Genomic DNA, 60174 nt, shown 5'->3' on the forward strand with positions numbered 1-60174 from the left:
TTTGTGTTTTTTCTCCAGGCTTCTTGATTTCTGAGTGGAACGTGTATGGACTGTGTGTGTGTGTGTGTGTCCATTCAGGAAAAGGAGCTCAAACTTGGGGGGGAACTCTGTATTTCTGAGTTTGTAAAGCTGTGTGACATTAACTCATAGCTTGTGTTTATTTCTCTGCGTGGCAGAAACCTTGTAAACCATCATTTGCCTCTTCTGCCTGCTCAAAAACAAAGGATCTAGCTGCTATTGTACGGGTTCCTTTGAGAAGACTGACATGTGCTTCGGCTCCTTTAGGGACGAGAGAGCGGTGGGCGGTTGTTGCGTATCTCTCACGGATGCTACAGGTGTGTATGTGTGTGTGAGTGAGTGAGAGAGAGAGAGTGTGTGTGTGTGTATGCATTTATTCACTGGAGGGCCAGTAGAGGGCAGCATGGAGTTTTTACTTGAAGAGTTTCAGCATTCTGTGTGCAGCTCTCACTCCGTGCCCTTTCTCTTTTTTGAAGCGCATCCCTTTTTCGTGAAGGAGGGAACGGTAACCTGCACTAATCGATGCTGAACAAAAGTTTGGTGCTATTCGGTGTGTCGTTTATGACCCACCACACAGATACATTGGCATTGACTAATGGACATGAGAGCAGGAACATGGAATGGTTAAACGGTGCAACAGATCTCTTTCTCTCTGTCTCTCTCTCTCTCTCAGATGTAGGAAGAAGTGCTAATCAGAACAGACGTGGTTGTTGTTATTAGTTGTTTGTACTCGAGGCTGAAGGCCGTTCAGCTGAGGCTCCAAGTGCCTGAAGCACCAAACCCTCACTTTTCCCTAAAGTTATCGTCGGCCGTGCAGAGCCAAAGCCCCCTAGGGGTCGGTCAGCATTATGCAAATGGGGTAAAGAGAGCTGGTCAGCTTATGAGCCGTGCACTTTTTCAAAAAAAAACATGTTCTGATCAGTTTGGAAGCTGCCCCACTTTCGACATCGTGCTGCCGGATCCCTGCTGGCTTTCGTTTGTGGTTTAGCATGTGTTCACAGCTTTGTCGTTTTGTGATATATTCGAATTATTCTCGAAATCAGAGTGTCTTTAACTTGAAGTATGCAATCCATGCCACTTATTTTTGCAAAAATAGATTGTAAAAAAAAACCCAGTATCGATTTAAAAAAGAATAATGATACAATAAATAAATATATAATACACTTAGTACTTATTGATATTAAAAGGATAGTAGTTGCTGTAGATGCTTGTAATGGTATTAAAAGTATGTTTTGTAGAGATTTAAGAAAGATTTATCAGCCTCGTCATCTGTGGGTGAAGATTTGCGCATGTGAGCTTTGGGTCGTCTGGGTTTTTTTTTTAAGTATGTTGTGCACAAGTGGAGCTGAATGAAATGGTGAAACCCCTCATTTCCAAACATCGTTGATCCAGTCGAGTGATGTCTGTTATTGATGAACTTTGTCTTTCCGTAGTGGAACCACTATCGGTGCTTCAGTGTTTGAAGAGCCTCTCAGTTATGCCTGATTTTCGGCTTTAATCCTAGCACTCGCTGTCTCCAAAGAGTCAGCCATGACAGGGACGACATGTTGCTGTCCTTTTAAAGTGGACTATTTTAGCCTGGTTATGAATTAGAGCTCAGTGGGAAGAGTAGCAGAAGCGGAAGACTCTCAGTGTAGCATTTGTTTTAGGGTTGTCATACACAGGTTGGCTAGTGTTTTTTTTTTTTTTTTTTTTCCCCCTTGTTTTTGTTGTTGTTAAAGAGCGGGGGTTAAGTCTTGAGTTTAAATTAATGACCCACAAAAATCTCAAACTCGTAGAACTACATTTCTGCTTAATGTTGTACTGTTGTGCTCCTTATTTATTTTGTTGAAGCGCAGAGTTGAAAGAGTCGTAAAATGGAGATTTAAAAAGTCCTTAGAAAGTGCCTTTCTTCACAACGGTGCTGAAGAAATACGAACCTAGTGACAGATCAAACAGCCGAGTGTCTCTGTCTTTACCTTGAAGCGTTGTGCACACACACACACACACACACACACACGCACACAAATAAATACAAACAAACAGATGAATTCATGCACATTTGTATATAGAGCAAGACTCATGATGATGTCTTTGTGTACGTTCAGATCTTACGATGACGATGAATGCCAAGTAAACCGACGTCCGGTCGCGCTCTATCCGAGTCAGGACCGCTGGACTGGCACAGGTGAATGTGCTATGTTTAAACACAGGGACTGGCCCTGGACAGGAAAAGCCTAGCACAGCACTTTAAAAAAACTGCCACCCAAACGGGAAGCTAAGGCTTCCTTGAATTGTTTTTACTTTCATTTATTATTTTATTTCAGTTTTTTTTTTTCCTCTCAACTTTGTCACGTTCTCCAGATAAGAACAGCTCTTCAGACTTTAGACCTTTGTCCTGTGTGTGTGTGTGTGTGTGGAACCATGATCAGAGAACAGTATGATCATGAAAGTTTACTCGTAGGTCCCCACTATGACATAAACTCAGAGGAGGTTCCGACAAAAGACGAAACCCCCACAGACGGTTTTAAGGTGGTTTTTGGCCACTTCTGTCTTTTCTCTCTTTTCTTGTGCAATGCCCTATAGATCATGTACTTACAAGTAAAGTTTTTTTTTTATCTTTATCCCCCCCCTCCCTCCTCTCATTACTTTTCACATGTGACTTGGAGAATTAGAGATTCAAGCTTCACATCGACCCCCTCTTTTGCGTGTTTTTAATTAAAAATTTGTATTACTTTATCTTTTTTGTGACATGGTGCCCGTCGTCGGTCCAGAAGAAAAAAACATACCTCTCTTGAAGAGATCTCAATTCAAAAAAACAAGACAAACACTGCACCTCACTCACCTTGTTATGCTGCAAAAACGTTATTCAGAACGAGATAAAACCTGCAGATCTTGCTTTGATTACAGTATAATGCTAGAATTAATGCCTGTTAACATTTATCCTGAACTATTTTAGAGTAAGACTTTTTTTTTCTTTTATTGTGAGTGTGTCTTAACACTTTATTTGAGCCAACTTTTTATTTTGTCGTCTTATTTAAATGTTTTTTTTTTCCTTTTAATATATTGGAAATATATATGCGAAATATTTTATGGTGTATTTATTGAGAGTGTGCTAAAGTGCGGCTGGAGCGACCGCGTTGTAGGCAGCGTTTTGTTGGGGGAAAGGGGAGCAATAAAACCACCCTAATTTCCCGTTACTTTACGTTCACCCTGTTTACACCAGGTGTGTCCTGGAGGACCAGCCTTTTGAAAGACGTTGGAGCCGTGTAATGAGTCCCTTGTAAGACCTTTAAAGTTTAATCAAATGAAGTCCGAGTCAAAGAGGCTTGGGGCCCTCCAAAACCAGTGGTTTTTTTTGCCTCACGACCCGGTCCACTGACGTCTCGACGTTTGTCTGGATAAAGCCGTGGCGGGACTGGACCGCCACGTGACTCTCACGTGAATGAAATGATTAGAGACGTGACAGAGGAGATGAAATTGTGGAGAAATCTACAGCATATTTTTTTGTTAAATCCTGTTTGACCCAGTGGTCACCAACCAAGCTCCTGGACATCTTCCTGGTCACACAATAGAGTTCCAGCAAAGCGTGAGCGATATGACAGAGCTGTAATAGTATGGTACTTGATTCATTTTTCCCCCCCCAACATCCACAGTACAGACCACGACATGTCTTTTCTCTGAACCAGAAAATAAAATGACATTAATTCAGTCCTATTGAAACGAATCATGCCCTTTCTGTAACGAAACGGGCCGCTCTGATTGGTCAGGGAGCTCACGGTACACGGTAGTCACATGTTCATTCCGTCGAGGCCTTTAGAAAATGACAATAACGGTTATGAGGCGTCATATCGCTCTGCACTTTGCTCAAACGATATTTTGGCGAGATTTTCAGCAGTTTGCTTGGTGTCCTGTCGCTGTAGACGTTCGCCATCTTGGCGATAATTAATTAATAGTTCCACCTCCAGACTTCAGAAGCTCCCCTCGCCCCCATTGCTGCGTCTCTTCGTTTTAGGGGACAGAGAACCACACTGACTTCACTTTAATTTACAGTAATAAAATATATATGACTATAAAAGAAAAGCTGACGTGTTTCAAAACCAGAGCTGCTAAACTCTCAGCCATAGAAATTCCCCTGGAGCTTTTTATTTTATTTTATTTTATTTTTTTTTGGGGGGGGGGTTGTTTTGTGGTCACATGCTAAAGTTCAGTTGTCTTTGTGCCAGAGCCTTTTTAAAAAAAACAAAAGAAAAAAAGAAAAAAGAGAGGAAGAAGCTAACAGAAATATCCCAGTCTCATTCCACTCTTGACGACATGAGCCTCAGCCTTAACTGTATTCTTTTATTGTTTGTTTATATATATAAAATATATATACACACACAAACTATATAAAATGTTTCATTAAATGCCTTAGTTGTAGAGAGAATTATACTAATCCTCCCCTCCCCTTCAACTCCAGTTTTCGATTATGTTGTATCTCCTTTTATAAACCACTAAATGTGCTGCAAGAGCAAAGATGTGGGAGTGTGTTAGTCTCGGAAGATGAAAACAGCGACGAATCTGATTTGACGCCATTGTTTTATGGAGAGAAAAAAAAAAAAGCAAACATCGTCTTGTCGATCGTCACAAGGTCCCTTCGTCGGCCACTTGTTAATTTTACAAGGGGTGGGGGGGGACAGAGGCATAAGGCCCCCGTGGAGTTCGAGCGAAAGGATTTTCCGAAACATTCAAGGATTGTTTACAAGTTGAGTTTACGGGGAGAAACAAAAAGAAAAAACAAACAAAAAAAAAGTCAGTCTCCAGCATTCCAAACCAGGACTGTGAACCCCCTGCCACTGAGGGTCAAACCCACTGGCAAAACACCAACGGTCACTTCTTCTTCCTCCATTCTTCCTCTAAATACAACGTCTTTTTTGCGTCCTTCTCAGCCACCGGACATTGAACTCCATGACAGTGTTATTATTCCCATCGTCCAAACCCCGAGTTTCGTCCCTTAAAGGAACCAAAGCAGTGCTCACGAGGCTCGCACTCAGCCAAGTGTCCTTCGAGACTTTGACGGACGTTTCTCGCGAATGTTGAAATGTCCAGGATCTTTCTGCGGAGCTCTGTGCCTCTGTCCTCCTCCCTCTCTTCCTCTCTCTGTGTTGCAAAGATTCTCTGATGTACCAAGGGGTCTTTTCTTGTTTTTGTTTTTATTTTGAACGTATTTCTTATGTATGTTTTGTAACTCTCTCTGTAGATTTAATGGCCTTTTAGTGTTGCTTTGCCTCAGTTTGAAGTGTATCTTTCACTAATACTTGCAATAAAAAGCTTTGCTTTTGAAGTCTTTTTAGCAGGATCACTGTTTATTTTATACACACACACACACTGATGTAGACACGGGAGACCACGTGGCCCTGCGATCAAATTTGTGGTTTATTCATTCATTCATTGTCTGTAACCCTTATCCAGTTCAGGGTCGCGGTGTGTCCAGAGCCTACCTGGAATCATTGGGCACAAGGCGGGAACACACCCTGGAGGGGGCGCCAGTCCTTCACAAGGCAACACAGACACTCACACCTACGGCCACTTTTTTTTTGAGTCGCCAATCCACCTACCAACGTGTGTTTTTGGACTGTGGGAGGAAACCCACGCGGACACGGGGAGAACACACCACACTCCTCACAGTCACCCGGAGCGGGAATCAAACCCACAACCTCCAGACCCCTGGAGCTGTATGACTGCGACACTAACCTGCTGCGCCACCGTGCCGCCTCATTTGTGGTTTATATTATTTTTAAATTAAAATGTTAGCATGTCATCTAAAGACTCATTTTTATCATTTATTTGATTAATCACAGTATTTTGGTCAGTTTTGAAAATGTAGAGAAACAATGCAAATATGAGATTGTGGATCTGGGGTTATTTCCATAAACCCCAAAATCCCAATAGTAATCTCCCTCAGCTGTTCCTGGGTAGTTTGTCTCCGTCTGGTGGCCACTGTTGGAATTGCAGTTTAATTGGAAAAGATTGATTTACTGTTCAGTACTGAGTGCAGTTTGAGAGCAGTGATCAAGTCAACGGAGGACAATAAAACCCCGCAGCAGCGGAGGAACAAAGAAAGAAAAAAAAAAAGCTTTAAGACAATCGTGGATTGAACGCTTCCTCCGCTAGAGCGCGCCAACGCTTCCAATTAAACTGCAGTTCCAAACGTGGCCATCAGATGGAGACAAACCCTGCAGACGGAGCTACAACACCACGCTCGGAGGAAGGTACACGATCGTAGTTTGCCAACGGTTTTCTAAACGTTTTAAAACGGGTGAAAATACTGTGCTTAATCAAATGACGAAAAAGATGAACCCAAACTAATTTTTATAAATGAAAACAACAGATTGCACACGTCTGATTGCAGGGCTACGCGGTGGTGCTAAAGGAACCACAGCTGCAGGGTCTCAGAGTACATTGATCAGGAGAATGCACTTACAGATGATGAGTGATTGAATGTTTTAAATATTTCTGTATAATTGCACCACTAAAGGGATTTCACTAAAGACATGACCATAACACGTGCCTTATTTCACGACTAATATTCCCAGTACAACACAAGCCTCATTTAAATATATTTTTTGCAGAAATTGGGCATAACATGATTTTTAAACAGGCATAAAAGACAAAAACATTTCTAAAACTAAGTTGACCCATGATATTTTAAACACAAATCTGCACTAGAATACATTTACACTGAATATACACACAGTTTCTGATTGGGTGTAACTGGATACAGGTGTTTACGTGGCTATTATTCTCCTATTTAACAGATTATTTAAAGGATTACCCACTTCATTCATTCAGGGAGAAAATGTAATCAGAAGAAATGTGGCGTTCTGTTTGAAAATGTTCACTTCATTTTGTGAAAGGCTACCTTTAAGTGGCTCTTTGTGGATTGTGGAATGGTGGCTAGTCTGGTTAGCCTAGCCGTAGCCGTATCACTTCCCGAGCTGTGGAACATGGTGAAAAACTATGGTTCTGTTGTATTTTGCAGTGCTGATACAAACAATGACAAAGAGCCTTACTTGGAAACCGTAGGCATTTTAAAAATGAACATTCTGGGCCTCCACTGAGCTACTCCATGGTACTGAAGAGGCTCCACAAAATACAGTTTTCTAGCAGCAGACTTTCAATCACCATATAATTTAGCCATAAACATATTCACAAACACTGCAATAAAAAGTCATTAGCTTTTCCCATTGTATGTTACAAAAAGAAAGAACTTCAAACAGAGTGTGGCTTGTGGGTAGAGCTTTCACATTTCCGCTATCATCAAGTCGTCTGCATTTTGCAAAAGTGCGATCACACCATCTCTGCTTCTATGCAGATATTAGATCCAAATACACTGGGTTTGGAAATTAAGTATTTACAAACACTTTACTGAGCTGTACCCAACAAAGGATTGAGTAAGATTCGAGTCCGCTGCTTGATCTTGTTAAAAGATTGTGTTTAAGAGTGTGACTCAATTCCTAGTGATCTTTCTACACAGGCAGCATTTAAAGTCATACAATGTGCGCTCCTGAAAAGTAGCGTGAGCTGAGGGGAGTAAACTCTGAGGCGACTGAGAGCCGAGGGTGATTTAGTCAGAGCAGTGTAAAACTATTATCTTAAACGTAAATCAAAGTGTTTGTGACTAAAACAAGAATTAAACATGCTTCCCTTCCCACGAATAGATTATGAATGCTTTCAGTTTGGGATATTTTATTTATAATGCATTTTTCAGATCGTGTTGACCTTTGCACAGCAAATTAAAGCTGACCTCAATCAAGTAAACTTTATACTTCTAATTTACTGTTTTTTTACTGGGCTGATTTGTAAATACAGTGGAACCTCTACTTATGAACTTGATCCGTTCCGTGACCCGGTTCGTAAGTGGAAAACTTCGTTTCTCGAGTCAATTTTCCCCATTTAAAATAATGGAAAAGCATTTAATGTAATAATGTTCCAGGCCCCGCCCCGAAAGTCACCTTTTTGCACTGATATATGTTTACAACACTCTCAAATTAGTAAAATAAAATCATGTGGTGTTACTAAAAATAAAAGAGAAATACAGTGGTAACAGTAATAAAAAAGAAATTAAAAAGTTTTAAAATATATTTATAATTTCTTGAATTTCCCCTGGGGATCAATAAAGTATCTATCTATCTATCTATCTATCTATCTATAATGGTGCCGATCGTATTTTTATTGCGACCATATTCTTTCGCCAAGTCGACGACACGCATACCTTCGCTATGCTTCTTGATTATTTCAATTTTCATATCGATAGTCATCTGCTTTTTCCCTCACTACCTTCACTGCTCTTTCCAGTTTGCTTCTTTGGAGCCACCAAAAAAAGCATCAAAAACACTTTAGATGAAATAAAACTATCGAGATTTATCTCGGAGCGATGCTTCCTTGCCAAGAAGAACGGGTTAACTGGACAAAGGGACAGGGAAGATGACCCCAGGGCACAAGAGAAAATGGGTCAATGACTCAAGTCTGGGCGCGATGGGAGACTCGCCTATTGGGGTCAGTGGCCGTTTCCAGCCGCCGGATCAGCGGAGGCTCGGGTTCGTTTCTAGAGTCGTGGTTCGTTGCTGGAGGCAAAAAATATTCAAATGCCCGGTTCGTATCTTGGAAAGTTCGTTAGTAGAGGTTCCACTGTAAATTTAAAGATGAAAATGTTTTGTTCATTTTTAACTCGTGCTGAATGGAGTCCAGTAAAACGGTTACTACGCTCTGTTTGAAACAGGGTACAGTCGTCCTGTGCTCTTTATGAATTGTCATTATTCATGATGATACTCAAATGTTATCACTGAATTTCTAACTAAAAGATAACTATAAATATCCTCACAGTGGCCACCTCTGATGTTGATATGTTTTATATAATGCAGGTTGCTGTTGAAGACTTTAGTTCCGTTCGTCTACTTTTGTTTGTTTCCTGATTCTACAATAAAAAAAATATAAATAAATTTGGTGTGGTTCCTCAAACTACTGCGATAGATCGCAATACCAGCGCTTCCAGAGAATATATAACAGACAGGTGAGATTTTCAACATCTTGTGAATCCTGCCAAATAATGTGTACAAAACCCAGTACCAAAAACAGGAAACCCACGCAGAGACAGGGAGAACACACCACACTCCTCACAGTCAGTCACCCGGAGGAAACCCACACAGACACAGAGAGAACACACCACACTCCTCACAGACAGTCACCCGGAGGAACCCCACACAGACACAGGGAGAACACACCACACTCCTCACAGACAGTCACCCGGAGAAAACCCACGCAGACACAGGGAGAACACACCACACTCCTCACAGACAGTCACCCGGAGGAAACCCACGCAGACACAGGGAGAACACACCACACTCCTCACAGACAGTCACCCGGAGGAAACCCACACAGACACAGAGAGAACACACCACACTCCTCACAGACAGTCACCCGGAGGAAACCCACACAGACACAGAGAGAACACACCACACTCCTCACAGACAGTCACCCGGAGGAAACCCACACAGACACAGAGAGAACACACCACACTCCTCACAGACAGTCACCCGGAGGAAACCCACACAGACACAGGGAGAACACACCACACTCCTCACAGACAGTCACCCGGAGAAAACCCACGCAGACACAGGGAGAACACACCACACTCCTCACAGACAGTCACCCGGAGGAAACCCACGCAGACACAGGGAGAACACACCACACTCCTCACAGACAGTCACCCGGAGGAAACCCACACAGACACAGAGAGAACACACCACACTCCTCACAGACAGTCACCCGGAGGAAACCCACACAGACACAGAGAGAACACACCACACTCCTCACAGACAGTCACCCGGAGGAAACCCACGCAGACACAAGGAGAACACACCACACTCCTCACAGACAGTCACCCGGAGGAAACCCATGCAGACACAGAGAGAACACACCACACTCCTCACAGCCAGTCACCCGGAGCAGGAATCCAACCCACAACCTCCAGGTCCCTGGAGCAGTGTAACTGTGACACTACAATGGGCAACAAATACTTTTATAATAATATTAACATTTCTTAATTTCAACATTTGAAATGATATATTTGGACTTTTTTCAATTAAATATCTGGTTTAAAATGATTTGAAAATCATTTGCTGGGTTTATCCCCTGATTAAACATACAATTCAAACCTCATTAATCAATTGAGATTCTTTGCTGGGATCTGATTTTCTGAGCTTTACTGTTCACATTCCTGACCTGCACCAGTCTGTAATGCAATTAGTCCTTTATTAATTCCTCTTTCATTCTGTTCTTCATGAGTTTGTGGCATCTACTTTAGGTGTGTTCTAATACAAAATATTTTACTGATAATAACCTAACATCACTTAGCCATCAAAACATTCACAAACTCTGCAATAAAAAAAATCTTTACAATGTTCTCACAAGCTGCTACAAACAAAACGAAAGAACTGCAGAGTGTGGCTTGTGTTTTCATATCTGTCATTGTACTATGGTCATTACAGCTGCATTTTACTCAAGTCCAGTCACACCATCTCCACGTCTACGTAGCACGCCAAAGGTGGATATTTAACATCCAAATTGGGTTTGAAACCATGTTAACAAATAATTTACAGAGCTCTACCCTCGAATAAAGACACAGTGTTTTAGATTCCTGGGTGCACTGGATTATGCTTCCATGTTTTTACTGTAGGATAATAAAGAAATATATATGGCACAAGTGTAAAGGATGAAATCAAATTGTTATTAACAAATTCCACCACAGTTTTACAAAACTCCATATGTGAAACCTTTGGTGTAGATGGTGTGACTGCGCTTCTACAGTGTGACCTCAGTCCTTTTTGTTGCTAGTATTCAACTCATATTAAGCCAAACCCATATTCAGTCCTGCAGCAATCTTTGGAGGGCTGTTTCTGAAATGTCCCAAAGAAGGTAAAACAACACTCGTTATTATACATTTATCAATAAAAGTGGGTTGTCTAAGAACATACAAAAGCGAAACATTAAATGGTTTTTGCCGAATTAAAAAAATATGCAATTTATTACATTGCGTATTAGAACTTTTTTCTCACGTGTCTAACTCTTGTGCAAAATGCAATATTGACTAGCGCCAGATTTGTTTTGTAAATGTTGTTCATTTACCTTATTGACTATGATTGACTGGTACGCTGAACAACATGATTTCCAGTTTGTGACAATTGAAAATATTAAATCTGAATGGTTGTAAAATGCAAAAGGTGTGCTGCAAGGCTCAGTCCTAAGGCCTTTTCTGTTAACATTTAACTTAGATGATATTTTGTGCTCTGTAATCGGGTGCGTATACAGATGTATACTATTTTGCAGATAATCTAAACCCTTCTGCCCTGTTACGCTAAGCTACAGGTTGCAGTCAATAACCATAAAGTACTTAATACAGATAAAAGTAAATACATGTTATTGACCATAGCCGATTATACTGAGAATGCAAACTTTACCAAAAATAGAACAAATATTGGAGGAATCAGTGTCCACACTTATTGGAATTTAAAGTTATGAAATAAATAATAAATAAATAAAATAAACATCCTGTGACTAAACTTTTGCTTAATTGTTATTAAAAAAAACCTCACACTTTCCTCTACATTTCTGATGAATGATTTCCTATCAGTTTTGGAGATATTTTATACACGTCCCAGACAAGACTCCTGCAGCTTGCAACCTGAAATAATATGTAGAGCAATTTAAAGCTGACTTCATTCAAATCCTATGGGCAACTTGCCTTTTTTATTTTAAATTCTACTTACTACACTTCTATCTGGCTGGATTTAGCGGATACAATTCTATTAAATTTTAATGTTGCTTTTAAGTGATTTTTATCTATTTTAAGTTTTTATTAAATGCATATTTTTCTGTTTTATTACAATGAACTTTATTACCTGAGTATCTCACACTCGTAGCCTGGATTATTGATAAATTTTTTTACTTGGCTGTTTTGTAAATGAGTTTGATTAGAATAATAGTAGTGCTTCAAGTCTATGCTCTATTTGAAATATCGTGCAACGTTGTCCTCTGTTCCTAAAGAACTGACAACAGTCATGATGATACACTCAGAGGAATGTGTTATACATTTCCTCACATTGCCCACTCGGATATCAGGTCTGATTTATGCAGCGCATGTTGTTGTTGACTGCTTTACCTCTGTATGACTTTTCTTCTGATTTTACAGTAAACCAAACTGGATGTGATTCCTCTAATGATTACAATGATGGATCACAGTACCAGTGCCCCCAGGGAATGTACAGGGTGGGCCATTTATATGGATACACCTTAATAAAATGGGAATGGTTGGTGATATTAACTTCCTGTTTGTGGCATATTAGTATATGGGAGGGGGGGGGAACTTTTCATGATGGGTGGTGACCATGGTGGCCATTTTGAGGGTTATGTGACACATCAAACTTATTGGGAATTTCGCAAGTTTTTTGTTTCGCGGCTCGTACTACATCAGGTACCTGGCTGTGGTCCATGTTGTATTTGCCCTGAGTGTCCGAACGAAGATGCGTGGAACCGTGGCTAGTCTGGTTACCTGGATCCTAGCTGTGGCTGCATCGTTTCCTGAGCTGTGGAACATAAGAGTGAAGTTTGCAGTGCGTATACAAAGGATGATGTAAAGCTTGGAAACTGTAGGCCACTTTAAAAATGAACATTTTGGGCCTGCTGGTTCCACTGAGCATCATGAGATTCTGCTACTCCATGGTACTGAAGAGGCTCCACAAGGTTCACACTGCTAAAAGACGCACTGTGCACCTTGTCCTTCTGATCTTGGTGGTCTTCCTCTTATGCTGGACACCATTCAATGCTGCATCATTCCTCACAGGACTGAAGTTTATAGACATCATAAGCACAGATAAAAAGATTACTTTTTTTATTCTAAAAATCACAGAGGTTTTGCTTACTCACACAGCTGCCTGAACCCATCTGTTTACAGGAGAGAAGGTTAAGAGGCACCTCATCAAGATCCTGCACTGGTGACACCACATCAGGACATAGTTCAAGCACTTCACGCTATTTGAAGAAACAAGGGCATAGAATAGAAAAATCAAGGCTTACCAGAGTGGGCAGAATTACGCTATAAATGTAGTGATATTTCAGTGCAGATTTCTGTTTAAAATTTCATGATTAATCTTGGCCTAAGAATTGCTGTGTATTTTGATATAACTGCAGAATTGCTCTCTGCTGCCTTTAGCTTTGAAAGAAAGAAAGAAAGAAAGAAAGAAAGAAAAAGAAAGAAAGAAAGAAAGAAACTTTACTGATCCCCAGGGGAAATTCAAGTATATATATTCACATACCAACATGTGTTGTTTAACTGCTGAAGGAAACACCCCACACTCCTCACTGCGAGCCCCTGAGGACCAACTCTGGACACTTGTACCACGTCACATTGCACTCAAATGTACAATTTCTCAAGAGATTGTTACAAACAATTCTCTTCAGTTTCAATTGTTCACAAATAAAAACATTACGCTTTGGGCCTGAACATGTCTGCATTCCAGTGCACTGACTGTAGAAACAGACGGCGTGCCCCCAGTTTCTTTCTGAAGGCGAAATTGTCCGCCATTTTGTCAAATTTGCAACCATTCAGAGGCTAAGACAGACACGCCCCCTTATTTGGGTAAACACACCCCCTTCAATCAGCTCAGCCTATCAGGCACGCTCCCTTATTTGGGTAAACACACCCCCTTCAATCAGCTCAGCCTATCAGACACGCCCCCTTATTTGGGTAAACACACCCCCAGTGACATACTGGCGCCTACCGAACATCCCAGTCCACCTTAACTGGGGCAGATATGTCCATGTCCGTGTCCGCGGTATAAATTTATATTGAACCTTAAACGTTTCAGTATTTAGAGCGAAATTGATACTTGTACCGGGGCTACACTTTATTTAAAGAGGAATGAAGAGTTCTGAAAAACAAAACAAAACAGTGTACATTAGTGGAATGGAAAGCACTATATGTGCTAGAATGTTCTGCTGCATTATTTAAGGTGGAGAGAAGATTTATGTGTCAACACGTCTACATCTAAGCTATAAGAAATTATAAATAAGAATATGAGGTGGCTAAAAAACTCCACCCCCATGGACAGTAAATGCCGGTGTGGGGAAGGGGGGCATGTCCTGCAGGTGGTCTCAGACCAGGCTGTTAATTACTTTATTCCTGTATAAGTGTAACGCCGTCTTTGTAAGAAATAACAGAACAAATTTTTAAAAACTGAATTCTGGTAGAACATCACGAAAAATATGACAATATTAGCTCCAGGATAACTTGATAAATTGAGACTGAAATGGGCTGCGCTGCCGTAGAAAACAGGACAGTAGAGCTAGACGTCATACTGCAACCAGCCACTAGAGGCGCTACAACTGCTGACTTCACTTTTGAGACGACGTAGTGCTACCCGTGTTTTATAGTCTCCATCTGGTGGTCACTGTTGGAATTGCAGTTTATATGGAAAAGCTTGGTTCACTCTTCAGAAATGAGTGCAATTTGGGAGCAGTGTATTGTAGTGATGGGAATTTCGGCTCTTTTTGGGGAGCCGGCTCTTTCGGCTCCTAAATGGCTCTTTGTTTTACCACTTATTTCCACTGGTACAGAACAATATTACCTACATTTTACATGACTATGGACAAAATATTATTGTTCAATATTAAAAATAATAAATAGTGTTGCAATGGCCAGTTGTTTTTATGGCTGTCGTCTAATAACTCACTGATTGCACTCACACATTCAATTGTATAAATAACTGGATTTTTATTTAAACACCTTAATAAAAAATCACTTGTAAACTCTGAAATACAGCCAATGGAACCCAAAAGGTAGGTTTTACAGCTTATTAAATTAAATAATCATCAATTTCTGGGAAATAAAATAAACAAATACAATGCAAAGTGCAAAACAGCAGCATTCAACGGTGGTGATTAAAACAACCACAACTGTCAATTTAACTGATTTAACATTTTCTTCAACTATTTTTTGGAAGGCAGATTGGCATTCAGGAAAACCCAGTGTCTCCGCTCGGAGGGTTGGAGCTTGCTTGTTGTTCTCTGATTGGTTGAATGACAAGCCTTAGAAAAAAATGGCTCGGTCTTAGACGGGAACCGGCTCTAATCGTTCACTTACAAGAGCCGGCTCTTTGAACCGGTTCGTTCGCGACCGACACATCACTAATGTATTGGAACCATCTCAGAACTAACAGTTTAACAGAGCACCATAAAATCCAGCAGCAGCAAATGAAGCGTTTAAACCATGGCAGGGTGTTTTGCAGCTTTGCTTTCCTCTGTACGGACGGTCAGATGTATCTACATAATTTATTAGTCCCATTCATCGTGTTCTTCAGTGGTCTGTGGCATCAAATTTAGGTGTGAGCAAGTTTCATGATCTTGTAGAAAGATCGTGTTTAAGGGTGTGTCTGAAGTCCCAGTGATCTCTCTACGCAGAGCAGCATTTAAAGTCATAAGATGTGTGGTCCTGGAAAGTAGTGTGAACCGATTAAAATTTAAATTAAATGAGTTTACTCCCTCAGTTACTTGTCAGGAGCAGTAAACTGAAAGACTAAAGTCTGAGGTGATTGAGAGCCGAGGGGAGTGGTTAAGCTGATTAACTGACGTCCTCTTTTACCCGGACATGTCCTCTTTTTTAAACTTTCACAATCCGGAATTTCACAAACGTCCGGCATTTTGTTTTTCTAGAGCTTACACAGAACTTCGAGAAGTTTCGTTCACAAACTAGTCCCGCCCTCCCCTACTCCGTTTGGTTCGCTTGAGTGAGAAGGGGGCGTGGTGAAGTAGCCTAAAATCTTCTGATTGGACAGTCTGACTGTAGCGCTACCGTTATTGGTCGATAACCTTCTCTGTAAATATTTAATTGGTCAGTCTGCACGTCAGTAGTCCTTGTTTACGTCAGGCAAAGCTCATGTCCCCACCCTCATCTCGAGCAGCTATGCCGAAACGTAAATATAGGTTCTCAGATGAATTAAAAAAGAACTTCCCATGTTTTGTGTAGCAGATAAAGGTGTAAAGGACCTAAAAGCACACATAGGTTCAGCTAAGCACACAACGGCAGCGAGGGGCTTGAACTCGTCAGTTATTTTCAGTTGAAAATGTTTAATATGATTTTGTGCAGAATGCAAAAGAAGTCCCATAACTTTATGGTAACGTCTTTTACTGTTCTGCAGATTCAGGATCTTGTAAAATACTAACTACACTCTCTTTGAAATATAGTGTAAAGTCATTCTGTGTTCTTTAAGAACTGACAATATTCATGATGATACTCGCAGAAGAGCATATCATCACTGAATGACTATCACAGTGACTATAAATATCCTCACACTTCCCACCTCTGATATCAGATGTGCTTTATACAGCGCAGGTTGCTAGTCACAGCATTAAGATCTTAATTTATTAAAACATTTGATGGAATTAATCAAACATTTGATGCTTTATTAATGTTGTTGTTACACCCTTGCCGTTGTTGGTTTATGCTTTGCTTTCTTGATGTTATCAAAATAAAAAATAGCCTTTTTTGTTTTGGGATAATGAAATAAATAGTTTAAAAAAACAATTAAACGTAACTCGTGATCATAGTAAAGCATTAAAAAAAGGTGTTTACCGACTCACTGTTGGGCCTTACTCTACGCTTCCTGGGCTACTACTATGGTCACGGCTGGATTTTCGGGGAAGCCATGTGCCTCTTGGTTCGTGGCTTGTACTACGTCAGCTTCTACAGCGGCATCTTTTTCATTGTACTGAGGGGAGCATTGACACGTACCTGGTTGTGGTCCATGCTGTGTTTGCCCTGAGTGTCCGAACGAAGGCGCGTGGAATCGTGGCTAGTCTGGTTACCTGGATCCTAGCTGTGGCCGCGTCGTTTCCTGAGCTGTGGAACATAAGGGTGAGAAAGGACAGATGTGTTGTAGTTTGCAGTGCGTATGCAAACGACAGACAGCATTAATTATAAATGGTAAGCATCTTTAAAATGAACATTTTGGGCCTGTTGCTACCACCGAGCATCATGGGGTTCTGCTACTCCATGGTACTAAAGCGGCTCCACCATGCTCCTTGTCCTCCTGGTCTTGGTGGTCTTCCTCTCGTGCTGGATGCCGTTCAATGTTGTATTATTCCTTGCAGGCCTGAAATTCCTGGGTGTCATTAAAATAGATCATAGATAGGATTATTTGGGTGAATGGAGTGATCACTGCGTACTCACACAGCTGCCTGAACCCCTTCATCTACCTGTGTGTGGGAGAGAAGTTCAAGAGGCACCTCATCAAGATCCTGCACTTGAGACCCGGCATCAGGACGTAGTTCCAGCACTTCACCGCCATTTGAAGAGAAGACAGCATTGAGTTTTTCATTTAAAATATCATAGGTAACCTTAGCCTTGCTGTGTATAAGAGATGTAACTTCTGAAGTACTTTTTGTCATCACTCTTGTCTTTAGCGAAATCACTAAAGGGGTGCACTCTGTGGAAATATTTCAAACATTCATTTATTCACTCATTCATTTTCTGTAAGTGCTTCGTACTCATCAAGGTCACTCACACATTCACACACTCACCTAGCCACGCACACCCACAGAGAAGGTATGATTTTGGCGATGGACCATTTTCAGCGCTGAAGTGACATGGACTTGATGGTGGTGTGTTAGTTTGTGTTGTGCTGATGTAAGTGGATCAGACACAGCAGCGCCCAATACAGACTACAATGCTATTTTGCTATTTTCCAGTGTAAGAAGTGGCGCTGTTTGCTGTTGGCATGGTATCAACTCAGATTGTCCACTAGGAACATTCAAAATCTGATGTGTAAACTTTTGCAGAGCACTGATTGGCCAGAGAGTGAAGTCACTATGCCACACAACGCAGACGTCCAGCACTAACTCTCCATCTGTAAAATCTTCAGCTACAGCACAGACCACATTTGTTTTTATCCGACTCACAATGGCAGCTCGTAACATTATGGCATGGTGGGTGGATACCAGTTACCAAGGCAGGTACCAAAAGGCAAATAGAGTTGAGTCGTGTAGGTACTTTGCAGTGGAAAAGTGCTTTTAATGAGGCGGTAGAAGCTGAGGCCAGGACTGAGAAATTGACTAGTGTTATTGCATCAAGTCTTGATGAGTTTATAACACTGATGTATACATGACATTCATTCTGCCAGTCACTCAATTGTTTCTGGAACCACTTTGTCAAGTTCAGGATTGCGATGGGTCCAGAGCCTTTGTAGAATCATTAGGAACAAGGTAGGAACACACACTGGACAGAGCAGCACCAGTCCATCACAGAACTTTGCAGAACAAGGTCTTTCCAGGAGGGCAGCACATGTGGACGTCTTGTTCTGCAGTCGTTATTCCTCTTTCTCCTCGACTCCAAAGCTCTGGTTGCATGATTTGTTCTGGGGATAATTCACCTGTGGCTATTGTCACTCTGTATGAACAGTGGAACGGTGTTCCAGAGTCCTGTCGTGGTGACAGATGGAGACAGGAGCTGGCGAGGAGGGCCTTGTTTACACCTCGTTTACCGTCTGTTGAATGCAGCGAGTATTCTTTCTCTATGAGCGCTTTATAGTTCTGTGATGAATGCTCTCTCTTTTCTTCTCGTGTTATCAGGGTCCTGACAGGTCTCAGGCCTCTTTGTGTGTGTGTGTGTGTGTGTTTGTCTGTACCAGCTGCTGCAAGCCAGCCATGAGTTCTCCTGGCACACTTTTCAAGCTTCTGTCCACTCCAGAGTCCTCCATCTCCAGACCCTGGATATGGTCTACTACAGAGTGAAGCACTATAGAGAACAAAAGTTTGTGGAAACCCATGCCCAATTGTATTGAAATGGGCAGGTGTAGAGCAGCTGCACATAAGTCTAAGTTCACCAGACCCAATGCCAAACCACTTTGGAGTGAGCTAAAGCCCCCACCACTGGGCCATGGAATAGAGGAGCGGTGTTCTCTTGAATGATGGAGCTCAATCCACCTTTGAGATTATAATGATGTGCTCAAAAGAAAAGCCTCAGTATGAGAACAAAGATGTTCACAATAAATGAGACTACATAGGAGCAGATGGGTAAACATTTGACCATACAGTTAAGTAACAAATGAGCCTTTAAAACAGGAACCAACCAAATCTACACACTGATAAAACACAGCTGTGTGAAGCCAAAGCTAACACCAGGGGGCGTCAAGCGATAGAGAGTAAGTCTGCCATGATAGATTTAGCTTTAGCTTAAACATAAATGCTTTAATTAAAGGGAAAGTGGTTTAAATTGTATTCATATATTTTCTGCCTTAAATTAAATTAATTAAATAAGATGTACACAAGGTTATTTAACGTGGTCTGATAATACAACACTTTAAGGACCTCCCCAGATGGCAAATCCACTTCTAAATCCCTAGTGTGTCTCACATCCCCCATTTTCATGGCCCACTTGCCACATAAAATGGTGGCACTTGACTGGGCCAAGCTCCTTCACAGAAAGCTATTACATGAACAAATACATTGCTTGCTTAATCAAATGCTTAGTATAAATATTAACCCCCCCCCTCCCCAAACTGAACATCTGCTTAAAATGCTCTAAAATATATCCAAAGCTGTATTTTTTACACTGGCTATCGACTGTTAGCATGTCGAAAACACATGGGAGGGCAGAGCTTCTGAGAGGGCTATGATGTCACATGACTCTTTTAAACCAATTAAAAACTATTTTTCTTTTTTCATTAGCAGAACATAACAGTCCAAAAAGACAGGTTTAACTTGTTCACTCCAAAAAGGAGGACTATTTAACGTCCGTCCAGGCTTCGGAACATAAACAATCTTCATTTTCCCAGAATTGTAGGCGCCTCGTTTTTTATTAAGTTTTTCTAGAGTCCAGTCCTGCAGTTTATCATAGAACAAATAACAGGAAATCCTGTTAAGAAAACAGTGCTACAGCAAGAACGTGTTCATGGCGAGACATGGAAAGGTTCACTGAGAGCAATGTTCAGTCAGGTTTTATTAGGGAAGGTATAATAAAAAAGTTGAACATGTGTTAGCTGGGTTTATAAAAAGCATTGGCTCTGGGTAGGTTGGTACAGCCCAGTTAACTAACTATATAGGGAACTCAAATGGGCATAGAGTGGGCAGCCAGGGGCCCAGTGTACACTTTTTTAAATCTATCCTGGTTGCATCACTGACCCTGGAGGTCATCCATATGCAGGGCCAATATTTAACCCATGACAAGACTTCCTAGTACTCAGCAGGGCTGCTCATATGAGCTCTGCAAAATGTGATTTGTCCCAGGATGACAAAAGCTTTACACCCGTTCCCACAGGAAAAAAGGAAGTACAAAAAATGCAAATGCTGTAAATCATTATCTTTTCACACCAGCACACGAGCCTTGTTTCTGTGTGACAGAATCCTTCACTTATTATGACCTGAGGTGGTGTTGTGCTCACTGTTTCTGCAGTTGCTAAGCTAAACAGGGTAATGTGAGCTTGTGAAATTTTGTCATTCAAATTAGGTCAGCAGAATTGCTTTTACTACTGGATAACAATGGTGTTGTCAGTCTGACTGCTTGGTCCCTATTGTGTGCCTCTGTGTGACATGTGAAATAGTCTGAAGTACTCTAGATACTAGGAACCTGTATATAACGCCCATGAGAGAGTTGAAACAAGAACTTGGGATTTAAACACACACAAATAAATAAAAATTCAGAATGCAAAATAGTTTTTGGTTTACCTTATTTTTAGCAAAGCATATTATGGACTGTGGAGAAAAACACTAGATCTTGTACAATAAGTAGTTTTAAAACCATAAAAAATATGAGTTTTCTTGTGTTCTCGTCAATGCTGACAAAAATGAATCCAAAGCAAGAGAATAGAAATTTGTGACTCAAAAGGTGTTCCTAGAACCAACTTTATATTCATAGGCACCTACAGTAACAAACACATGCCTCTGTTTTTGTCCCCCAGAGCTAAAATTGTTTTATTAAATTACACTAAAACAGCTTCCTCAGGGCTAGCTCAAGAAACACATTGTACATTTTAATGAGACAGCTTTGGAGCTGTCATTGTAAACAGCAGAATTTCTCGGTTGTGAGTTTAAAGCTTTGGTAAATAATTAGCGATAGCTATGGTTGCTACTTTGGAAGCACTTTGAAAGCATTTGAGACAAACATAATTAGGAAATTAAATATATATATATATACACATAAAAACTTGATATTTCTTTAAAAAAAGTGCTTAAGTTGAAATATTTGAAGGAATAACAGAAGTACAGTATCTGGTGCCTCACATAGAACACTGCTAAACCATAAACCACTTATTCTACGATTAAAACTTATGGCAGCTACCTGTCAGCTTCCATCCTTGCATTCAGGAGCTTCACATAGTACTCCAAACAAACATGCTAACGTGGCTAAATGGAGCTAAACATAGAAAACATCCCTTAAAAGGTCCCAGTGCTCTGAAAAAAGATCCACATCCTGAGTCAATTTTGTTCTCCTCGTTCTCCTCCCTTCTGTTGTTGCTGACATATTCGAGTCCAGCCCGAGTCCAAGATTATACATCATCTTCATAAAATTCTCTTAGCTGCTCCCCTCTGTTGCGGGTATGCCTATGTCTCCTGGGGACGACAAACATCTGGTTAGTCCACCCTTCGTAACTCTTAGTATCTACTCCACCCTAAACTAGAGCTGCTTAAGCATTTTGAGATCAAACTTGACCAAATGCTCTGTGTGGTTTCAGGTTTGTTTGAGGTATTTTGATAAAGTCATTCAAGGTCAGTGTGTTCAAGCCTCAAGGCAATATTTCTGGACAACACTTTGATTATAGGAATGTTGGGTGGGGTTTGCTCTGAGGCGATAGCTGTTGCACGGTGTGAAGTGTCAGGTTTTGGTGTGAGTTCTTTGTTGTTTGTAACTGTACCTCCAGAGCAGGAACACCAACCCTCCGGCCAACAGCAGCAGAAGCAGGAGACACACGACGGCTACAGCTGTCCCTCCGCTACTCCTCCTCTCACATGGTGCTGACACACACACACAAAATAAGTGACAATGCCTAAAAACAACAGCCTAGATATTTACCACCTGATTCACACAGAATTTGTCTGTTACACCTAGAAGCAGATAATGTTTTGTCCTTAGACGGAAGACATTTGACCTACGATGTACCTGCGGTGTATGTGGCAGAGCTGTGTCCGAGCTTATTGGACACCACGCAGGTGAAGTGTCCACACATCGGAGTAGAGAGCTGGAGGGTGCTTCCATCAGCAGACACTTTACCCACAGCTTCTGTCACTGCAACCTGCTCGTGGAGCCAGTAAAAGGCAGGTTCAGTTCCCCAGGCCTCGCGGCAGTGCAGGACAGAGTGGGACACGTTCACCATCACAGAAACATGGTGCACAGCCTCTGAGAGGAAACACAAGACAATAAGGACTCACACTCACTTCTGAAACACAACAGAGCTGTGCAGTGCTTTTTTTTCCCAGAGCACAATGCAGACAGCCCAGGGTCTCTGGCACGGGAGCGATTATAAGACAGAGTTCAGCAAATACTAAGAAAAGCCATTGTAAATATGTTTGTAAGCTGGTCTTATGATTATTTACAAACATGAGTAATCTCCTCATTTGTGTGTGTTCCTAGATCTCTGTGAATACCTGAAAGAATTGGTAATATATAAAGTTGCTTTTATGTTTGGAGAAAACATACAGTGGAGAAAATTAATTCATTCATTGACTGTAAGCGCTTATCCAGTGCAAGGTTGCAGTGGGTCCGGAGCCTGGAAGCACTGGGCACAGAGCATTTCTACAGTCCTCCAAATGTTACATAGTGCAGTAGCAATGATAGAGGCTTCATTCTCCCAAATACAGCTCAGTGATGCATTGCAATGAAGTATTAAGGTTAAAGTCCTACCTAGTGTTCCTTTAATGCATCCGTGGCAGTAAACGCAAACACATAGTACTTATTTGGGGCAGTAAACACACACACAAACTGGTGCATTGGCTTCAAACCATGGATGTTGAGCACTGTTGCTCGATTTACCTGGGGATTGAACCATTGACATTTCAGTGTGACGCCAAATTCTCTACCTTGCCGGCCACGGCGGCCCCAAACCTATATACACACACACGGTATATCCGTGGATCCATCTTTATCCAAGGATATATGTACAATGTGGCTATGCTGGACAATTGATGACTGACTTACAGATAGCAAATCCACAGAAATGGGGGGGACTTTACTGTGTAGTTCTTAAAGACAGAATCTTTTCAAAATACGCATGTAATCAACATTCTTTACCTTTTTACCAATGCACATGACTGAACTCTCATTTGGAGACACTTAGAAGTGGAAAGCTGTAAGAAAAGCAAGCTGCACCGTACCGTATTCATGGACGGTGCACTGCGCCGAGCCCTGATTTCCGCTCTGGTCAGTTACTGTCACAGTGTACACACCACTGTCTGGTCTCTGATAATTCGACAGCTTCATCACAGCTCCATCCTTCTCCACTGTTACCCGACCTCCAGGGCTTTTCACTGGAAACACTGCCACAACCGTCTTCCCGGAGTTCTTCGTCCCCTCTGCCTCATGCTCCCATATAACCTTGCTGATGGGCTTCCCTGGCTGCGTGTCGATTAGGGCCTGGAGGACCAGGGTCTGTCCGCTGACCATGTAGACAGGCTGCAGGCTCTGGAAGCTCACGGAAAGGGACCGGCATCTGCCCAGGACTTTACAGAACAGAGGTAGTGACTGTTAGTCATTATATTGGTCATTGTGTGAAATATTGTGTGAAATGCAAACAGAGGTATGGTAGAAGTCTAGAATCTAGAAAGATTTTTCTTTGAGTTGTATATTGAGGATCTGTCCTCAGGTAGACCCTGGAGAGTTGGTTGCTTTGTTTTGATCAAGCGTTAACACACTAGCTCTACACTGTCTGCCCATTTTGTAGCCAACAGGCTAGATCAAGACCCCAACTGAATGCTAACTGACCCCTAACTACAGCATAAGGGCAAGTGTCACGAAGGAAACAGGACAATCGGATGAAAAATAATGTGGCAGGGAGACAAGTGAATGTCCTCTACATCTTTAGAAACTTCCAACAGACAATTGACACTTGGAAGAGAACCCCCACTGCCAAAATCTGTGAGCTAACTGACATGTTTTTGGCTGTGTTCCTCAGTGATAGAGGAAAGGGTGGTCCATCCTCCCCACCTTGTTTTATTCTCTTGAACTTGGCATGAGCCAAGGGGCCAGTGCTTTCTCTGGGTTCAAAACACAAAGTTGGTCAGTGCTCTGCTAAGAAAACATACCTTGATAATGATGACTTTGTTTTGGACCCCAGATTACAGCATCTTTCTGCAACGAACTGCAAAAACACACACTGACCCATTCACACGTGATCCTTCTGTGGCTAAGCTGTGTTTCCTTCCGTTGCTAGGTCTCATAAGCCTGAAACGCTTCCTGTTCACATGTGAAATGACTAAAGTAATGTCCAAAGGTCTGTAGACACCTTTAATAATTATCAAAGTGGACCCAATGAACTCATACTCCGTTGTGTGCACACAGCTCTGTAATGAAAAGCATAATTTGAATTGAGAAGCTCCAGAGAAGCTGCTCATGAGATAACCACAGGGGTAAAATCATCCATCTTTAGACTAGGAAGTCATGGAGCTCCCATCAATAAGCAGGAGTGGTTCAAGCTTAGTAATAATTTAAGTGGCACAATACCATAAAGTCCTTACAGCAATGTCCTTTGTGCTACTGGCACAAAGAGGTAAACAAACAAGCTCTTAATACCCTTCATTTTAGATGAAACCCACTTTGTTTACAGGTGTCTACCAATGTGTAGGGTACGTGTGTAGGTTAAAAGACCTCACCAAAGACTTGGAGAAGGAGGGCAGCCCAGAAAGACGGTGGTCCGAGTCCCATGGCACCAACCTGCAGCATAATAGAAAATAAAAGTACATTATTTCACAACAACTGAAGTCTTCGAGGAGCATTTTCAAAGATAGTCTTCAAACTAAACTTAAAACAAAACAAAGCAGAACTGTGTTACCTTCTGGAGCTCCAGGGAAATGTTGAGGTGTCAAAAGAAACCTAAATCAGCACAAATTTAAGTCAGGATAACAATATCATTTTTCTCGCTGAGTTTATCTCCCATGCTCCACAGAGAGGAAAAAACACACCGAGTAAAGCTGAGTGAAATATAACCCTGGCGTCTGGCCATAACTGTTTATGAGCCAGAGCAGCTTAAGCCCCGCCCACTCCAACCGCCGTTATTGTGAAATCCCCGCCTCTGGGCTCCGATTGGATAGCTTTGGCACAACATAGGTTATAATTGGCTAGTAATTCTTAAACCACACAATTCTCCGATTACATGTTTATTTAAAGCTTCTATGTAATTTGTTTTATTGGATCTGGATTTATATCTTTCTTTTATTTTTTAAAAATGTTTATTAAAAAAAAAATCTATATATAAAAAAAATATATATATATAATATATATATATATATATATAAATATCGTCAGCTTGGTCTGGTGAAGCCAACAAATATCTAAAAATAGGTAACAATAATAATATTAATAATACATTTAGTGTACTGTATTTATTATATATGCCATAACTTTGGCACAGGCCATATTTGAACATATTTATCTTATGTCATATGTGCTAAACTCAACATGTGAATGGTAATTGTGAGTTTTCAAATAACACATTTGAAGTGTAATTGTCAATCAGAGATAAAACATATTCAGACTATTTGCTCACTATTACACACTAACAAAACACATTTCAAATACACAGGCAAATGACTTTGTGTGGTTTTACCTCCTTAAAAATGTGGATGTGGCTTTGACGCCCTGGAATGTCTCTCTCCAGTGAAGTTTCTGATAATTATGAGCTACCACCCAATCCTAGCTTAGGTGTGCTAACATCTGTGATGAGTGCAACTCTAATGTAGTAGACAGGCAACCAAGCCAACCATTCATTGTTTGTTTGAATGATAGGATGGGGGGTTTCCAGCTCAGTTGCCTACATAAAAAGAAGGAATATTTTTATTTATGTGATCAGACTATTTATTTTAAGATATATTGGAAATGCATAGCACACACACCCTGATGTTAAACAAAGTCGCACCCACAACTCGGGGGAGGAGGGACTCGGAACTCCAGCCCAAACCTTCTGAGTTCGCCTCCCTCTCTGACGTTTCTCTGGGCAGCAAATAAGTTCATCACACTCAAACATCTTTTCAACAAACATTGTTCTTTATGGAAACAAAAGTGTTTCTTCTATAGCATTGAAATTAAATTGAATTCTCTGCACATTTTGCTTCCAAAGTGGACATCAGTGTTGTCATCTTCCCTCGACACTTTGAGATCTCATTTAACACTCTTCAGTTCCAGATTAATCAAATTTTATTTAAATAGTGCTTTTCACAACAGAAAGTCATCACAAAGTAGGTTTACAGTGATACAGAGGTAAAAACCTTGAGAGAAACCAAGACTAAGGGAAACCCCTCCTCCTCTTGTCAACAAAGTAGCACAACAGATAATAAACATGAACTGACAGAGATAAGTGTGTGTAATGTGAAGGTAAAATATTAATGCTGAAGACTGTACTGAATTGAATTACAGAAATGAAACTGCCTCACGAATTCACATGAAGGGAAATGGTGAAATAAGGTGGTGGATTCAGTGGTGAAATAGTGTAATGAGAGGTAGGTATGCATTCATCTCTTGAGCCATGATATTCAGACAGCTGAACTAATCCAGCCATGTGGCAAGATGGTGGACAGCTGGGATTACAGCCCTGGTGAGCTATTGTACATTCTGACTGGGCCTCGTCTGTGTCCCAGGGGTTTTTGTGTAACAGACCTCTACTGTAGTACGTGGGGTAGTGTGTACTCCTGAGCACCACACTTGGTCAAAAGTGTTTATGCAGTGTTCATGCACAAGAGAGCTGTCGACACATTTAAACCTCACAGTAATCTGGTTTTAAAACAAATTACTCAACACTGTCTGTACTTCATTTTCAGTGTTTAAACAGGATTCCAGCTGTAGTGTACTGCTTACTCAGAACTGGACTGACCTATTCCAAAATACCTCTGTTCAAGTCATGCTGCTTCTCTGGAAATATTGCTACCTCACTGCGATTTGCCTCCTTTACTCTGTATGCCATCTATTTTATTAAAGCCGTTTTTAAACATACAAGCATTTAGTAAGTCATAAGTACAAGAAAGTTAATCATATTTATGAGTTTGTATCTTCTGTAAGTGCTTATCCAGTTCAGGGTCAAGGTGGGATTCGGAGCCTACCCGGAATCATTGGGCGCAAGGCGGGAATACACCCTGGAGGGGGCGCCAGTCCTTCACAGGGCGACACACACTCACACCTTTTTTTTGAGTTGCCAATCCACCTACCAATGTGAGTTTTTGGACTGTGGGTGGAAACCGGAGCACCCGGAGGAAACCCACGTGGCCACGGGGAGAACACACCACACTCCTCACAGACAGTCACCCGGAGCGGGACTCAAACCCACAACCTCCAGATCCTAGGAGCTGTGTGACTGCGACACTGCCTGCTGCGCCCCTTCAAATGTTGAAAAGCACAAACCAGGATGAGGATGTTGCTCTGTTCCTGCTGCTTAGGTGGGTAAAATTGACTTATTTTTGCTGTTTACCCTTATTTAAGGTTGAAATGTCCTTTCAGGAGGCTACCTACATGAAAGTAGACATAGACAACTCAAATTACAAATGAGTTTCTGTGGTAATTCACACAGGGAATAAAAATGTACAGACAAGTTAAACTTCAGCCATGTACAAACATACCATTCCACATTAAAAGACATGGAGCTTCTGAATGTAAACAAACCAGAGAAACAGTGTTTTCCCCCACAATCATAGACATTCCATTTAATGCCGTGCAGAATGTTTGGGATTTATTCAACAACATATTTGTCCAGTGTATTGCCATTGGTATTGGTTTTAAAAACAAAGCACATAATAAATACTTAGAATGAAATGAGAGGTGAATGGTGCAAATCAAAAACGTTAAATTAATATCCATTAAACTGACATTATGTCAAAAACATGTTAATAAATAAAAACTGTGCAAAGGTCATCTTTCATATAAATATCATTTAGAAATGGATATGGAGCTGGGAAAGTACTTACTGGATAAAGCAAATATATACAAATGGAGAACTATGAACAGAACAATCCCTGACCCGCCTCTACACCACAGCTCAGCAATACTGCGCTGTTATAGGGAGAATAGTGCCTCTGTCATTGCTACTCTGAGCTCAGCACTGCAGAAACTGCACTATGTAATTCTAGAAGCTGGGAAAGCAATCACACCACCTCGCTCCACCCTCTACCCTCCCCCTGGTTTTAGGACAGTGCTGTTAAAGTGAAATACACTCTGCAACTTTATGGTGAGCTCAGGAGCAAAAAATCTACCATATTTTACGTAGTGTTCCTTTAAATTCTGGACTTGTATATTTTTAGCTGTTTGCAGTTTGTTGTTTTCTGCTTCAGAACCAATAACAAAAACCTTTAAAATATTAAAATAAAGGAAAAAGCTAATTAATATAGAGATGATCAGTGGAGTGTCAAAATGTAGAAGCCTGTCATTCATCATGTGTAGCGTCTTCATCCTGGTCAGGACTGCTGTATATCCAGAGCATATCAGGAACATGCCTTGGTCAGTCATTCACTGGTTGTCGTTTTTTTTTTTTTGTGCCGGATCCACATCAGAAGCTTATAACTACATGTTAAGAAAAATAAGCCATTAGAAATAAGCACGTGGAGGGAAATAGTGAGAAAACATACCATACCAATTCCCTTACCCAATCAAAATTACTATCACAATTGTCTCAATGACCACTACTGCTATCCATCCGGTGCAGTCTGAGCAGGTTTTTTGGTCTTGTTCGGGTTCTGCAGAATTAACCAAACCATGAAAACCAAACGTTATTTTTAAACAAAACTCAAGACTAACCCTCACTGACCTTGTTACAAGAGGCAAAATTAATCTCGTCATATCATTTTAAAGACTCTGGTTTTCCCTGTAATCTTCCATCATCAGTTAATGTCTTTTGCTCCACATCTGCAACAACTCAATCACCCCTGGTGAAATTTCACAATTATTTTCAAAGTGAAAGCAAGTATTTTAAATGTAACCCTATGGAAATATATTCTCTCTCTCTATATATATATATAGAGAGAATTATATTAAGTGACAATTACCATCTGATATGAATTTCTGACACAGTAAAATGATAGCAGTCCCAAATGACACGAAGGACAAAAACATGCAGAAAATTCTAACAAAATTAACACCAAATTACCATTGAAGTTAAATGACGTTGTGTTTACTGACCTAGGTCTATGTAGAATCTGGATCAGTCTGGATGCCTGACACAGATTAAAATCCTGTCTTACTGTTTTCTAATCTTGTGTCATCATTAAGAGTTGCTTGATTAGGGAAATTTATTTTGTGTGCAAATATTTGTCATTGTACGACATGCAACAAAATGTGTCTTTTGCATTTAACCCAACTGTGGCGGTGAACACACACCCAGAGCGGGAACGTTTGGGGGTTCTGGGGATCGAATTAGAAACCTTGCAGAATCAAACCCGGTCCCTAACCATTAGGCCAAGGCTGCAGTGAAATATAAATCCTTCTCATGTTGTGGCTGTAGTGTGACTATCTATAAATCTGCGCAATTTCCAGTCATTCTTTAGAGGCCCAAGGCTGGAAGTAAGAGAGTTAAACAACTCTAGGTGGGACAGGATGTACTTCTCATTTGGGAAATTCTGCTAGCTCTCAGGCAGTTTAGCAGTGTAATGTATAACTGTAACAAAAAATTCAAGAAGTCTTTTGTTACTTTTGTCATTATATAGTAAGGTGACGACTAATAATAGTGTTTTTAATGTAGCACCTCTGAAACGCTCTATTTTGCTGGACCCCTGGTTGCTGTCAATAACACAGGTGTAGTTCGTCTTCAGATCTGCCCGTAGGTGAAGCTTGCTACCATCTTCTGACAGGTTCCCAGTTCCACTGGTGACCTTGACTCCATCCACCCACCACAAATACACTGGTTTGTCCCACGGTGGCCTCTCAATATTCGTGGAACACTCCAGGTCAAAGGATGCTCCTGGGGGCGTGTCTTGTGTGTAAGTGTGTGTGAGACAGATAGACAGACAGACAGAGAGAGAGAGAACTGAAAATTAGAAAATAACAACCAATCAATTTAATTCATACAGCGCTTTTCACAATCCATCTTCATCCTCCTCTGATACTGAAACGAACTGAGGGAGACACGAAGGTGAATCATACCTCATACATGTTAAAGAGGGTATTTCTAAAGGGCTTTTATTTTACTCATTAACTGGTTCTTCCAGTGTGGTGAGGAATCCCAAAAGCTTTTTTAGTTGAGTATAGCTGACGTCTTTCAAAGCACCTGAAGAGGCAGACTAAAGAGATAAAACGCATTGTTTTAGCAGCCGCCCAGTGACGTCTATTGTATGTGCCTAAACAAGTATGATTACAGCCCTTTTCTAAATATAGGTTTGACAGCTCACGAAAACCAGGACTCAATTATACCTTCAGAAAAACAGGTGGTAGCTGATTGATGTCTGACTTATGAGAATCTGCTGATGAACATAAACACAGATTAACAGCTTAGAGATACTCTTTGCTTAAGGTGCAGGAAAACTCCAGATTCCATGTTTAAAATACTTATTCTTAATTAATTTATTTTTTGACTCTGTAAAGAACTTTGCCAATGTGTATGAAATGTGCTCCATATATAAACTTGCCTATTCTCTTCATTATCCATGGTGTATACCTGGTAAATATTTAATGAAGTGATGCCCGCTGTGAGAAGCAGTGTCAGGTGCAGCTGTATGCAAAGTTTTGAGTGCCTCTTGTCAAAGGACATGTTGATAGAAGGACATGTCCAATACATAAGTAAATAATGTGCAAAGAGAAAATAAAATATGTTAAGACAAAGTAAAACCTAAATTATATTATTTTTGGTAAAAGCATATTCACACTGGTTGATGGTACGTTCTACTAGTTCTCGTGTTATTTTGTTTCCACAAACATTGTACAGGGTGAGTCACAATTCGCAGGACATACATTTATCTGAATACCCCAGCAAGTGATTGGTGAGGGGATCTATGTCTAGAACATGGCCGCCATGTTAGATCATGGGCAAGTTTTTCCAATGGGAAAGTGGTCATGTAGTATATCAAAAAATAAAACTAATCTGTGACCATTCATGAGGACACAGTCAAATTCTGACCTACTATCGCAGCCTGATGTATTGGAGGAGGAAAATATTTTAAATGGTGTGACATTTCAAAGCTAAAGGACTTACCAGGTTTTAGCACCTCTCCAGAATCAGACCACTGGTCTCCATTCCCATCTGTGACTGTAAATTTGTAGATTCCATAATCAACTTCTGTGACTCCAGTCAGCTTCAGGGTCTGTCCGTTATTCTCCACTGATAGTCGGTCAAAGGTCAGATATCCATTTGTGACAAGTCTGACCACTTGAGGACCCTTCTTAAGTTCCCATGTATATTGAATGATTTTTTCCAAAGGCTGTAGATCATACTGGGCTTGGATAACCAGTGTTCGGTTCAGGGCCACATAGATGGGCTTCTTATACAGAATTTTCACAGACAGACCCCAGCAGACCCAAAGCACTGGACAAAACGAGGACAAAGAGTTTACAAACACTGTAAATGAACTTTATTTACAGTTCATAAGCATACACCTCCCACAGTCCAAAAACACACGTTGGTAGGTGGATTGGCGACTCAAAAGTGTCCGTAGGTGTGAGTGTGTGAGTGAATGTGTGTGTGTCTGTGTTGCCCTGTGAAGGACTGGCGCCCCCTCCAGGGTGTATTCCCGCCTTGCGCCGAATGATTCCAGGTAGGCTCTGGACCCACCGCGACCCTGAATTGGATAAGCGCTTACAGATAATGAATGAATGAATGAAAGCATACACCAGGAGTCCTTAACCTTTTCACAAAAATACTCTCCCTTGTAACTCTTAATAAAAACCTATGTAGAGGAACTGTTAAAATATACTATTGTAGGTCTTCAGCAGCAGTGACCCTTGCGCATAGATCAGCAACTGACCAAAGAAGTGCGAACCATGAAAGCGTTTTTGGGCTAGTTGAGATAAAGAAGCTCCAGAAAGAGCACAGAGCCTCAAATAAAGGATTATTGCACTGTGGAACTGGACGGGTCATTTCCAGTGGGTTATATTTATCTCAGTGTCACGCTGAATAAAAGACTGGTCAGTGTTAATTTTTTATTTTGAAATTGGAAGAGGGTAAATGGGTTCACTTTTAGTTCACTAGGCTTATGCTTATCTGGCCTGTACTTAATGTGTCAATGATACAAAGGTTGTCTGGAAACTGCTTGATAAACTTGGTAACCACGGTCTGCCAAAAATTGCCTGGCTCCTGTTAATTGAGGTTGTAGATCAGTACACAGATCAGCAACTGACCAAAGAAGATTAGGTTCTTCAGTGCGAACCGTGAAAGCGTTTGTGGGTTTGTGAGTTGAGAATAAGGTACAGTTAAGTTTTAATTAAAGTTACAGAATATGTTCCCTTGAAACGTCTGAAAATGTCTCTCCAACTGGCCATGTCCACCACCTGACCCCTTTGAATGTCTTTAGTTTAATTACATGTACAATTCCCTACAATCTCTCATTAGTTTGTATTGTCGGTGTGTCCACCGAAACAATGAAAATGAGACTTACATTCCGTAACAAACAGAATAATCACCAACAAAATCCACCTGAATGTCTCCATTGGGTTGGGTTCGGATGAACTGAGGTAACTCTGTTAAAAACATTCCTGTAGAAACAAAAGGGGGAGTCTGAAACCAAAAGAAGCGTTAACTTCTTCATTCAAGACCTATATACTGTAGATAGAGTCTTAGTCAAGCATGACATAGCATTGTCTGTAATCCAGAACTACTGGTGTGGCTGAATGCCCTCAAAACATACACCAGAATCATGTAGAATTACTATTCTGAAAAGAGTTGGAATGTTATTGATGTAAAGCTGGAACCAACTCGCTATTCAAAGTTCATTTCAGACGGTTGGGCAGTTTTTCGTCTAAATATAAGGTTAAGGTCCAGATATCTATCAAAAACAGCCGGACTGGATACAGTTTAAACCATTTAAGCAGGTGCACTGAGCCTCTACTGATAAAAAAAAACGTCATTCACTCAAACGTTCAATATTCACTTATATATTTATTTATTTTTTACCTGAGAGACGTTCCTCCTTTTGTTAGTCGCCCCCGAGGATGAGGGAGAAAGTTATATTCCAGGATCAGGTGTTTTTTAAAATAATTCCGGCGGCAGTATATCGACCGATTTACACGCGATAAAGATTAAACCGAAAGAATATTATACGCACTCCTTTACGTAACTAAAAAGGTAGTTCATTAGTTACGTCTCTCTCTCTCTCTCTCCAACTCCCTTTTCCTCCCTCCCCCTCCCTTCTCCTTCTTCCTCACTTACACTCTCCTATCTCTCTTACTTCTATCTCTCTCACACTCCTCCCTTCTCTCTCTCTCTCTCTCTCTCTCTCTCTCACACACACACACACACACACACACACACACACACACACACAGAGATCCATTACAGAATTAACTGGCATCAATGATAGTAATTTACTCAGGCTGAGGTAGAGGCTTTTATTCCAATTACAACATTTAAGGACTGCACCAGAAATATTTTTACTGACATTTACTTGCTTTGCTGCTAGCTGACCCCCCGACCCCCCCTCACCTTTTTAAATTCTCTCTGTGTGTGTTTGTTCTTGTTGTTATTAACGTAAACGTGGTTAAAGTTTAAAAAGAAGTATTATTACTTGTCACATACTCACTCACATTTAAGGATGGTTCCACTAGAGGGTGCTATTTTGCTTTGCAATAATGACACTTTCTGTAAATGTATATTAAAGAAAATGATACAACAGGTAGGGTGCCTACACACTAGAGGCTGACGGAGCGTCAGAAACGTATTCCTTAATTTTATTTCAGTTAGGACTCTGTGTCGACTCTGACTACAAATGTCAGACAGCAAACGTGCCTGAATGCAGTTAACGATGCTCTGTAAAGCGTTAAAAACGTTCAAACCATTTCAAATTTTGATGCAACAAACCAACGACAGATGAAAATCCAATATGGAGGAAAGTCTAATCGGGCAGTGTACTCTTTTCCAGTTCAGCATGACATCAATTTGGCAGAATATAAAGATTCACTTTGTTGTGTAGCAGCCTGATAAAGTGGGTCTGTGTATTCTGCTTTGTCAGGTCCATATTTCCTTCCAGTTGAAAAAAACCTTGTTTCCTGCTGGAGCTAGATAATATAAATAGTTTCTGGAACCTGAAAGTTTCATACTCAGCTCAAACCAAAGAATCCAGAGCCCTAACGACATCCATTGGTATGTCAAGCTAATGAAGCTCAAGAAAAAGAAAAGAGAATATAGAGTGTTAAACCCATTTTTAGATTTACAACTCAAGACAATTCCAGGAAATAATACAGGAAAATGCTGTACCACATGGAAAACTGGCAGCTGCCTTTAATGATTAGCAAATGTGATTACTCGTTTGTTTTTGTTTTCTTTTCTTAGAGCGAAAGAATGGACACTAAGTGCTTTTTTGTTTGGGGGAGGTGGGAGTGGGGGGTCTGCCAAACTGTGCAAAGGTAGATTTCCAGTGACAGTTTTTATGTAATCTGCCAGGGGCAGTGAATGTCTCTCCATGTGATATGATCTGGCAACCCCAGTCTTTCAAAAGCCCAGAGTTTAAAAACGGCATCAGTCTCTCGCCAGCACTTTCCAAACACTCTTGCTGCAGTCATAATTGACCCATGAACATGCAATGCTAGCCTATCCTCATACCACTTGTTGCTGTGTAAAGTTCATATATTTGGTAAATATCAGCTTCTATTTACACGTCTATTTATAATTTCATAATGAGTGGAGTATGCAAAATCTTTCAAAAATCATGGAAAAGTTTGTGCTCCCTTCAAATTCAAGTTTGGAGATTTGGCAAATACGAGCTTTTGTTTTCTACAGTTTTATCTTCGGACACCAGGGCTTCTTCAGCTGAGAAAACATCTGCAAGTAGCAAAACCTGCAAAAACAAGGTATTCAAGTTCCTGCATGGATGGAAGGAGCTTTATTAAAAAGGAAGGGTTACACAGCTGAACCTTGTTATATATAGAGTGCAACATGACCTCTCCCTTGCTTCCATTTCAAAGTTAAACCTCCATAAGCCTGCTGTTTTCTCTACTGGACACTGTCCTCTGTGATGTCTCTGCCTGGCCCTGATAGACAGAGCCTGTACAGTACAAGAGAAATCAATCACAGCAGAACTTTGTAGGACTGTGATAGTATTGCAACACACACTGTCTGCAAACTTCAATCTGTTCCAGTATGTATTTGCACAGCTGTACTGTAATATACTGTAAATAATAACTCATATACAGTCATTCATGTGTTTTGGCTTATTTAATCTTATGTGTGATTTGTGTGTTATATATTTATTTATTTATTTATTTATTTGCAACTTAAAATCAAATATTACATTTGCACTGGCAGGAGGCAAGAAAGAGCTACTGCTTTTTTTCTTTTTGGTGTGGGGTTTAAAAAATGCCTACACTAAGTAAATAGATAAATAGTAAGTGGATATCTTTTATTAATAAACCATTAGTAACTATTTTGATAGCTATTATTATTTAAAATTCCACATATGGGCATAGTATGCGCATCAGACTTTAGATCTATGGAATCATTGAATGCAAAGCAAGAACATTTGTCGACAATAATCAAACAATGTGTGTGTTTGGACTGTGGTAAGAATGCATGCAGAGGAAACCCATGTAGACACAGGGAGAACACACCACTCCTTATACAGAGCGACCCAAAGACAGACCCTGAAGCACCTTACACACCTTAATATATCTAACAACAGCCATCTAGTGGACTAGCCTGCACATAGCACACAGCTGCACAGCATTTAATAAAGAGACTAAGACTGCTTTTAAAGATTGAGAGCTTTGCACTCACACTTTACACTGCGTTGAATAAGATAATAGCTCAAAAACTACACAGAGAGTGTACAGAACAAAAGGGAACGTTGTTCAAATCAATTATTGTGATATGGTCAGTTCAAAAACAGAACACAACACTGTTTGTATTTTATTCTCTTGATTATTTATAAAATGATATAATTTCAGCAGATGCTAATTCACAGAAGGAAAAACCTCAAATCATGTGTGAATTGTGATTCAAAAACAAACTAAATACTCCACCTCTTGCTGTCAGTGAGTGCGGAGCTGCTCAGAGTCTGTTTTACAAAATGGTATTCACTCCATTTCTGGAACAGACAAAATGTATGTCAAGCTTTACATAATCACTTAGGATGAGAAAATGACATAATACATCATAACAATGACTTACTATAATGAGAAAAAGCAGGATCTCAAACCTAGTATCATAATTACTACAAACGTACCATCTCACAGTAAAGACTGAAAATATAATTGCCCAAGATCTCATATTTGTGACTTACTTTCACATTATAGACATAATTATGTGAAACAATCCGATTATTAGAAATTATTAAGCAGCTATTTGTCTCAGGTGTGCCCTGTGAAAGACTGGCGCCCCCTCCAGGGTGTTTTCCCGCCTTGTGCCCAATGATTCCAGGTTGGCTCTGGACACACCGCAACCCTGAACAGGATAAGCACTTACAGATGATGAATGAATGAATATAATAGTGTGTGGTAATGACTCAATAAGGCTTAGGAATGATTTAATAATGAATAGCAAATTGCTGTCAGGGGTCTTAACTTCACCACTAACTGACTCTGCTTGGGGCGATAGATGAAGCACCACTAATTCGTCAGATTCGAGGATGTTGACTGGCTACATTTACTTTTCTATGTGCATGTTTTTTCTGTAGATCGCCCAGTGCAACATAGCAGCCAACGGAAACATTAGCCAGTAGCAACAGAAATGAAAAGAAAGCTCCCTTTTTAATATGTTTTATATATTACACAATATTTAACATGAGTAACATACTAAGATAAAAAATTAATACATTAATAATTTATTTATTTTATTTTATGCAGTAAAATAAGTTATATTTATATCAAGGTGGGTGGCGTCCTCTATTGGTCAAAATTGACTGATTTCAACTACTTTAATAAGGTGCAGAATGTCTTAAAAATCTTGGGAATGATTAATAAGGAGTGGGAGGAAGTTAATACTCCTAATACACAGGAACGACATAATAATTAAGGCATTGTAATAAGCCACGAAAACCATTAAATAATGCGTGGGAACAATTTAATATTCCTAATGAATGAGGGGATAGGTACATTAAAATGGAAACGTTTAATAAACGATGGGAACAATGTAATAGGCATAATACATTACTAAATAAAGGTTTGGATAGATAAAACAGACAAACGACTTAATAGTTAAAGTGTTGGAACGTTTTAAACTTGTGGGAGAATCAAGGCGTTGGAACAAGAAAATGATCCACACGCGTGTTCAACGGGTTATTGAGTCGTTCGCACCATAAATGTGTTTATTTTTTAAGGCATGTCACCAGCAGGGCTCCATACTGTAGCTTCACAGCTAACATGTTGTTTTGAACAGGTGTGCCTTCCAGACAGAACTGGAAAATCAGGAAGAGAAAATAAGATTAAGCTTTTCTACGGCTCCGGGGCTGCGTTTCTTCAGCTGGATATGAGTGGAACATGAGCCCTAAAAGTGGAGTCTACAATAGGTACTGTTTTTTTTTTTTTTTTTACACAGTTTTGCTTTTAACCCATCCTTAAATGTGTAACACTGATGTGAAGGAGCAAACCACCCGGGCTAATGTAATGATAATAGGCGCCAAACGCCCATAGAGTGTGAACATGGCTAATAACAACAAACTAACCTCGGTGTTTTCTCTTTAGCTCGTCCAAACTGAGATGAACAAACTTCCACATCCATGGTTTGTCTTAACGTTGACAGGTAGGTGTTTATCTTTTAATTCATAAGCACTTTTATTAATTTAGTCAATTAAAATTGATTGTAATTATCCGTTCCGCCTTAAATAGTACAGGGGTTCTATGGAACGTTACGACTAACGGCTGCACAATTTAAGGAGGAACGGAAAATTAAAGAAACGCTCTGCAAATAAAAGTCCACCTAAGCCATAAATAAATAAATATATAAAATAAAATAAAATAAAAAATACATCAGCACTGCGCTTTAAAGAATAAGACAGAAACTGGGTGTGTAAAAATTTACTCTTTAGATATGTTTTTCTTCATCTATTCATGTTCAGATTGAGAAGACACAGGCAGAAAGCGTCAGACCAGTTAAACTGCATTCGTTGCATTAGTTTCTGCCAACTTCTATTCCTGGAAACAGGTTTGCTGAAGTCTGCGTAATTTCGGGCATGCGCCATTTAGTAGTTCAGCATCTTAAAGGTTCACTAATGGAGGGTGTTTTAGAACTAAATCTGGACAGGGGATTTTGGGGGGGATCTTAAGTAATGGAGGGTGGTATGGCACAACAGTTGCCACATAGCTCCAAAACCCTGCATTCAATCATGCCCTCAGCTCATAGAGGAGTTTGGTGTGTTGTCCTGTTTGGTTTCCGCCCACAGTCCAAAATCACACGCTGAGAGGTGGGCTGGCTGGGTGAGTGTGTGTAGTTGTGATGCTCTGCGATGGAATGGCACCCTGTCCAGGTGTGTTCCTGCCTTACGCTGAATGATTCCAGGTGGTTGCCAGGTAGACCCTAAACGTGGGCAGACATGAAGTTTTTGTAATGGCCCTAAAATGTAAGCATCTGAAGCATTTAATAAATAAAATGTGGTAATGTCGCTGTCACACAACTCCAGGGACCTGGAGGTTGTGGGTTCGAGTCATGCTCCGGGTGACTGTCTGTGAGGAGTTTGGCGTGTTCTCCCTGTGTCTGCGTCGGTTTCCTCCGGGTGACTGTGTGTGGAGTTTGGCGTGTTCTCCCTGTGTCTGTGTGAGTTTCCTCCGGGTGACTGTCTGTGAGGAGTGTGGTGTGTTCTCCCTGTGTCTGCGTGGGTTTCCTCCGGGTGACTGTCTGTGAGGAGTGTGGCGTGTTCTCCCTGTGTCCGCGTGGGTTTCCTCCGGGTGACTGTGTGTGAGGAGTGTGGTGTGTTCTCCCTGTGTCTGCGTGGGTTTCCTCCGGGTGACTGTGTGTGAGGAGTGTGGTGTGTTCTCCCTATGTCTGCATGGGTTTCCTCCAGGTGACTGTCTGTGAGGAGTGTGGGTGACTGTCTGTGAGGAGTGTGGTGTGTTCTCCCTGTGTCTGTGTGGGTTTCCTCCGGGTGACTGTCTGTGAGGAGTGTGGTGTGTTCTCCCTGTGTCTGTGTGAGTTTCCTCTGGGTGACTGTCTGTGAGGAGTGTGGTGTGTTCTCCCTGTGTCTGTGTGGGTTTCCTCCGGGTGACTGTCTGTGAGGAGTGTGGTGTGTTCTCCCTGTGTCTGTGTGGGTTTCCTCCGGGTGACTGTCTGTGTGGAGTGTGGTGGGTTCTCTCCGTGTCTGCGTGGGTTTCCTCCAGGTGACTGTGTGTGAGGAGTTTGGTGTGTTCTCCCTGTGTCTGTGTGAGTTTCCTCTGGGTGACTGTCTGTGAGGAGTGTGGTGTGTTCTCCCTGTGTCTGTGTGGGTTTCCTCCGGGTGACTGTCTGTGAGGAGTGTGGTGTGTTCTCCCTGTGTCTGTGTGAGTTTCCTCTGGGTGACTGTCTGTGAGGAGTGTGGTGTGTTCTCCCTGTGTCTGTGTGGGTTTCCTCCGGGTGACTGTCTGTGAGGAGTGTGGTGTGTTCTCCCTGTGTCTGTGTGGGTTTCCTCCGGGTGACTGTCTGTGTGGAGTGTGGTGGGTTCTCTCCGTGTCTGTGTGGGTTTCCTCTGGGTGACTGTCTGTGAGGAGTGTGGTGTGTTCTCCCTGTGTGTGCGTGGGTTTCCTCCAGGTGACTGTCTGTGAGGAGTGTGGTGTGTTCTCCCTGCGTCTGCGTGGGGTTCCTCCGGGTGACTGTCTGTGAGGAGTGTGGTGTGTTTTCCCTGTGTCTGTGTGGGTTTCCTCCGGGTGACTGTCTGTGTGGAGTGTGGTGTGTTCTCTCTGTGTCTGTGTGAGTTTCCTCTGGGTGACTGTCTGTGAGGAGTGTGGTGTGTTCTCCCTGTGTCTGTGTGGGTTTCCTCCGGGTGACTGTCTGTGAGGAGTGTGGTGTGTTCTCCCTGTGTCTCTGTGGGTTTCCTCCGGGTGACTGTCTGTGTGGAGTGTGGTGTGTTCTCTCCGTGTCTGTGTGGGTTTCCTCCGGGTGACTGTCTGTGAGGAGTGTGGTGTGTTCTCCCTGTGTGTGCGTGGGTTTCCTCCAGGTGACTGTGTGTGAGGAGTGTGGTGTGTTCTCCCTGTGTCTGCGTGGGGTTCCTCCGGGTGACTGTCTGTGAGGAGTGTGGTGTGTTCTCCCTGTGTCTGTGTGGGTTTCCTCCGGGTGACTGTCTGTGAGGAGTGTGGTGTGTTCTCCCTGCGTCTGCGTGGGGTTCCTCCGGGTGACTGTCTGTGAGGAGTGTGGTGTGTTTTCCCTGTGTCTGTGTGGGTTTCCTCCGGGTGACTGTCTGTGTGGAGTGTGGTGTGTTCTCTCTGTGTCTGTGTGAGTTTCCTCTGGGTGACTGTCTGTGAGGAGTGTGGTGTGTTCTCCCTGTGTCTGTGTGGGTTTCCTCCGGGTGACTGTCTGTGAGGAGTGTGGTGTGTTCTCCCTGTGTCTCTGTGGGTTTCCTCCGGGTGACTGTCTGTGTGGAGTGTGGTGTGTTCTCTCCGTGTCTGTGTGGGTTTCCTCCGGGTGACTGTCTGTGAGGAGTGTGGTGTGTTCTCCCTGTGTGTGCGTGGGTTTCCTCCAGGTGACTGTGTGTGAGGAGTGTGGTGTGTTCTCCCTGTGTCTGCGTGGGGTTCCTCCGGGTGACTGTCTGTGAGGAGTGTGGTGTGTTCTCCCTGTGTCTGTGTGGGTTTCCTCCGGGTGACTGTCTGTGTGGAGTGTGGTGTGTTCTCCCTGTGTCTGTGTGGGTTTCCTCTGGGTGACTGTCTGTGAGGAGTGTGGTGTGCTCCGGTTTCCTCCTGCGGCTTGATAACACACGTTGGTAGGTGGATTAGTGACTCAAAAGTGTCTATAGGTGTGGGTCACCCTGTGAAGGACTGGCGCCTCTCCAGTGTGTGATTCCGGGTAGGCTTCGGGCCCACCACCGCCCTGAACTGGATAAGCGCTTATAGACAATGAATGAAATGTAGCAATGTAGCATTACTGATACTAATATTAATAACTAAATCTATATTAATAACTAAAGTTCTATTAATGTATTGTATTAATGTGAATGTATAATCTATTAATACACTTCATTTAAAAATATAAATCATTAAATAATCATGTTAACAAACTTTGAAAATTAAAAAATTAAAATGTTGTATACTGGCATTAGTTCACAGTTCCACTACTGGTTGATATTTAATAATTTCCCAAAAAGTGCAAGACCTGAGAACTTTCATCTACCATTTTAATAACAGTGATTATTAAGCATGTTTGTCCTTATTTTAATGTCTTTTTTATTTAAGCAGTGCTGCCCTGGACGACAGAGTCCCAGAGTCCGGTGCCGCTCCAGTTTCAGACCTCACCAGTGCTGGTGGCCACAGAAAATAATGCCGTATTCGCGGTGCAGACCATCTCTAACCCGTTTTCCATCACATGGATCGCTCCAGGGGACAGCACCCTGGGTCAGTGGGTCGGAGGTCAAGCTGTATACAACTCAGTGCCTCAGTATCAGGGAAGAGTGACTATCACTGCCACGCAGCTCACCATCAACTCCTGCCAGCGCAGAGATGCTGGGAACTACACTGTCAGGGTGGTGCCACTGGGTACAACTGGACTCAGCAGCAACTCACTGTCTGTGGCCCTCAGGGTCTTCGGTAAGATGGGTTCAGTGTGTTCATCAGTTTTGGGGTTTTCAGGTCCTGTTGGTTATATGGAAACAAGCAGACAGTCCTCATTGTTACTCTCAGGCAAAAACCTTGTATCTCTGAATGGGTGACGTTACAAGAGATAAAAAAAAGTCCTTAGTTTGGACTGAAATTGAATGTAAAAACATTTTATTTCAAGAAATGTTTAGACAAAAGAAAAGCAGAAGAAAAGTGAAATTCATTCCCAGTCCGTCTCACTTCTGACCAAGCTTCTCGTACATGTTCCTGAGACATTAATGCCACATTGTAAGTAAGACACACCCGTGCTAAACATTCCCAGACGTTTAACCCAATCAGTAATGAGTAAATAATGCCATAGCTCTATTATAAATGTGCCGAACAATGAGTGGAGCTATTTGTGTTAGATAGCAGATATGACTATGGCATGAACACCAAGACTAACCTGCTGTCTTTCTGGTCAGTTGCAAAAAACTTAAGAACAAAAGCATAGATTCAATTCCTGGAATAATTGTGCTACACATAGGCTGTCACAACACCTACACCTTAGTTTAAAAATACAAACATGAAAAACAAGTTACACATTGTGTATATCAGCAGAAGCACAGCTGTGTCATTAAAATTCATGCTGAAATAGTACTAGTTTCTTAAAACATTTTGATTAATATTTTATATGTAGGCTATACAATGTAGATTTAAATGAATTAATTATACGTTTATTTTTACATGTTTGCAAAAGGCAGTTGGTATAATCATTAACAGCAATTAGAAACAAAGGGGTTAATTTAACTGTAGAGTGAATTCAGTCGTGTGGAGGTGGTTTGGAAATAAAAATATCAATATTCTACAAAATTTTTATACAATGTCAGAATCTTGGTAAGTTACGGTTGTTTACGAAATAAGCAAATGTTTACACTTATTTATTGTTTCTTCTGAATGTTTGAAATAGATTTGGATAAATAAGTAAGAAATTAAATATATTATTAATTTAATATGGCGCAGCAGGTTAGTGTTAGCTCCAGGGACCTGGAGGTTGTGGGTTCGATTCCTGCTCCGGGTGACTGTCTGTGAGGAGTGTGGTGTGTTCTCCCTGTGTCTGCGTGGGTTTCCTCCGGGTGACTGTCTGTGAGGAGTGTGGTGTGTTCTCCCTGTGTCTGCGTGGGTTTCCTCCGGGTCACTGTCTGTAAGGAGTGTGGTGTGTTCTCCCTGTGTCCGCGTGGGTTTCCTCCGGGTGACTGTCTGTGAGGAGTGTGGTGTGTTCTCCCTGTGTCCGCGTGGGTTTCCTCCGGGTGACTGTCTGTGAGGAGTGTGGTGTGTTCTCCCTGTGTCCGCGTGGGTTTCTTTTGGGTGCTCCGGTTTCCTCCCACAGTCCAAAAACACACGTTGGTAGGTGGATTGGCGACTCAAAAGTGTCCGTGTGAGTGTGTGAGTGAATGTGTGAGTGTGTCTGTGTTGCCCTGTGAAGGACTGGCGCCCCCTCCAGGGTGTATTCCCACCTTGCGCCCAATGATTCCAGGTAGGCTCTGGACCCACCGTAACCCTGAACTGGATAAGGGTTACAGACAATGAATGAATGAATGAATATAATTCATATTAATATAACATTTATTTTGTTGCAGTAGTGTGTTCTTAAAATGAATAAAATTATTTTCAATGTTTTTTCATATCGCCAATATACCCTGAAATATCGTGATATAATTTTAGGACCGTATCGCCCATCCCTGTATGTGACAGTGTATCCAATAGTCCAGCTGTTTTTGTGTTTAACTGCATTAGCTGTGTCTGTTGTGGCTTTGAATTATTATTATTTTTTTTTTTATTAATTTATTGGAATTTAGTCACAGATGCAAATAAAACTGCCACTCATTCCAAGTCAAAACAGCAGTATGCCTTTTGATTCACTCATTCATTCATTTATTATCTGTAAGCACTTATCCAGTTCAGGGTCACGGTGGGTCCAGAGTCTACCTGGAATCATTGGGCGCAAGGCAGGAACACACCCTGGAGGGGGCGCCAGTCCTTCACAGGGCAACACACACACTCACACATTCACTCACACGGACACTTTTGAGTCGCCAATCTACCTACCAACGTGTGTTTTTGGACTGTGGGAGGAAACCGGAGCACCCAAAAGAAACCCACGCGGACACAGGGAGAACACACCACACAGACAGTCACCCGGAGGAAACCCACGCGGACACAGGGACAACACACCACACTCCTCACAGACAGTCACCCGGAGCGGGAATAGAACCCACAACCTCCAGGCCCCTGGAGCTGTGTGACTGCGACACTAACCTGCTGCGCCACCGTGCCGCTGTGCCACCAGGCCTTTTGATGATTTCTGAAAACATAAACAGTTCACATATGCCCAGTACTGTGTTGAGTTAATATTGCTCATATATATAGCTAATTTATTATTTTCCTTCTGTTCCTGTCTATTAACCCTTCAGAAGCCGTGGGTTCAGTGACTCTCTTCGTGCCCTCTGTGGCTATAGAAGGAGGAAACGTGTCTTTCAGCTGTAGCTGGACTCAAGGCACTGAAACCAGCGTGGCTTGGGCTAAAGGTGGATCTGCTCTCACCTCAGACTCTCACATCACCATCAATGGAGGATCTCTGATCATTAACCCCGTCAGCAGGACCGATGCTGGGCAATACAGCTGCACTGTAAGCAATCCCATCAGCACTCAGACAGCAACGGCCACCCTCACTGTCAACTGTGAGTTTATCTTCACTTTCAGTGTACACACAGTCCAGCTTCCATTAGTTATCCCTAATACTGCCTCTGGGCTTTGAGTCACTTGGTGCATTCTTGGTGCATTTACAGCACCAAGTTAAAGCAACACTAAATTAGATTTGTTTTTTTGCTCCTGGGGCTAGTGCAATTTACTTTTATAGAACTGTACTGACACTAATGGAGAGCGGAAGGGAAGTCCTCTAAAGTTACATAGCCCAGTTTTTGCAATGACAGAGGCTCTATTCGCCCTATTATAGCTCAGTGAAGCTTCACAGTGATTTTGAAGCTGTGGTTTTAAGGTATAAACATCACACAGAGTTCCTTTAAAGAGATTAATATTGGTTTGGATTGAAGCTTAAGATGAAAACTGAGATCATGGTAGGGTTCTTCAATTTCTGCCCATCATTAATTGGTGATTTCACTGCTCAAACACACCCCATCTTCTATCTGGAGGGCTGGGACCATGGCTGTGGCTCGGTATATCATGTATTATGAAAGTTTATAGTTGTAGGCTGTTGTCATTCAAGGCTGCATTACACATACATTAGCCTTCCTTTAATGACAATGGGCATAAACATCTATAAATGCTTATTACAAAGAGGCCTTGATGTTTAGATATAAGTGTTCATGCAAATTCATGTGGAGGTGGCATGTAGCCTTATGAATGATGGCCTACAGTGAAGTGCTTTGACGTCCTTAATATTAATTTTTCTGCTTTATCTTTTTTAATAACACCAGCGCTAATTTATAAACAGGTTTAGGAGACAAAGCTATTAATCATTTCACATGAAAGCAACACTGTGTGGTATTTTTAACTTGAATTACAGCTTCAGTATCACTGTGAAACTCCATTGAGCTGTCATAGGGGTGCTACCCTGGCCTCACCACTACAGAAACTGCACTGTGTAACTTGATCTCCACTTGATTTCGGGACAGTGCTGTAAAGGTGGACTACACACTGCAGCTGTAGGGGGAGCCCAGGAGCAAAAAAACCCAATAATTACCTAGTGTTTCTTTAAATCTAACTGAATAGCTACAGTCCTAACCTTCTAACTCAGCCAGCTGATGGAACAACAGCATGACTCTTCTAATAGAATATGTCCATCTCTCCACTAGATGGTCCGGACACACCTCAGGTGTCTAAGAGTTCTGCGAACTGTGTGGGTGGAGGAGACGTGACCGTGGGCCAGACGATCAAACTCACCTGCACGTCTGTCTCCCTGCCGCCTGCCCAGCTGTCGTGGCAGTATAACGGCAACCAGTTGACGGGCGGCACCACGGATGGCACGCTCAACCTGCAGGTCTTCTCCACTATTCAGAGTGGACAGTACCTCTGTATGGCACGAAACGCCGTCACATTGGGAACTTCCCAGCAACAGATCAGCGTCAGTGTTGTGGGTGAGTGATTTTTCCAGGCGTGATTCCCTCAGGCTGATGCTCGTGGCTCGACTAGCATCTGTTTTCTTGATTGGAGAGCAACTTTCTTGGAGGACTGGAGTAATCAAACAGATTAATTCAGATGCTGTTGCACCAGAAGGAGTCTTAATTTCATTCTGTTTGCACTGATTTTCTTTTTTTTTCATCAGATCTCCAGCGTTTAGTATTTCATCATTGGCTTGTCGACATTACTGGTCCATCTATCAGAGTGGTCCGCTGTTGATTATTATTAATAACTCCTTTTAACCGTAGGATGCTTTCATGAAGAAGTTCAGCATCAACAAAAATCAGGAACAAGAAATACAAACACAGAAGCAAGAAACACCAAAAAGGGCTTTGAAAATGGGTTCAAAAACACAGAAGGAAAGGTCTGATACACAAACTACAAGAGAAGGAATAAACCCTAACGCTAACGCTTAATTAACCCTAAATGAGGCTTGAGAAAAACAAGCCAATTCTACACAATGAGGCTAGAAACAGATGGCTTAGGTAGTCCACAGGCAGGTGCTTCTAATCAGCACTAAGGAGAGTGACTTCCCCTCCCACACATGTGATCTCCCCAGGGATCATGGGAATTGGAGTCCACTTCCTGTGCTTTGACAGTTGGAGAATTTTTTGACAACATGCAGCCTGATATGAAGACATCTGATGTGACATTAAATATACAATAGACACGTATATAATATAAACCTTCTTCTTATTATTATTATTAGTAGTAGATGTGGCATCTGGCATCTCTTGTGGAGAGGTGTAAATTGTTTACACAGTAGGGGGCTCTCATGCCTCATTTTCAGCCCTCACTGCTCATTAGCAGTAACAAACTTCCACACACACAGACCCCAAAAGCCCCCATGAGAGATGTGGGAAAATAAATATTGATTTATTTTATTTATTATATCAATTTTTATGGAGGCATGGTGGTGTTGTGTGAAATTGTACACAGCTGTGTGTGTATGTGTGTGTGGAATTGTCCACAGGTGAGTGTGAGCGTGACTGGGTGAGTGTGTAATGATGTGAATTATTTTCCTTCAACTTGCAGTATATATAACAGCCACTAGGGGCAACAGAAAGATGCAACCCAAACAACCCCACCATGAATGCCCCTCTCTCCCCTCAGGTACCTGTCTCAGTGGAGGAGCAGTTGCAGGAATTGTCGTGGCCTGCTTTGTGGTCCTCGTCCTAATTATTGTTGCCATCGTCCTGTTGGTACGGCAGCGAAATGGTAAAGCTCATCTTCTCAGCGTTAAAGAGCATGTCTTTTCTGCATTTCTGGTTTTGATGTTACATTCACTAATTCGTTTTGCAGTTGATCGGACACTCAGGAATGTCACTGGGCAGCGGAAAACAAACTTGAACAACGGGCCAGCTGTAAGCGAGACCCTCTCATCACTGTTTTTCATTGTTACATCATAAACAAAATGTTCCTTTGTTAGTGAGAACTAAAGGATTCATTTGGCAAAATTTGCTAAAATAAAATCCACTAACCATTCCTTAATCTTTAATCAACATATCTATTAATAATTTTGTGAGAACCACACATGTTTCATTGGAATGAAGGAGATTAGATATACTTTTTTTTTAGGTTAATATGATTTGCAGTGTATAACATTGCAGAGTAAAGTCACCAATGATTTTATCTCGTCTTTCTCAGGTTCTTCCAGCTGAACAGAATGGCCAAGTAACCTCTGGAGTCAGTGGCAACGGGGGCCAACCTGATCCACCGCTACACTACACTGGTAGACGACATCTCCCAAACAATCAAGAACCTGTGACTGTTTGGCACACTGGCCAAGAGAACAACGAAACACTGACACAAAACCACACAAGACTCAACAACACTAATCTTAACACTGGCCCGCTCCCAAACAATGGCCACCAAAACTTCAATGACCGCCCATACAATGGTCATCAGAATAGCAATTCATATCCACACAATGGTCTGCATAACTCCAGTGTGTTCCCACAGTCAGGCCAACAGAACCCAAATATTCTCATACAGACAGGCCATGGGGATCCAGGGGGTCAAACTGTGCTAATAAACCTCAATCCAATGCCACACACAGAGCCGCGAAATGCAACCGCTCAAGCTCCCACGGTGCAAGTGAGTCTCAACGCACCTCAGTCATCACAAATTCAGCCTAACCAGAGTGCCACGTGGCAAACTAATCAACAAAACAACACACCTTCACAACAGATAGCTAACGCTAACCAACCTAATCAGAGTGCCACGTGGCATAATGCTCAACAAAATACACTGCCACAACAGATAGCTAACACTAATCAGCAACACCTTCCTGATTTACAGTCCACTGCTCAGCCTCGGATGGAAAACCTACATAACCCAGCACAGACTGCCGTAGATAGCACTTTAAGAATTCGAGACCAAGCGCCCAATGGCCGTATTCCAACTGGCTACTCCCACCACCCCGATCCAAACTTGACCAATCGCCAGTCTAGAAACCCAGAATCTTCTTTAGAGATTCGTCACAGACGTTCGAATGACGGACGTTCCAGATCTCCTGATCCAATGTCAAGTTCGAGCACAAACCTACGGCAGAGGCCTTGGGACCAGCTGCGGGGTACTCCGGCATACCCCAATCCCGAATCAGTCGACTCTGAAACTTCTCAATATCAGACCTCAACCCAGCACCGAACAAGACGGCGGTCAGGTCCACGTCAGAGTCCTAGGCAAACGTCAGCTGTAGATGCGCCGATGTCGCCTGCTTCTGCGACAAGGAGTCGTGCCCCGAGAGATACAAGCAGTGTTCCAAATCCTCAGACAGACTTGAATTTGCGGTGGCAAGATGTAGTGCGCGATGTTGGTTTGCATCAGCATTCAGGCCGTGAAAATCAGGCTGCTTCGCAGATTACCGTACCTCAGAGTTCTCGTATTCAAAACACAGGAGTGTCCGAAAGAGCAGGTGTACCTCAAAATCCAAGAAGCCAAGGACAAGATGTTCACCACAATGTTTTCGCCCATCAAAATCAGACAGCCTTACTTCACACTATACCCCAGAATCCTGAAATATACACACATGGTACCCCAAATACAGGGGTAAACCAGACAAGAGTACCTCAAAATCTGCCAACTCAAGGACAAGTTCAGCGAAGTGTGGGTGCCCATCATCCCCCTGTACCCCAGAATCCTATCCAAGCACATGGTACACCAAACACAGGGGTATCCCAGAGAGCAGGTATACCTCAAAATCAACACACTCTAGCCCACGCAGCTCAACTTCCACAAGCACGGACGCACACCAATGCCAACTCTCCGAACGCCGCTCCTCTGACTCAAGCTGCCCTGCAAATGCACACCAATCACACACCCAATCCATTTCCCAGCCGTATCCAGCAGACCCAAGCTGTTCTGCAGCATCCCAGGCCTGCAGCAACACCCGGTCATCCGAATCAAACACAACCACAACCTACAGCAGAGAAGAACCAGAGAGGCCAAAGACCACCAACTCCGCCTCCAGTTCTGGGGCCATCACAGTTCAGGACATTACCACGAGAACCTCTCAGGCAACCTCGGACCCTTCAACCCGCTCACGTGGCGAGGCAGCCTCGAGGTCAGAGGCCTCACAACGTCCACGGGCACGCGAGACCCAGTCATACCAGTCCTCACAGACACACAGGGAACCAGGCCCTGCCACACGTCAGTGCACACAGACATGGCAATGGACCAGCACACAGACTCCCTCCACACCTGAACCAGGTGAGCGCTTTGGTGTAAGGAAGAGGTCTTTCTCTCAGGAGTATCCCTAAGTATCATCAAGTGTGCTGCTCAAAAAAAAGGTACTTGAAAGAGCAGCCTGCTGTGATCTAGGTTCACTTTATAGAACAGGCTTTTTACTGACATCTAGTGGCCTCAGTCTGTACTAAAGAACACTGGGTAGTGGTTTTACCTTAAGATTTGAGCTTCAAATTATTTGCTAATACAGGCACAGCACTGCAGAAACTGTACTGTGTGACTTCAAGGAAAGGTGAGGGGGTTTAGCTACCATTTTGTGGTGAAATAACATAGCAATAAACGTAATTAACATCTTTAATACAGTAATTACAGTTACAACATTGTTGAATCTACACGTCTCGGCTAATTACACTCCACCTGGGGTAAATACAAAATTGCGCGTTTGACTTTAAAGTTCACATCGATGGGAAACCTTGGTGTTTAATGCAGCCCAGGCACAGAATCTGTAAAACAGACCTGGCCTCTGCATGAATTACCTTATCAAGGCTGCGGTTGCACCCCTTTATTGTACATCTGAGTTTTACAACCACCGGCGTGTCATGTTCAGACAAGCCTGCCGTCGGTGCACTTATCGGTTATTTCCGTATTCAGAACATCGCTCGGTTGATGTTATTTATTTGGTTTTACATTTGGGTGACAGCATGTGAATAATGTTTATTTCTTGCAGGAGTTATCAGGGGACAGAAGCCGTGTGTTGTTTAGTTGACGGGTTTAGAAGAATGCCTTTGCCTGCAGATTTTAAATTTCGTTTGTTACATTTGAATAGTGCGATGGATGTGAATCTCTCATTTATTTTTGTTTTTTCCTCTCTCCCCCCCCCCCCCCCTCTCTCTCTCTCTCTCTTTTTAAAAGGTCCACCGACATAAGCCCAGGCTCTGAGACAATCCATTACTTTGACAAAGCCCACCCTGGACCACGCAAGACCCATTCTGGTAAAATACAATGTAAAGGGGAACAGTTATGGAGCAGACGTTTTGTCATGCTTTAGATATTTTATTGTTCCTCTGATTGATTGTTACAGTGGAGATATAAGTGTGTAACTGATGTACAGAATGGCTCAACTGTGCAATAGAAATTAACAATGCTGTTAAAGATCTTAAATAAACCGCTCTATAGTTTTCTGTGAAACATCTACAATGACACTCCCACCCAAAACAAAGCTACTCTAGGATGAGCATTTCTCACTCATTAGGACCCCAACAATAACTCGAGTGTCGCTCTTCCGAGCAAAGAGCTTGGACCGTATCCAAGTGGAAAATGAGGGCAAGTGCCAGAAAGTGCTAAATGATAAATAATGGACTCCCACTTTTTGTGCGTTTCTCACGCAGCTGTTTATTCTGTGCTTGCTACGCAGACACTACTCAATTAGCTGTGGACGAAACGCTCAGCTAACTATGAAGGAGAGCCGCCAGAAAACGGACATGCTCTTATTAATTATGCACATTGATTTAATGTTAATGACGTGGAAAATACTAATGATTCCGAGTGGCAGAAGTTGTCAAGATTTTTCTCAACGGATTAATAATTTGTCACGGATGGCTTTGTTTCTCATTCTGATACGGATTAATGGATTCATTGCAAATGCTGTTGTTTCTCTGTGTTTTTCTTCCTATTTATTTATCTGTTTTTGTTGTGTCTTGTTTCCTGATGTTAAATGAACTGCACTGTGTCTCTAACCTCTGACGACTTAAAAATTAAAACTAAAGTTTCAACAACCAAAGTCGCAGCACCCCCTTGGAAATAAACATAGGTTTGTTCAAATTTTCTGTGAGAATTTAAGACATTCACCCAGTCACTCACTCACACTCACACCTGTGGACAGTTTCACACACTCACCCAGTCACACACTCACACCTGTGGACAGTTTCACACACTCACCCAGTCACTCACACACACTCACACCTGTGGACAGTTTCACACACTCACCCAGTCACTCACACACTCACACCTGTGGACAGTTTCACACACTCACCCTATCACTCACACACTCACACCTGTGGACAGTTTCACACAATCACCCAGTCACTCACACACTCACACCTGTGGACAGTTTCACACACTCACCTAGTCACTCACACACTCACACCTGTGGACAGTCTCACACACTCACCCAGTCACCCAGTCACACACACTCACACCTGTGGACAGTTTCCCACACTCACCCAGTGACTCACTCACACTCACACCTGTTGACAGTTTCACACACTCACCCAGTTACTCACACACACCTGTGGACAGTGTCACACACACTCACACCTGTGGACAGTTTCACACACTCACCCAGTCTCACACACACACCTGTGGACAGTTTCGCACACTCACCCAGTCACTCACACACACCTGTGGACAGTGTCACACACTCACCCAGTCACTCACACACACTCACACCTGTGGACAGTTTCACACACTCACCCAGTCACTCACACACACACACACACCTGTGGACAGTGTCACACACTCACCCTGTCACTCACACACTCACACCTGTGGACAGTTTCACACACTCACCCAGTCACTCACACACTCACACCTGTGGACAGTTTCACACACTCACCCAGTCACTCACACACACACACACACCTGTGGACAGTGTCACACACTCACCCTGTCACTCACACACTCACACCTGTGGACAGTTTTGCACACTCACACCTGTCACTCACACCTGTGGATAGTTTCACACACTCACCCAGTCACTCACACACACTCACACCTGTGGACAGTTTCACACACTCACCCAGTCACTCACACACACTCACACCTGTGGACAGTTTCACACACTCACCCAGTCACTCACACACACACACACACACACCTGTGGACAGTTTCACACACTCACCCAGTTACTCACACACACTCACACCTGTGGACAATTTCACACACTCACCCTGTCACTCACACACACACACACCTGTGGACAGTGTCACACACTCACCCTGTCACTCACACACACTCACACCTGTGGACAGTGTCACACACTCACCCTGTCACTCACACACACACACACACACCTGTGGACAGTGTCACACACTCACCCTGTCACTCACACACACACAACTGTGGACAGTTTCACACACTCACCCTGTCACTCACACACTCACACCTGTGGACAGTTTTGCACACTCACTCTGTCACTCGCACCTGTGGACAGTTTCACACACTCACCCAGTCACTGACACACACTCACACTTGTGGACAGTTTCAGACACTCACTCAGTCACTCACACACACACACACACACACACACACACTCACACCTCTGGACAGTTTCACACACTCACCCAGTCACTCACACACACACACACCTGTGGATAGTTTCACACACTCACCCAGTTACTCACACACACACACCTGTGGACAGTGTCACACACTCACCCTTTCACTCACACACTTACACCTGTGGACAATTTCACACACTCACTCTGTCACTCACACCTGTGGACAGTTTCACACACTCACCCAGTCACTCTCACACACTCACACCTGTGGACAGTTTCACACACTCACTCAGTCACTCACACACACACACACTCACACCTGTGGACAGTTTCACACACTCACCCAGTCACTCACACACTCACACCTGTGGACAGTTTCACACACTCACCCAGTCACTCTCACACACTCACACCTGTGGACAGTTTCACACACTCACTCAGTCACTCACACACACACACACTCACACCTGTGGACAGTTTCACACACTCACCCAGTCACTCACACACTCACACCTGTGGACAGTTTCACACACTCACCCAGTCACTCACACACTCACACCTGTGGACAGTATAACACACACACCCAGTCACTCACACACTCACACCTGTGGACATTATGGGCACACTGAGCACCTGGAGGAACCCCACGCAGACACAGGGAGAACATACCACACTCCTCACAGACAATTTACACGAGGAGAGGATAACACTGAGACCCCAGAGCAGTGGCAATGACACCACCTGCATCGCCACAATTCGTTCATCACTGGACGCATTGCAGGAGCACATCCTGGACACGGCTGGAAGTAAACAGTTAATTATTATAATTATAATCGCGTTGGCCATCTTGCGGCAGACAAGGTTTGATATGAACACATCATTATGTGCAGGAGAGCAAGCGAATTCCATATGGAGCAACCCGTAGTTCTTCATCATGAAGTTCCCAAGCAACACAGACCTCGGATAATGCTGCTGCAAAAATGAATTATGAGAAAATAAGGGGATACTTCTTTTTAAAATTTCATTCTAATTAAAATCAAAGTGCAGGATATGAGGAAGTCTGTGTTCATGGGGTTTTTACATGTTCCAGCAAAAGGAGAAGAAGCAAAACAGAACTAAAATGTGTAACAAGTTAAGGTTAATGTATGTTTTATCAATGACATCATGTCAGAACGAAAGGGGCTCTTTTTGACCAAAATAAAGAACTATACACATATAGCTGCTTACTGTATTGTAGGGTTGGTATCTATAGAGTTTCAGTTGAGAAGACTAAAAAAAGTCCCTTCTGATGTGTAATATGTGTCCAAAGGTTTCTGCTACTCATAGAAAAGCCTTTATCAATAGGACACTCTGGAACAGCAGTCAGCTAGCGACAAGCTGTAGTGGAGCAGTGAAACTGCTTTCTCTGCAAAGATGGAGCGCCATCACTTTTGGACTGACTTTTGGAGCACCATTTTGATCCAAACCTGACCTCACTAAGGTTTTTGTGACTCACAGAAATGTTTCAACATCAAGTGAAAGTCTCTTTTCATTAGGTCTTTTTTCAAAGTCTCTTTCATTAGGTGCTAAAAGCAGAGGGAGTACACTTAGCCACTAGCAATAGGAAGCTGAATATTTTGTTACTGTAACTATAGCAACTATCTTTACACCATCATTATCATCATGGAGAGACTGGATTAGTCACAACAGAAATGACTCATCAGGCGTGGAGGAAAATTTGTTTTTTTGCTTTTGCATTATTTAAAGTGTCAGGTAAAGGCTACACACCTATCTATCTATCGTTACACTTATATTGCGCCTTTCTAGATACCTTTACAATCCACACTGCTCAGAACACTCAATCCACACACACACTGGTGAGAAGCAGCAGCCAAACGCGCACAGCATACTCTCGACCAGGAATGACCGTCCACCTGGAGGACTGCATCAGGACAGAGTGCCAATCCATATCTGTGCACACACTCATTCACTCAGACACCAGGAGTTATTAGAGAAGACAATTCACCTACCCTCCATGTTTTTGGACTGTGGGAGGAAACCGGAGCCCCCGGGGGAAACCCACGCAGACACAGGGAGAACATGGAAACTCCACCCAGATGGGACTTGAACCCAAGCCACAGGGCCGTCCAAAACATGCTAGCTTGGTTGATTTTGCTTGACTAGATCCTTGTAAACACTAGCCGTAGGGATTAGCTGACACTACAGTGATTACTGACTTAGCATTAGGGAAAATTTGGTATGGTTGCCCATGGACTCGCCACGGTGGAGCAGCAGGTAGTGTTGCAGTCACACAGCTCCAGGGACCTGGAGGTTGTGGGTTCGAGTCCTGTCTGTGACTGTCTGTGAGGAGTGTGGTGTGTTCTCCCTGTGTCTGCGTGGGTTTCCTCCGGGTGCTCCGGTTTCCTCCCGCAGTCCAAAAAACAAAGGTTGGTAGGTGGATTGGCGACTCAAAAAATGTCCATAGGTCTGAGTGTGTGTCGCCCTGTGAAGGACTGGCGCCCCCTCCAGGGTGTGTTCCTGCCTTGTGCCCAATGATTCCGGGTAGGCTCTGGACCCACCGTGACCCTGAATTGGATAAGCGGTTTCAGACAATGAATGAGTGAGAGTGAGAGCCCATGGACTCCCCCAACAGTTGCAAAATGATGGCTGAGAAAATCAATGAAAATCAAGACTGAGGAGGGGGTTTTCCTACTCTTTAGAAGGGGAGTGACATAGTGCAGTATCTGCAGTGTTGAATAAGGACAAGGTCTCCCTATTAGAGGTCACTGATGATTTGGAAGCTCTAATTTTAAAGTATAAATACGGCGTGCCTTCGGTGCAACACCGCTCCTGGTGACTGTCTGTGAGGAGTGTGGTGTGTTCTCCCTGTGTCTCCCCGACTCAGAAGACACTTGAAACTTAAAAAAAAAAAACATAATTTAAAAAAATCATGTTATATATAATGTATATATATACTGATAATAATAATCAAATATTAAGACAGCTCTGGAATATGCATTTATAAATTTACTTTTAAACATTCATTCATTATCTGTAACCCTTATCCAGTTCAGGGTCGCGGTGGGTCCAGAGCCTACCTGGAATCATTGGGTTCAAGGCGGGAATACACCCTGGAGGGGGTGCCAGTCCTTCACAGGGCAACACAGACACACACACATTCACTCACACACTCACACCTACGGACACTTTTGAGTCACCACTCCAACGTGTGTTTTTGGACTGTGGGAGGAAACCGGAGCACCCGGAGGAAACCCACGCAGACACAGGGAGAACAAACCACACTATCTGCTGCGCCACCGTGCCGCCCTTGCTTTTAAACATCATGTAACAAAAAGCTGCAGCATGTAATATCTCTAAATTTGTGCTTTGTTTAAAAGTTTCTGGAAACTGCTTGAAATTCTGATTAACTGTGGCCACCTTAGGTCTGTGGGTTGTGGGTTGAGGGTGTAGTCAAAAACATCTGTGCTCAGGTAAAATAAAGCCACAAAATTAAAAAAATCTTCCAGTCATTAGACAGAATAGCAACTATGACAAGCACACTTGCTTGCTATTTATGTTCATTATCTTGAAGTTTCATTAAAAAAAAAAAATCTTTGGGAGTCATATTAGAGTGAAGCTACAGGGGTTGGACAATGAAACTGAAACACCTGGTTTTAGACCACAATAATTTATTAGTATGCTGTAGGGCCTCCTTTTGCGGCCAATACAGTGTCAATTTGTCTTGGGAATGACATACACAAGTCCTGCACAGTGGTCAGAGGGATTTTAAGCCATCCTTCTTGCAGGATAGTGGCCAGGTCACTACGTGATGCTGGTGGAGGAAAACGTTTCCTGACTCGCTCCTCCAAAACACCCCAAAGTGGCTCAATAATATTTAGATCTGGTGACTGTGCAGGCCATGGGAGATGTTCAACTTCACTTTCATGTTCATCAAACCAATCTTTCACCAGTCTTGATGTGTATATTGGCGCATTGTCGTCCTGATACACGGCACCGCTTTCAGTACACAATGTTTGAACCATTGGATGCACATGGTCTTACTGGTGCAGTGTGCAGTTAATGAAGATTGGCCACCAGGCTGCTCCAATTTAGCCATGAAACCTCCCACACTAAAATGACAGGTGTTTCAGTTTCTTTTTCCTACACCTGTAGTTGGTCAACAACTGTCACGGACCAGTGGTGGACAAAGTTTACAAACCATGTACTTGAGTTAAAGAAGAGCTATTCAAGGTAAAATGTTAATGCAGTAAAATATAAGTCCCTATTTTTTTTTATCTCAACTTGAGTAAAATTACCCTGATTTATTATGGCCCTAATGGTCTATTATAATTTTTGTAACAAGACTCTTGATAAATCTGTTAATTTTATGTGAAAATACATCAGCCTGACACTATGGACCATAAAACTGACATAATAAATGCATTAATGTTTTAATACATCAATTAATAAAGGATATTTTTTCATGAGAAAAGACATAAATCTCTTCTATCATTCTACTTTTTCATTCATCAAATTTAATATGGGCAACTCCTCACAGACAGTCACCCAGAGCGGGGCTTGAACCCACAACCCCAGGGCCCTGGCGATGTGTGACACTATCTGTTGTGGTTTGGTTTTGGTAAATTATTTCACATAAAACAAATTTACCAAAACTGACAAAGATCTGAAATCTGAGGTATTTATCAACAACATTGTATCACTATTCCATTGCAGTAAATCAAGCTTTCATATCCCACAAATATTCCTAAGTAATACTAGAGGGTATTACTTATACACGAATATTATGATCAGTTGACTAATTAGCAAAAACTTGTGGCTTAGTGTTTATGAGTAATATAATCCTCCCTTAGCAATCTGAATACAACTTATAAAACAGATCGGGGAAAAAAAAATCCCTGTACTGAACTGAAACACACATCTTCTTTGGAAAGCATCTATCTGATATTTTTATTTGTGGTTCATGAGCAGGAAACTGATGTATTAAGATTATTGGGCGAAAGGAAGTGCCCCTTACAGACTGGAACAGTGATATAATCCCTTAATGAAATCAAGTTAAAGGTCATGCACGTAAAGAGTCTCTGTTGCTTTTGTAGTATACAGACAGTCAGCGATCTTCTTAAGCTTGTAGCTGTTAAATTATTCAGTAATTTTACAGACGCTGCATTGCACTAGATGGCCATAAAACACCAAAAAGCTTGATCAACATTGCTAATGCCTGGGTAACCAAAAGCCAAACATTGCAAACATGAAGCAAGTACTGTAAGAATGAACTGTAAACATTTCTGCAGTGTTGTAGAATGGGCGCTAAATCCAAAAAACCTGATCTAGAACCAGGTGTGGAAAACCAAGTTTATTGGATTGAAATTCTCCAGATATCTGGACCTCCAGAACCAAGGCTAGTTACCTTTCTTCCACTCCCAAATACAATGTAACAGTTTGCCGAAGATAAAGCTGCAGGATCTATTGTTTAAAAGTACCAGACATTTATCTAACATGACCTGCTTTCATTTTCAGGTAAGACATGAAAATGTTACTCACCTTCAACAGCAAGGGGATGAACAACTTACAATTGGACTTACCCTTGATCCCTTAGTCACCTGTATCATATGCTGTATGCCTTAAACTATGTTGTATTAGTTGGAATTCATTAAGTGGCACAGTCCTGAGTGGAGTACTCACCTTCAACTCTGGCCTAACACCAGCAGACTAGAATGCAGTGTGAATAAACAGTTGTAGAGCAAGAAAAATGTAATAAACAGCTGCTATAAATGTAATGCGAGTCTCATGCCCATTTTGCCTGCCACCCTACCCCAACCCCAAGTTACATTCATCGATAACAGTACAATTAATCTCAACTGAACGCTAATGAAGTCTATGTGTTTTTAAAATTGCCTGTCAATACCACTTGTAAATACTGAACTATGGTTCTTTAGCTGCACACACTGTGGGCACAGATGTGTACTTGAATTGTCCCTATAGAAAAGCATAAAATGGAATAGGAAGCTCTGCGCAGCTGCACGTTAGCCTAATGCTAAGCTGTTTAAAGCACATTGGCACTGGACGTTGGAGCAGTGGATCCACAGGAGTGATGGAGCAAAAACTAATATTTCTGGGACTAGCTGGATTGAGTATGTGAACTCACTCTTCTTGAAAGTGTTATCAAACTGTCCCAGAAGTGATCAAACATGTAATCAAGTCTCCCCAGGGACATAGAATAGGGTACAGACAACATATTAAAACACAATTTTAGAAGAAATGTTGGAAGAGCAGTTGTCTGAAAACCTATGGTCGTATGCTACCTGGTTCACAGAAGTGGAGTGGAAAAATATGAATCAGTACATGAAATTTATCTGATAATTAAAGGGGAAACAAGCTGTTTTTACTGATTCTACAGCGTTATTATTTTAAAAAGCGCAAGTTTGGTCACATCTCAGCCATTAATTTCACCGCCCTCCTGTAGGTAAGACTGAAATTCTTTACCTCTTTATTCCTGCATTTTTAGCTATGAAACATTCCCTGCAAAAATGGCTAATATCTTGACTTGGAGCACAACACAGGATTCCGTTAATTTATTTGTTTGTAAAAGTATTGCTGAGAACTGTTTGGTAAATTATTTATGTATGAAATCAAAATGCTAAAATTTGGCTAAAAGACTGAACACATTTAATCGTTATACTACGTTAGACAAGTCAGTAGTATTTATAGGCTAATGTATTTGAGTGATATAATCCTCAATAGCAAGTGCCCTGAATAATATTTAATCATGTATATCATAAAGAATTCAGAGCTGAAGCCACTGCAGTTTTCTGCTGTGGAAAGTGTCTGCTGTCTTTCACTGCTTGTGGTTAATGAACAGGAAATAGTGATGTGTGGTTTTGAGCTTACTGGGTGAAATGCAGCACCTTAACAAACTGGAGAACTGATAAGAGCACCTTTGTGAAATCACCTTTATGTAAATAAAAGAGTCTCTAT

The 60174-nt window shown here is 42.1% G+C and overlaps 2 protein-coding genes and 1 pseudogene across 10 annotated transcripts; 2 read left to right on the forward strand and 1 right to left on the reverse strand.

Moving 5' to 3' along the window:
- The first annotated feature begins 12699 nt into the window (after positions 1 to 12699).
- Positions 12700 to 17358, forward strand: LOC136705679 (C-C chemokine receptor type 8-like; annotated as a pseudogene).
- Positions 17359 to 19900: 2542 nt separating this feature from the next.
- Positions 19901 to 33535, reverse strand: si:dkeyp-97a10.2 (uncharacterized). 7 transcript variants are annotated; one of them, XM_066644166.1, is made up of 13 exons: positions 33312 to 33535; positions 32797 to 32893; positions 31398 to 31727; positions 29955 to 30182; positions 28860 to 28950; positions 26128 to 28777; positions 25842 to 26045; positions 25068 to 25108; positions 24889 to 24949; positions 23395 to 23739; positions 22184 to 22420; positions 21939 to 22038; positions 19912 to 21636 (listed from the first exon to the last, which is right to left on the reverse strand). In XM_066644166.1, the coding sequence occupies exons 9-13, from the start codon at positions 24938 to 24940 to the stop codon at positions 21573 to 21575; spliced, it is 798 nt and encodes a 265-aa protein (XP_066500263.1). In that variant the 5' UTR covers positions 24941 to 24949; positions 25068 to 25108; positions 25842 to 26045; positions 26128 to 28777; positions 28860 to 28950; positions 29955 to 30182; positions 31398 to 31727; positions 32797 to 32893; positions 33312 to 33535; the 3' UTR covers positions 19912 to 21572. The 7 variants fall into 7 exon arrangements, with proteins under 7 accessions (XP_066500244.1, XP_066500263.1, XP_066500278.1 ...); XM_066644181.1 differs by having other exon boundaries at positions 32797 to 32915; XM_066644189.1 differs by lacking the exon at positions 28860 to 28950.
- A 4210-nt stretch (positions 33536 to 37745) lies between these two features.
- Positions 37746 to 51712, forward strand: si:dkeyp-97a10.3 (uncharacterized). 3 transcript variants are annotated; one of them, XR_010795494.1, is made up of 10 exons: positions 37746 to 37854; positions 38030 to 38087; positions 41699 to 42049; positions 44512 to 44778; positions 45913 to 46194; positions 47351 to 47455; positions 47540 to 47601; positions 47885 to 49948; positions 50837 to 50916; positions 51339 to 51712. XR_010795494.1 is itself a non-coding variant. In XM_066645876.1 (9 exons), exons 2-9 carry the CDS (start codon positions 38045 to 38047, stop codon positions 50861 to 50863), a joined length of 3201 nt encoding a protein of 1066 aa, XP_066501973.1. In that variant the 5' UTR covers positions 37746 to 37854; positions 38030 to 38044; the 3' UTR covers positions 50864 to 51712. The 3 variants fall into 3 exon arrangements, 2 of the variants coding, with proteins under 2 accessions (XP_066501973.1, XP_066501986.1); XM_066645876.1 differs by having other exon boundaries at positions 50837 to 51712; XM_066645889.1 differs by having other exon boundaries at positions 41702 to 42049; positions 50837 to 51712.
- Positions 51713 to 60174: the final 8462 nt, after the last annotated feature.

The sequence above is a fragment of the Hoplias malabaricus genome, chromosome 1, assembly GCF_029633855.1.
Source record: "Hoplias malabaricus isolate fHopMal1 chromosome 1, fHopMal1.hap1, whole genome shotgun sequence".
Lineage (NCBI taxonomy): Eukaryota > Metazoa > Chordata > Actinopteri > Characiformes > Erythrinidae > Hoplias > Hoplias malabaricus.

Bases quoted from the DNA above. Each gene is read 5' to 3' on its own strand.
- si:dkeyp-97a10.2 (XM_066644147.1), bottom strand. From the start codon at position 25,238: ATGGCCAGACGCCAGGGTTATATTTCACTCAGCTTTACTCG. The intron at 24,378-24,888 runs GTGAGGTCTTTT...GTGTTTTTGCAG, and splicing joins CCTCCTTCTCCAAGTCTTTG to TTCGTTGCAGAAAGATGCTG. The intron at 22,421-23,394 runs GTACGGTGCAGC...GTTTCCTCTCAG, and splicing joins GTGCACCGTCCATGAATACG to AGGCTGTGCACCATGTTTCT.
- si:dkeyp-97a10.3 (XM_066645876.1), top strand. From the start codon at position 38,045: ATGAACAAACTTCCACATCCATGGTTTGTCTTAACGTTGACAG. The intron at 38,088-41,698 runs GTAGGTGTTTAT...TTTTTATTTAAG, and splicing joins GTTTGTCTTAACGTTGACAG to CAGTGCTGCCCTGGACGACA. The intron at 47,456-47,539 runs GTAAAGCTCATC...TTCGTTTTGCAG, and splicing joins GTTGGTACGGCAGCGAAATG to TTGATCGGACACTCAGGAAT.